We start from the raw sequence: 70,882 nt of genomic DNA, 5'->3' as shown, positions 1-70,882 counted from the left end.
AGGCCCTTGTTGTGCTTCTTGGCAAAGCACATGTTCCTTAGGAACTTGGGGTCTACCCCCTTAAGAGAGTCATATCTTTGTGATCGGGGATTCTTGATGCCGTTTCTGTGCCATTTTCGGGACTGGTTGTGCGTGGTGTGGTTCTTGGACTTGGCCATCTCTGTACTGAAGCCCGCGGCTCCCAAAGCGCCAGGGACCGGAAGCAAGGTCCCTTTCTTGACGAAAGCAGTTGCCCTGCTTATTGATGGTGGGCTGTGCAGAAGCTTGGCCGTCCTGTGGACTGACATCAGTCAAGTAAAGCCACTGTCATGCTCCAGGGCTCTCGGGGGATGCTTGGAGAACAACTGAAGACTAGGTCTTTGATAGAGGAGCTTGGAGAACAACTGAAGACTGCAGCTCAGCTTTCCAAGCCCGAGGGCTCCGCTGCTGGGAGTCACAGCAATGCACAGGCAGAGGACTGGCAGACTCCCAGTGATGGGCTCTGAGTGGTTTTATTCATGGTTGAGAATTATGTCAGATTTGGCTTTATTTACTGACCGAGAATTCTTCATTTTTACTTTGTGCTTTTTCTTAGTGTATACAACATTGTTTTTCAATAAGCTAATGTTGACAACTTTTAGTTTCCTTCCTGCTACTTTAAAAGTAAAGGTCTAAAGTAATTTAAAAAAAAAAAAAGGAGCAGGAGCAGGAGCATACCTGCTCCTTTGCCCCAAATCTCTAGTAGGGGGAGTGCAGAAGGTAGACAATTGATGTTGCTCTCAAATTGATGTTTCTCTCTCTGTGCCTCCCTCTCCCTTCCTCTCTGTAAAAAAATCAATAAAAAATCTGAAGTCCTGGCTGATGTGGCTCAGTGGTTAGAGTTTGGAAAAACTATCCTCATGTGAGGATTAACAGCAACTACAAAAAACTTTTAAAAGTCTTAAAACTAAATAAATACATAAATGCTTATGTATTTATAGATTTGAAAGAGAGAACATCGATTTGTTCCACTTATTTATGCATTTATTGGTTGTTTCTTGTATATGCCGTAACCGGATCGTACTGGAACTTGCAACCTGGGCATATGGGGACAAAGCTTTTTTTAAAATTTAATATATACATATATTTATTGATTTTTTTACAGAGAGGAAGGGAGAGGGAGAGAGAGTTAGAAACATCGATGAGAGAGAAACTTCGATCAGCTACCTCCTGCACACCCTCTACTGGGGATGTGCCCACAACCAAGGTACATGCCCTTGACCGGAATTGAACCTGGGACCCCTCAGTCCGCAGGCCAACGCTCTATTCACTGAACCAAACCGGTTAGGGACAAAGCTTTAACCAACTGAGCTACCTGGACAGGGACCAATTGTTACAGAGTTGCTGTATCCTGGCGGCAGGACTCCTCCACCCAGCAGTTGCAGATACTGGTTCCGCGTTTGGAAAATTCACCACCTCTTTCCTTATTTGTAATCAATGACATGCTGTTGATAATTATTAATTATTTAACCACTGGAAAAAAGTAGGAGAACCCTGACAGGTTTGGCTCAGTGGATAGAGCGTTGGCCTGCGGACTGAAAGGTCCCAGGTTCGATTCCGGTTAAAGGCATGTATCTTAGTTGCGGGCACATCCCCAGTAGGAGATGTGCAGGAGGCAGCTGATCAATGTTTCTCATTGATGTTTCTAACTCTCTATTCCTCTCCCTTCCTCTCTGTAAAAACTCAATAATATATATATATATTTTAAAAAGGGCAGTTATTCTAAACAAAACATTAGCAAAGATAATCCATTAATGTACAAAAGAATAATACTTTACAACTAAGCAAAGATACTTTTTGGAATGCAGGGGTGGTTTAATATTAAGAAAGTCACTATAGGCCCTGGCCGGTTTGGCTCAGTGGGTGGAGCATCGGCCTGCGGACTGAGGGGTCCCGGGTTCGATTCCGGTCGGGGGCATGTACCTTGGTTGCGGGCACATCCCCAGTGGGGGGTGTGCAGGAGGCAGCTGATCAATGTTTCTCTCTCATCAATGTTTCTAACTATCCTTCTCCCTTCCTCTCTGTAAAAAATCAATAAAATATATTAAAAAAAAAGAAAGTCACTATAATTTATTATGATTATATTAGAATTATGTTATTAATAAATGCTGAAAAACTTTTGATAAAAGTCAGCATTTATGCATAACAATATCAATTGTAATAAAAATAAGTCTAAGTAAATAAGAATTCAAGTAAACAACTTAAATATAATAAAGACTATATATCCAAACAAATAGCAAATATTATCCTAAATGGAAAAACACGATAGCATTTCAGTTAAAATAAAAAACTAGTAGGAATGCCCCAATACCATTTATTATTTTGTATCAAATTTTACATTTTTATCAAAATTATGCATGCACATGGTTTAAAGAGTCATTTAACCCTATAATACACTTTATGAAAAACTCTTATGGCCCATTTCCCCATTCTGAGAGAGAACCTCATATAAAGGAAAACATATAGAAATGATACGTATTCTCTATTTTAGCAATAGGCACCTAAAAAAAATTCCATTTCCAGTATAGCCAAATGTATAAAATACTTAGAAGTTAATAAGAAAGGTTATAGAAACTAAGTATTTTTATTATAGCATTGCTCATGATGGCAAAAACCTGGAAACAATGTGAATGCCATCAGTAGTAATGACTGAATAAATTATGCCATGTCCCCACTATTATTATGCATCTAATAAAAAGTTAAACCAATTGTTTTGAACAAATTTCTATGAAGTAGGGTTGAATAATAAAACATGCAGAAAAATGTTTAAGATTATTTTTATAAAGCATTTATTGAAGAAACCTCTATGTGCACTGAAAAAAGGATAATAGACTTTTGTATAATGATATTTCTGCTTGTACATAGAATGACATATATGGGAAATAAAATAGATGAAAAAAATTTTTTACATGTCCAGGATAAAAAGGCTTATTGCTTTCTGTGAGTAATTTTCCATCATAAGGAAACAGTGTTAAAAAAAAAGTAATAGGCTCCTTGTTAATTCATTTTAGTTCTAATATGCAACAATGCTGAATATATTTGTTCATTCTTTTATATATAAAAACTAAAGGCCCAATGCATGAAATTTGTGCAAGGGGATCGGCCCTCGCAGCCACCGCGCTTGCCTCAGCCCTCACAGCCCCGTTGTCTGAAAGGTCGTTCGGCTGTCTGGTCTAATTAGCATATTATGCTTTTATTATTATAGATTTTGAGAAATTTACTAAGGTGGCAGCTTCTTATCCCTAGGATGAGACAATGAACCATGAAGAGAAGCTATAGCAAAATTAAGTGGCCCTGGAGGTGCTATTAGAAAATGTACTTTTCTTCCTTAGAAGTTACACCTGACCTCTCTATAAAGAGAAAAGAATTAAATAATACAACAAATAAAACAATACAAGATGAAATAACAATACAAAATGAAACCATTAAACAAATCCAAAGCAGTATAAGACAAATTTTCAGCAAGTTAAAATTTTGCTTTTAGTACCTTCCCCTCTGGCTGGTAACCCCTTTTGATCCTCCTCTTTATTTTTCTCTTTTCCTCTTTTGGAAACCAGAAAATAAAGACCAGGACATTTTAAAGCAATTGCATATATATGGGAAACTAGAAAGTGACCATGTATGTCCAGAGAAAGATACAGGCCTAGAAAAGACATGAGAAGACATTGTTTACACCTAGATGGATCCTTGGTACAGAGACAGACTGCAACAACAACAAAAAAAGAAAAACACAGCAAATTTGGGTAACTCTGAATTCCAGAGTTACCACTTTATTAGATGCAAATGTCTGATTATCAACAAAAATTACAAGATATATAAAGAAACAGGAAATCATAGCCCATTCAAAGAAAAAAAACACTATTACTGAAAAAGATCTGAAGGCAGATATGCTAGAAAAATACTTTAAAACAACTATCTTTTAAAAACATATATTTTTTAATTGATTTCAGAGATAGAGAGGGAGCGAGAGATAGAAACATCAATGATGAGAGAGAATCATAGATTGGCTGCCTCCTGCACATCCCCCACTGGGGATCAAGTCCACAATCCAGGCATGTGCTCTGACTGGGAATCAAACCGTGGCCTTCCAGTTCATACGTCGATGCTCAACCAATGTGCCATGCCAGTTGAGCTCAAAAAAACTATCTTAAAGATGCTCAAAGAACCAAAGGAAGCTGGGGAGAAAGTAAAACAAAACAAAACAAAACAACTATGGTTGAATAAAATGGAAATATCAACAAAGAGAAAACCTAAAAAGAAACCAAATATTCTGTAGCTGAAAAGTATAATAACTGAAATGAAGAAAACATATTTCCTAGAGTGATTCAAAGCAGATTTTAGCAGGCAGAAGAAACAGTGATCTTGAAGATAGAATAATGGAAATTATTGAGTCTGAGGACAGAAAGTAAAGATCAAAGGAAAGTGAACAGAGGCTAAAGGATATGTGGGACAGCATCAAGTAAACTAACATATGCATTGTAGGAGTTTCAGAAGAGAGGAAGAAAGGGACTGAAATATTTGAAAAAGTAATGGATGCAAACTTCCCAATCTTTTTTTTTTTTAATATATTTTATTGATTTCTTACAGAGAGGAAAGGGAGAGGATAGATAGCTAGAAACATCGATGAGAGAGAAACACCGACCAGCTGCCTCCTGCACACCTCCCACTGGGGATGTGCCCACAACCCAGGTACATGCCCTTGACCGGAATCGAACCCGGGACCCCTCAGTCCGCAGGCCGACGCTCTATCCACTGAGCCAAACCGGTCAGGGCAAACTTCCCAATTTTGATGAAAGGCATGAATACAAACATCTAAGAAACTCAACAAATTCAAAATAGGATGATTCAAAGAGACCTACACAGAAACACATTACAATCAAACTATCAAAGCCAAAGACAATATTTTTGTTGTTGTAGTTAATCCTCACCTGAGGATATTTTTTTCCATTAACTTTTTTAGAGAGAGTGAAAGGAAGAGGGAGAGAGAGAGGGGGGAGAGAGAGAGAGAGAGAGAGAGAGAGAGAGAGAGAGAGAGAGAGAGAGAGAGAGAGAAACATCGATATGAGAGAGACATATAGACTGGTTGCCTCCCCCACATGCCTTGACTGAGGCCAGGAATCGAGCCTATAGCCAAGGTATGTGCCCTTTACTGGAATCAAACCTGAGATCCTTCAGTCCATGGGCCAATGCTCTAATCACTGAGCAAACTGACTAGTATCAAAGAGAGAGGTTTTTTTTTTTTTTTAAACTTCTTTTTATTGATTTCAGAGAGGAAGGGAGAGGGAGAGAGAGATACATCAATGATGAGAGAGAATCATTGATTGGCTGCCTCCTGCATGCCCTACACTGGGAATCAAGCCCACAACCTGGGCATGTACCCTTAACCGGAATTGAACCTGGGACCCTCCAGTCAGCAGGCCGACGCTCTATCCATTGAGCCAAACTGACTAGGGATAAAGAGAGAATTTTGAAGGCAGAGAGAAGCAACTTGTTACATACAAGGGATCCTCAATAAGATAATTAGTAAATTTCTCATCAGAAAGTTTGTAGGTCAGCTTTTGGCTTTCTGAGCAGCACCATGGCGGTGGGCAAGAATAAGCGCCTTACGAAAGGCGGCAAAAAGGGAGCCAAGAAGAAAGTGGTTGATCCATTTTCTAAGAAAGATTGGTATGATGTGAAAGCACCAGCCATGTTCAATATAAGAAATATTGGAAAAACACTGGTTATGAGAACTCAAGGAACCAAAATTGCATCTGATGGTCTCAAGAGTCGTGTTTTTGAGGTGAGTCTAGCTGATCTGCAGAATGATGAAGTTGCATTTAGAAAATTCAAGCTAATTACTGAGGATGTTCAGGGCAAAAACTGCCTGACTAATTTCCATGGCATGGATCTTACCCGTGACAAAATGTGATCTATGGTCAAGAAGTGGCAGACCATGATTGAAGCTCATGTCGATGTAAAGACTACCGATGGTTATTTGCTTCGTCTCTTCTGTGTTGGTTTTACTAAAAAACGCAACAATCAGAGTCGGAAGACCTCTTATGCTCAGCATCAGCAGGTTTGCCAAATCTGGAAGAAAATGATGGAAATCATGACCCGAGAGGTGCAGACAAATGACTTGAAAGAAGTGGTCAATAGCCAAAACCGGTTTGGCTCAGTGGATAGAGCGTCAGCCTGCGGACTGAAGGGTCCCGGGTTCGATTCCGGTCAAGGGCACGTAGCTTGGTTGCGGGCACATCCCCAGTGGGAGGTGTGCAGGAGGCAGCTGATCGATGTTTCTCTCTCATCGATGTTTCTGGCTCTCTATCCCTCTTCCTTCCTCTCTGTAAAAAATCAATAAAATATTTAAAAAAAAAAAAAGAAGTGGTCAATAAATTGATTCCAGACAGCATTGGAAAAGACATAGAAAAGGCTTGCCAATCTATTTATCTGCTCCATGATGTCTTTGTTAGAAAAGTCAAAATGCTGAAGAAGCCCAAGTTTGAACTGGGAAAACTCATGGAGCTTCATGGTGAAGGTAGCAGTTCTGGAAAAGCTACTGGGGATGAGACAGGAGCTAAAGTTGAACGAGCTGATGGATATGAGCCTCCAGTCCAAGAATCTGTTTAAAATTCAGACATTTAATGGTGACAAATAAAAAAACCTACTTGTGAAAAAAAAAAAAAAAAGAAAGAAAGTTTGTAGGTCAGAAGGCAGTGGGCTGATATATTCAAAATGCTGAAAGAAAAAACAACACCTGTCAACCAAGAATCCTATATCCAGCACACTGTCTTTCAAAAGTGAGGGAGACTACCTACATCCAACTATCAAACAAAACCCCAGAAAATAGCAAGAGTTAGTGAAGATATGGGGAAATTGGAACCTTTGTGTACTGTTGGTGGGAATGTAAAATGGTACAGCTGCTGTGGAAAACTATATGGTGGTTCCTTAAAAGTTAAATAGCCCTAGCTGATTTCACTCAGTGGTTGGAACTTGGGCCCACGGACTGAAGGGTCCTGGGTTCATTTCTGGTCAAGGGCATGTACCTTGGTTGCAGGCTCAATCCCTGGCCCAGGTCAGGGCATGTGTGGAGGCAACCAATTGATGTGTCTTTCTCACATCAATGTTTCTCTGTCTCTCCCCATCCCTTCACTCTAAAAATCAATAGAAAAAATATCCTTGGGTGAGAATTAACATAAAAAAATTGAAAATAGAGTTACCATATGATTTAGCAATTCCACTTCAGGGTATATTCCCAAAAGAATTAAAAGCAGAATATTGAAGAGATATTTATACGCCATGTTCATAGCAACTTTATTCACAATAGCTAAAATATGGAACCAACTCAAGCATCCATCAACATCTAACTAGATAAGCAAAATGTGTTACATATGTATAATGGAATATTATTCAGCCTTAAAAGAAAGGTAACTCTGATATATGCTATAACATGGATGAATCTTGAGGATATTATGCTAAGTGAAATGTGCCAGTCACAAAAAAACAAACACTATATTACTCCACTTTTATGAGGGACTTAGAGGAGTCAAGTCATAGGGACAGAAAAATAGAATGGTAGTTTCCAGGGGATGAGGAGTTTTTCTTTAATGGGTATAGAGTTTGTTTTGCAAAATGAAGAGAGTTCTAGAGATGCGTGATAGTTGCACATCATTATGAATGTAATTAACACCATTGAACTATGCACTTAAAAATGGTTAGGGTGTTATCTCAGTTGGTTGAAATGTCAAGGTTGCGGGTTTGATCTCAGGGCACACACAAGAAGCAACCAATGAACGCATAAATAAGTAGAACAACAAATTGATGTCCCTCTAAAAATTTTTTTGAAAATGGATAGGGTGTAAATTTTATGCTATGCATATTTTAAAAACATATTTTTTATTGATTTCAGAGGAAGGGAGAGGGAGAAGAGAGAGAAACATCAATGATGAGAGAGAATCATTGATTGGCTGCCTCCTGCATACCCCCTACTAGGGATCGAGCCCGAAACCCAGGCATGTGCCCTTGACTGGAATCAAACCTGGGACTCTTCAGTCCACAGGCCGATGCTCTATCCACTGAGTCAATTCAGCGAGGGCTACATATTTTACCACAATAAATTTTTTGAAAAAAAGATACTTGGCTGTTTAAGCAAAGAAATAACAATTAACTGTAGGATTAAATCATATATAGAAATGAATGACAAAATAACTCAAAGACCAAGAAGGGAATAATAGAAAACTTATCATTGCAAGGTTCTTATGCTGTAATGGTCTCTTATATTTGACCCCATATGCACAAGCAACCAAAGGGAAAAATATACTATAAACTAGACTTCACTGACATTTTAAAATCTTGTGCTTCAAAGAATACTATCTAGAAAGTAAAAGACAACTCACAGAATGGGACAAATACAATTGCAAACCATATATCTATGGTAAGGGTCTAGCATCCAGAATATATAAAGAACTGTTGTGCCCTAGCTGGTTTGGCTCAGTGGATAGAGTGTCTGCCTGCGACTGAAGGGTCCTGGGTTCCATTCCAGTCAAGGGCACATGCCTGGGTTGCAAGCTCGATCCTCAGTAGGGAGCATGCAGGAAGCAGCCGATCAGTGATTCTCTCTCATCATTGATGTCTCTCTTTCTCCCTTCTCACTGAAAAAAAAAATATATATATATATATATTGCAAGTCAACAGTAAAATCAAATAATTGGGACAAGATTTGAAAATACATTTATCCAAAGAAGATGGAAAAATTGCCAATAAGCACATGAAAATATGCTCAACATCAGTCATTAGAGAAATACAAATCAAAACTGCAATCAGTTACCAATTCACACCAATTAGGATGGCTAAAATAAAGAAATGACAAATTTCAGTTATGTAGAGAAATCAGAACCCTTATACATTGCTGGTGAAAGTGTAAAATAGTGGAGCCACTTTGGAAAACACTTTCTTGAAATGCTAAACATAAAGTTACCATATGACCTAGCAATTCTACTCCTAGGTATATATAATACTGAAGAGAAATGAAAAAATATGTCCACACAAAGTCCATACATAAATACCATAGCAACATTATTCATAACTAGTGACCCGGTGCACAGATTTGTGCACATTGAAAGGAAATTAATTACAAGGTGGCCGGTGGGGAGGGACTGGGCGAGATGGGCCAGACATGCCCTGGAGCCAACCTCCCATGGTCCCTCCCCGGCTTACTGCAGGGTGAGCAGGGTCCTTCCAGCAGGTGGGGTCCCTCGGCCTGGCCTGCGGGGTTTGGGCTGAAACTGGCTCTCTGACATCCCACAAGAGGTCCCAGAGTGCGAGAGAGCACTCTGCAAAGTTGCTGTTGTACAGGGTGTGGAACGCAAATGCAAGTGTGCAGTAAACCAGATTCAGGGCAACAGTGCCCCACCAACAACATAACCCATGGCTGAAGGTGGAATTGCATAGCCCTGCAAGGAATCGGGCTCTCTCCTCTCTGGTTTCAGGGTGCATCACCCGAGAATTGCCGCTGCCACATCCCTGCAGCTCGGCAGCTACTGCGTTGAGCATCTGCCCCCTGGTGATCAGTGCACATAATAGCGACTAGTCAGATGGTCGGACACTTAGCATATTAGCCTTTTATATATATATAGCCAAAAAAAGTGGAAACAACCCAAATGTCTATCAAGTGATGAGTGGATAAACAAAATGATGTGTATTCATATAATTGAATATTATTTGGCCATAAACAGAAATCACATACTGATACATACTACAACATAGATAAAACTTGAAAACATTTTGTTAAGGGAAAACAGCTAAACACAAATGGCTATATGTTGTGTGATTCTATTTACATTAAATAACTAGGGTAGGCAAATTATCGAGACAGCAGATTCGTGGACACCTAGGGTTGGAGTGGGGAAGCTTGGATGAATATGGGGAGTAACTATTAATGGGTATTGGGTTTCTTTTTGGGCTGATAAAAAAGAAATCTAAAATTGATTGTGGTGATGATTGTATAATTCTTACTAAAAACCACTCAATTGTATATATGAATAAGTAAATTATATGGTATGTGAATTATATATCAATAAAACTTAAAAAAAGTAAGTGGGTTGGTTACATGAATCTATACATGTGATAAAATTGCATAAAATACTACACACACATCTTACAAATGAGTATATGTAAAAACTTATGAAATCTGAATAATGTCTATTGACTTGTTTTTATATTATATCATACTATAGTAAAGTAAGATGTAATCATTGGGAGAAGCTAGATAAAGTATCATGTGACCTCTCTGTACTGTTTTTGCAAATTTCTGAGTCTATAATTATTTAAAAAATATTAAATGGATAGGGAAAAGGTATACAATGCCAAAATAAATTAAAACAAAGGTTAAGTGGTTTTATAGTATAAGTAGATTTCAGAGCAAAAATTATTGCCAGGGATAAAGAAACACATAATAATGATAAAAGGGTCAATTAGGAAAAAAGACATAATCCTAAATATTTATATAAATAACAGAGCTTCAAAATACATGAATCAAAAACTGATAGCTGTAATGATAAATAGAAAAACCCATAATTAAGATAACTGATAGAATAACTAGACAAAAAATTAGTACAGGTAAGGAACACTTGAATAACATTACCAAACAACCTAATTCACATTTTAATTTATATATATTTTTTGTTGTTTTAGAGAGGGAGAGAGATAGAAACATCAATAATGAGAGAGGGAGAAACCAAGATGGCGGCGTAGGTAAACACCTAAACTGCTGCCTTGCACAACAATTTCAAAACTACAACTAAAAGACTAAACATCTATCACCCAGAACCACGGGAAAGCTGGCTGAGTGGAAGTTCTACAACTAGAAGGAAAGAGAAAAGAGCATTGAGATGTGCACAAGCGCTGAAAAGCTGAGGTATGGAGGCGCGCGAATCAGGCAGGCGGCGGTGGGTGTCTGGGTGCGCTGCTTCTTTCAACCCAAAGGGAGACAAGCTCCTGATTACTCTGAACTCCAGTTTCTGGGGAGACGCTGGGGACCCAAACTCCTATGGGGAGAAGCTGGACTGTCTGCCATCGGGTCGGAAAGGGAGGTGCGCCCAGCAATTATTGTTTACTGCGCTGGGGTGCGTGACACGGGGACGCGGAAACGTGGAAACACAGAGACGGCTGACTGGCAGCCATCACTGTTTGCCACGCCCTAGCCTAGTGACTCCCTGAGACCCCGCCCCGCACAATCTACAAACCCACCCAAGCTCTGAGCAGCGGCTTTTGCATATAAATGGCCTGCCCTATCGCAGCTTAACCAAACAAACTGCAGCTCTGGTCAGACAGCTTCAAAACCTCCAAACCCCAAGCAAAGAGAAGACTGTAGTTCTCGCTGTACCTCCTGCTGGATGGCCTCAGACAGTAGCTGACCAGCACCCCATTGGAGATCCAAAAGCTAGTGTATCTAGTGGTCAGTGTGAGACGACACCAGATTTCACTACTCACATCCATAAGTGACACATTCAAGAGGCAGACTCAGTGAGCACCAAAGCCCCACTGAAGCAAGTCCTGCCCCATAAGCGTGTCTCCAGCACAGTAGTTCTTCCATTATAGACACAGCAGGTCCTCACAGCCAATTGGCCTGGAGGTCAATTCCTCCCAGTGACACCAACAACAATCAAGACTTAACTACAACAAGGCTGTACACACAGTCCACAAAGGGGTGCACCAAGAGTGTCCACCTCAGGTAACTGGGACGCCAACCCACGGGCCCATGTAGGACACCTAGCACACAAAGCCACCCTACCAACTCAGGGAAGCAACGAAAATGCAGAGACAAAGAAACAGATCACAAACAAAAGAAATGGAGGAAAACAAATGACTGGATATAGAGTTCAAAACCACGGTTATAAGGTTTTTCAAGAATATCCTAGAAAAGGCCGATAAATTCAACGAGACCCTCGAGGATATGAAAAAGGATCAACTAGAAATTAAACATACACTGACTGAAATAAAAAAATATTATACAGAGACCCAACAGAAGACTAGAGGAATGCAAGAATCAAGTCAAAGATTTGAAATACAAAGAAGCAAAAAATACTCAACCGGGAAAGCAAAAAGAAAAAAGAACCCCAAAATTTGAAGATAGTATAAGAAGCCTCTGGGACAACTTCAAGTGTACCAACATCAGAATTATGGGGGTGCCAGCCGAAACCGGTTTGGCTCAGTGGATAGAGCGTCGGCCTGCGGACTGAAGGGTCCCGGGTTCAATTCCGGTCAAGGGCATGTGCCTTGGTTGCGGGCACATCCCCAGTGGGAGGTGTGCAGGAGGCAGCTGATCGATGTCTCTCTCTCATTGATGTTTCTAGCTCTCTATCCCTCTCCCTTCCTCTCTGTAAAATATTAATAAAATATATTTTTTTAAAAAAAGAATTATGGGGGTGCCAGAAGAAGAGAGAGAGCAAGATACTGAAATCCTATTTGAAGAAATAATGACTGAAAACTTCCCCCACCTGGTGAAAGAAATAGACTTAAAAGTCCAGGAAGCGCACAGAACCCCAAACAAAAGGAATCCAAAGAGGACCACACCAAGACACATCATAATTAAAATGCCAAGGGCAAAAGACAAAGAGAGAATATTAAAAGCAGCAAGAGAAAAACAGTTAATTACCTACATGGGAGCACCCATATGATTGTCAGCTGACTTCTCAACAGAAACTATGCAGGCCAGAAGGGAGTGGCAAGAAATATTCAAAATGATGAATAGCAAGAACCTACAACCAAGATTATTCTACCCAGCAAAGTTATCATTCAGAATTGAAGGTCAGATAAAGAGCTTCACAGACAAGAAAAAGCTAAAGGAGTTCATCACCACCAAACCAGTATTATATGAAATGCTGAAAGGTATTCTTTAAGAAGAGGAAGAAGAAAAAAGTAAAGATAAAAATTATGAACAACAAATACATATCTATCAACAAGTGAATCTAAAAATCAAGTGAATAAAAAATCTGATGAACAGAATAAACTGGTGAACAGAATCAGGGGCATAGAATGGGAGTGGATTGATAATTCTCAGGGGGAAAGGGGTGTGGGGGGTATGGGAAGAGACTGGACAAAAATCGTACACCTATGGATGAGGACAGTGGAAGGGAGGTAAGGGCAGAGGGTGGGGTGGGAACCGGGTGGAGGGGAGCTATGGGGGGAAAAGGGAGAAACAATTGTAGTAATCTGAACAATAAAGATTTATTAAATTAAAAAAAAAATGAGAGAGAATCATTGATTGGCTGCCTCCTGCACAACCCCTACTGGGGATTGAACCTGCAGCCCAGGCATGTGCCCATGACTGGTCTGTAGGCCAATACTCTACCCACTGAGCCAAACCAGCTGGGTCTAATTCACATTTTAGAACTCTCCATCTAACTTCACTTGAATACATACTCTTTTCATGTGCACACAGAACTTTTACCAAGATAGACCATATTCTGACATAATTCAAGTCTTAATAAATTTATAAAGATTCCGGCCATACAAACTATGTTCTAGGGCCACAGTGAAATTATACCAGAAACCTACAGCAGGAAGGTATCTAGAAAATCCCCAAATATAAAATTAAATAAAAACAATTCTAAATAACCCATGAGTCAAGGAAGAAATCAGAAGGAAAAATTTTCAACATTTGAACCAAATGAAAATATAAAAAAAATGTGTGGAATTGAGTAAAGTAGTACTTTTTGGGACATTAGTACTAAACTTACTAACTAGTCAGTATTTAATAGGAACAAACTATTAACTCACCCAGCAACATGAATAAATCTCAATTATTCTGAGTGAAAGAAGCTCGATAGCATTATGCTAAGTGAAATAAGCCAGTCAGAGAAAGATAAATATCACATGATCTCACTCATCTATGGGAAATAATGAACAACATAAACTAATGATCAAAAACAGACCCAGAGACAGGGAAGCATCGATGAGACTGTCAAACCTCAAAGGGAAGGTAGGGGAGGGTGGGGGTAAGAGGGAGAGATCAACCAAAGGACTTGTATGCATGCATATAAGCCTAACCAGTGACACAGACAACAGGGGGGTGAGGACATGAGAGCGTGGGGCGGGGGGTTTGGGAAGGTAATGGGGGAATGAGGACAAATATGTAATACCTTAACCAATAAAGAAATTAAAATGCAAAAAAATAAAAATAAAAGCCCCCATTCATTTTAAACTGAAAAAAAAAAAGAAGCTCGATAAAAAAGTATATCTGGTATGATTTCAGTTTCGATTTTTAAAAATTCTGGAAAATGCAAACTTATATTTAGTGGCAAAAGGTTTGGGTGGGGAAAAAGGAAGCGATTAGAAAGGAAATGTTTTGGGATGATTATTATTTTTATTTTGGTGATGGTTAATGGGTATGTAAATGTCAAAACTTAACGAATTGTACACTTCAAATATGGGCCATTTATTGTGTGTCAATTACACCTCAATAAACTGTTTAAAATTAAATGAAAAAATAGAGTCCAGAAATCTGCAGAGTTCTTGAATCTTTGATTAAATACTAAACTGTACATGTGAGGATTAAGTTTCCACTTAGTTTTAGCTTTTGTAAAACTTCCCTGACTAGCCCGGCTGGTGTGGCTCAGTGGATAAAACATCAGCCTGTGGACTGAAGGGTCCTAGGTTCGATTCCGGTCAAGGACACATGCCTGGGTTGCAGGCTCGAATGTGCTGGAGGCAGCAGATCAATGATTCTCTCTCATCATTAATGTTTCTATTTCTCTCTCCCTCTCCCTTCCTCTCTGAAATAAAAAAAATAAAAATAAAACTTGTCTGACTAAGCCCAATGTTGATGCAATGCCAAGATTGTATTCATTCTTTAAAATATTAGAGATTTATTATAGGACATGTATTAGGAATGTAAAGATCAATAAATTCCATTTCCCCAAGACCTTATCCAGGAGTAACAAACCCAATCTTCAGGAGCTACCAGGCAAGAAAATAGACATTAAAACACACTAAAGATGCCAAGTGTGAAAGCAATAAAATCCAAGTTCTGTATTTAAACATTTCCATACTAATTGAACAATTCTGAGGGCTAAATTTGGCTCACCATTTTATCACTCCTGTTGTAGATAGACAAGGGGAAAAAGAAAGGCAGGTATAAGTTATGCTGGTATATAAGGCAAGAACATAGGCAAAGGATTGCAAAATAAAACAGCTTGATTTATTCAAGTAGTTTTATGTATTTGTGAAGGCTGGAGTATAAGGTTTTTTAAAATATTGATTTTTAAAATTTTTTGGGATTTAAAAATGTATTTTTTATTAATTTCAGAGAGGAAGGGAGAGGAAGAGAGAAATAGAAACATCAATGATGAGAGAGAATAATTGACTGGCTTCCTCCTGCATGCCCCTTACTGGGGATCAAGCCTGCAACTCGAGCATGTGCCCTGACTGGAATTGAACCATGACCTCCTGGTTCATAGGATGACACTCAACCGCTGAGCCACCGTGAGCAGGTGAAAAAAATTATGGATTTTTAGAGGAGGGGGGGGGGGGAGAGAGAGAGAGAGAGAGAGAGAGAGAGAGAGAGAGAGAGAGAGAGAGGAGGGAGAGATTTGTTGTTCCACTTATTTATGCATTTGTTGGTTGCTTGCTTTTTGCACGTACCCTGACTGGGGATCGAACCCACAACCTTGGCATATGGGGATGATTGATGCTTATCAACTGAACTACCTGACCAGGCCTGGAGCATAAGGTTTGCGAGTTCAGTGTTCCTTTATAACATACATTGACATTTTCAACTATTTGTGTATTTGCCTAGACCAGTGGTTGGCAAACTCATTAGTCAACAGAGCGGCAAACCGCGGCTCGCGAGCCACATGTGGCTCGCGAGCCGCGGTTTGCCGACCACTGGCCTAGACTTATAATGGTAAAGAAAGGGTCTTGGAGCCTATCCCATTGCCTGGAACACAGGTTAAATGCTCTTCGTATGAATGGTTCAGAAATATGTAGAGCCAGATACATGGAAACCAATCTATGAAATTGTCATATTTGCATTTCTCATTAGACTAATTTCCATGAGGGCAGATATTGTGTCTTATTCTCTGTTGGAACCTCAGTGCTTAGCAAACAGTAGGAACTGAGGAATTTATGAAATGAATGAATACGAATTTCCACTTGTTTTCATCCTCTATTACAGTGGGAGATGTAAGATCGACTGAGTATGCAAGGCTTCATACCTAGTTCTTCAACCAGTTTGTCAGAATTTTTTTTTAAAGTTTTTATTGATTTTAGAGACAGAGGGAGAGGGATAGAGAAACATTGATGTGAGAGGGAAACATCAATTGGTTGCCTCCTGCACATCCCCGCCTGGGAAGTACCCTGACTGGGAATCAAACCAGTGACTTTCTGGTGCACAGGATGACACTCAACCAACTGAGCCACACTGGCCAGGGCTAGAATTTTGATTTGACTTATTTTGAACAAAAGATTTAATGACTTTAATGATTTAAAGTTTGAAAGTTGCTGCTTTATACAATGGGCTTTTAGTGGGAGAGGATTTTAGAACCAGCCCACCTATGGAGGCAAGTTCATAGACAGATTCTGAGTGGAGAGTAGAACAAAAGACTATAGCAATAGCCTACCCAGGCACTTCTAATTAAGGCAATGATATTAAGAATGTAGAGGGGGATAAATAGAAATATTTTGAAAATCTGGTAGGGAATGTCTATGAAAAAGGGGCCTGTGACAGGATTAGGATGACACTGAAGTTTCTTTCCTTTAAAACTGGGTGGGTGAGTGGGAAGAGATCAATCAAAGAACTTGTATGCATATATGCATAACCCATGGACACAGACAATAGGGTAGTGAGGGCCTGGGGCAGGGGACAGGAGCAGGCTAGAAGGGGACAATGGGGAAGAAAGGGGACATATGTAATACTTTCAACAATAAAGATTTAATTTAAAAAATTAAATTATACACTCAACATAAAATGTACAGTTCAGTGGAATTACTTAGGTATGTTCACATTGTTTTCCAACCATCACCACTATCCATCCCCAGAACTTCATCTTCTGCAACTGGAATTCTGCACCATTAAACAATTTTCCTCAGCCCCCAGCATCTACCATTCTACTTTGTTTCTGAATTTGACTAATCTAAGTGGAATCATTTTTTTTTATGATTGGCTTATTTCACTTAGCTTAATGTCCTCAGGTTCATCCATGTAGCATGCGCCAGAATTTCCTTCTTTTTTTAAGGCTGAGTAATATCCCATTATAAATATAACTAGGGGCCCAGTGCACAAATTCGTGCACCTTGAAAGGAACTGTGGGCCATGAGGCTGCAGTGGGCACAGGGCTGGGTCTTGGCCCATCCTCTGTGCCCCTGCACAGCCCCTACCGCCATGGCCCCTCCCTGGTCCCATCTGCCAGCAGCCCTGCTCCCACCACTGCTACTCGGTAGTGATTTGGGCCAGCGCCAGCAGCAGATGCGAGCGGTGGCTGCTGCCCCAATCACCCCTTTGGAGCAGGGGGAGGTGGAGAAGCCCTGAGGAACGATTGGGGCCAGCGCCAGCAGTGGGTGTGAGTGCGGGGCGGGACTGCAGCATGCAGGAGCAAAGAATTTTCAGTAACCATCAGAGGCTTGCCCGATTACATCGACCTGCGTTCTGTCTTGGTCTGGTGCCCCTGCTCACCTGCTCCACCATCCCACTGCAGCGATGCCTGCCATGTTCCGTGTGCACCCTCTGGTGGTCAGCGCACGTCATAGCGACCAGTTGTTTGGTTGTTCTGCCATTCCGTCTATTTGCATTACTAGCCTTTTATTATATAAAGATATACACATTTTGCTTATTCATTCCTCTGTGAGGAACACTTAGGTTGCTTCTACTTTTTGGCTATTGTGAATAATGCTGATTGGGTGTACACATGTCTCTGAGGCTTTCAATTAAATATCCAGAAGTGTTTTGGTTGGTGTGGTTCAGTGGTTGAGCATCAACCTATGAACCAGGAGGTTATGGTTCAATTCTGGGTTAGGGCACATGCCTGGGTTGCGGGGGTCAATCCTGTGTGGGGTGCGCAGGAGGCAGTCCATCAGTGATCTCTCATCATTGACGTTTCTCTCTCTCTCCCTTTCCCTTCCTCTAGGACAGTGGTCGGCAAACTGCTCTAGGAAATCAGTAAAACATGTATTTAAAAAAACACACCCAGAAATGGAATCGCTAGATCACATGGTAACTGTTGAGAACACCCATACATGCTTCCCATAGCAGCTGCACCACTTTATATTGCCATCAAGTGCAGAGGTTCTAATTTCTTCACATCCTTACCAACACTCATTTTAAAGTTTTTGACTTTTAGAAACTGATTGGCTGCCTCCTGCACCCTCCTACTGGGGATCAAGCCCATGACCTTGGCATGTGCCCTAACTGGAACTAAACCATGACATCCTGGTGCACAGGACGGTGCTCAAGCCACTGAATCACATTGGCTGGGCAACTCATTTTTTGATAGTCATCTTTCTAATGCATGAGTGGTATTTCATTATAATTTGGATTTTCACTTTCCTGATTAGTGATGTTGAAATCTTTTCATGTGCTTATTGGCCATTTGTAAATATGTCTAAGTCCTTGACCCATTTTTAAATGTTTTGTTCTTTATATTTTCTGGATATTAATCCCTTATTGCAAGTATTTTCTTCAATCTGTGGGTTGCCTTATTACTGTTGACTTGAGTTCTTTACAGAGAAATTTTGGTGAAATCCAACTTACCAAATTTCTTTTTGTTGTTGCCTATTTTTGGTGTTAATGACATGAAGCTTTTCCCATTTTCTTGAGTTTTATGGTTTCAGGTCTTTGATCCACTTGTAGTTCATTCTTTTGCACATGGATATCATTTCCCCAACATCATTAGTTCCAAAGAGTAGGTTTCCTTTTTGTATGACCAAATGGATAGCTGTGGCGTTCATGTTAGCAGGAAATACTTATGGAAAAATTTTGATGGGGTAGATGATGGAACTAATTTTGTGGATCTCAAATGAATCAGATTTGAGAAAAACCAAGAGTGATGTTAAGGAAACTAATTTGAGGAAGACAAATGCAGCCATGCATGCAGTGTCCCCTGGAATTAGCAACTAGGTGACCCTGATGAGAACATTTATTTGGTGGAGAGGTAAAGGTTAAAAGCCAGACTACAGTGGATTGGATAGGTAATGAAAATAAATACATCTATCTCCATTGATAATCCTTGGAAATAAAGTTGAAGTGAAAAGCAATGTGCAGGAAGATGTGTAATATATAATACACAATTTTATTTAAAGTTTCCAAATTTGCAGAATGCTACCTTTTTTTGGGTACATAAAATAGGTACTAAGAGCATCAACTCATGTACAGAAATTGAACAACCAATTTATGATAGTGGTTACCAGTGAGGCGGGAAATAGAACTGAGAAAGGGTATACGGGGGGTCCTCAACTTTTGTTGTTTTTTTTTTTTTTTGGGGGGGGGGGGATAATGCTTATTTTCTTAAAAACCAGGTGTACACACAGCCCTTTATCTACATGCTTCCAAATATTTAATAATTTAAAAATCAATTTTTAAATGAATGGTAGAAACATGGTGAGAATATAGCTAAGGAACTAAACTGGTCCACTACATTCCCCCCTCCCCACTAAAAAATAAGGGTCATTTAGTAAACCTGTGCCAGTTTCAGATTCTTAGCAAATACTTTCAACAATCCTATATGTTTTGTAGTATGTCTATTTTTATAGATGAAGCCAGACGATAAGGTATCATTGTTAAATGGTTTACCAAATATTTGAACACAGGTATTTAATCAGTTTGAGAACCAGGAAGGAGTAATTCCTCTTTAAAAGGTTTGTTTAAACTATACACTCCATAATCATTCTGTGACAAAGGAAGTTAGTTGTACATTTCAAGGATGGTGGGAAAAATGGTTAAGGGAAAGGAATCAATGGTAGAAAGGGTTAGCAACAGCAAGGTCCTTGAAGTGGGAAGAAACAGAACTATAGCACTGGTGGCTGTAATAGCCTTGAACAAGACAATTCTCTAAAAAAGTAACCAAGAATTGGCAGTTTGTTAACTGTACAGAAGGAAGGATGAGGAAATTTTGAGTTAGTATCCTTAAATTTCTTCCTGAAGTGAGAATTACTGGCTGTCTCAGATTTGGCAGCCCAGGGGCCTATTGTAAGCCTAATGAAACTCATCTGTTCTATCCCAGTGAAATGGAAGCAGGACATGATTCCCAGTCAGAAGTCAATTTGTGCTTCTCCAGGATAGCCTGCCACAAAGAAAAGGTACATACAATACTTTTAGTGACTGTCTTTGGGGAAGTCATTTAACCTCTTTGGTCCTTAGCTTTCACATCACTAAAATAATGCTCTCATAAGAACTAAGAAGACTAGATTCAACAAAATGTCTATAAATTTTAGATACAAAAGTCTTCCATGATGTTAATCTTCCTTCCTAACATTCCTTCTAGGTATATCACTTACTCATTTTAGATTCTTGCTTCTAAGTTACTTGTAGCCTTCCTATTCCCAAATTTTAGTTCCTTGCTTTACCCCAGACCATATTAACAACCTAAACCCAGAAACTTTAACTTTACTCTTCTTAGGACTGCTATAGCACTATTTATATTTATATAAACTGGGTAATCACATGTATGTTTGCTTGGTACAGTTCTGGTTTTCACTCATTGTTTTAGCATGATTAAGGCTACCCTAATCATAATTTACTCTGTAGATTACAATGTATGAGAGCAGAGTGTTTGCATTGTATATAACAGTAAAAATCTTTCCCTTCACAAGGTAGCTTCTGATGTTATACAAAGTGTGGTCTTTTCATCACATCTATTATGCAATCTCTCCAATCTTCTATCAAGCTCTTACATGTCAAAATGTAATCAATGTGCATTGCCTCTCACAAAGGAAAGATAAGGTCCAAAATGTTCAGAAAGACTGTAGGTTAGAGGAGCCCGGTTATTAAATAAAGAAGAATCAGCACGTGATAACGGTTAACACCTGGGAAAGAAACTGAAAACAAGAAAGTCAACAATTAAGTTGTAGTCTCTGAAGACAAGAAGGTCCTAGACAATAGGGTGGCAAAGGCCTGCGGTGAGCTATAAGGGGTCAATGGGAGATAAAAAAGGACATATGTAATACTTTCAACAATAAAGATTAAAAAAAAAAAAAGGTTTTAACAGATAGCCTGGTATATACAATACTTTCCTTCTTACAAGAAGTGAAAGGCTGAGATTTTTAAGGGGTAATCTGTGGCACTAAATCTTTTCAGCTGAAGCTGAGGTCTTAAGAGTAATAAATGTGCTTTCATTTCTAGAGTCTTCGTGCTTTCTGGGGGGAAGAGATCAAGCACCCAATGAGTTCATCCCACAAGAAGCCATAACTTTATTAATGATAGAAACAGTACAAATTTCAAACCAAGCTGCAGTAACTCTTTTGAAACACACACAAAAAGTGTCCTCCTTTTTAGATGGTTACATTGTTAATTCCTGTAAGAGAAAAGAGATAATCAGAGATATAATAGGCAAACTGACAGAATTCAGGTCACTAAAACTTAAGGCATCTCAAGACAGGCTTTGGAATGAGGTTTCCTAATTGGCTGATAATAAACATAAGAAAATCAAGTCACCCATAATTGGTCAGGTCACTCCAGGGAGTCAGGAATAAAGGCTTGGACACTTACCATAATAGCATTTACAATATCATTACTGTTGTTCTTCAGGGCTCGGACTGCCTTTGCTCTTGACACATTTGCTTGTGACATGACCAATTCTATGTCCTTAACTTCCACACCTGTTTCATCAACCTAAGAGGGAAAAATACATGTAGTAAACTAAAGGCAAGAACAACTTCTGTATAGTTTGTTGGAGTCAGCAGTCTCTTAACTCAAAAACTATTTCACTCAATAGGATTTAAGAGACTAAAACAATATAGAACCCACCCATCAATGGAAACATACTACTACCTGGAGAGAATTAAAAGTATAGCCCTGACCGGTTTGGCTCAGTGGACAGAGCGTCGGCCTGAGGACTGAAGGGTCCCAGGTTCGATTCCGGTCAAGGGCATGTACCTTGGTTGCGGGCACATCCCCAGTAGGAGGTGTGCAGGAGGCAGCTGATCGATGTTTCTAACTATCTCTCTCCCTTCCTCTCCGTAAAAAATCAATAAAAATAAAAAAAAAGTATAAAAGATTTCCTTATATACCTCTTCCTCTTCACTCTCCTCTTGTACAGTTGGAGTCTGTGTGTTTTCTTGAATGTTTGAGACAGCTTCACCTTGAACTTTGAATTTCTCAGCAGCTGCTAGCTGTGCTTGCTGAGATAAATCCTCAATCTGTAGAGCAGAAAATAAGAGATTCGTGTGAATAGATCTGTCTGTAGTAAGTGAAAGAAATTATTTACATATTTCCCAAACTTGCACTCTAAACTCACTTCAGGTTAACTTACTATATAACTTACTATAGTTATATAGCTTTAAATAGTTTGCCCTCAATCTGATTCTAGTAGCTTATGTAGAAGTAGCTTATGTTTAAAGCAGTGATTTTCAACTGGAGGGGATATCCAATATCTGAAGGTGTTTGTTTTTTTAATCACAACTGGATGTGATCCTGCTAAATAAAACATCTATAATGCACAGGGCAGCCCTTCCACAACAAAGAATTACTGACCCAAAATATCAATGGTGCTGAGCTCGAGAAACCCTGGTCTAGAGCAATTCCCATGAAAACTTTCCTTACCTTGGCTTCCCCAAAAACTATGTAGGTATCTGAAGCAGGGCTCTTGTAGACATCTGGTTTTGTGATGACAAAGAGGATATTCTTAGATTTCCGTATAGTGACCCTAGTAACCCCTGTAACCTGTCGAAGACCCAGTTTGGACATAGCCTAAGGAACAAAAGAACATGAGGTTTTCAATTTTTTTTTAAGAAGCAGCTTCAGGAAGTAAGGACCATAGTAATACCATATCCAAAAGAAAGCCTTTTTCTGGGCTAAGAAAAGTTTATATAAGAATACAGAATTGATTCCTAGGACTTCTGCCACAATAGCTTCTGTTATTTTAACTAAACATGATTCTACTACCACCAAGAGTTTCTCCCCTCTAAAGTTGCTTCATCAGAAATGGTCTTTCAAAAAAAAAAAAAAAAAAAAAAAAAAAAAAAAAAAAAAGGAAGTCACTGGGCACTGGTCCTTGTTTATAACTTAAAATATTACCTTCCGTGCCTTCTTTTCACTCCGGCTCTGTTTTGCTTTACTGACTGGTTCTTCATCAATTTCAGCCGCCGCAGCCAGCTAAAATAAAACAGTAAGCTGAAACGTAAGGCTTGGATTCCACAAGCCCCCTGTGGTTTTCCCTTTATGAAAGTTTACAGCTCCAAAGACGCAAGTCATCTTCTCTGTCAACCCTGGTTCTGCAGTGCTTCCTTATTCCAAGTACTTATACCAATGAGTAAGAGAATACCCACCTGGGCTTGTTGTGTGGTTGCCTGAGTGGAATCTTGTTCTTCGAGCTCTGGTACTGATTCATCACTGTCAGATTCTGTTCCAGACCCTAGGAGGCAAAATAATTTTTACTAATTTATAGTGGAGATTAAAAGGAGGCTTGTCACCATGGCCTGCTTAGACTAGAGGTCACTGGCTTATTTTAAACCTTGTAAAGTTAAATGTAAATCAACTGACTTGTATAAAGTCAACTTGATAGTCCCCCCTCTTAGTCACAAACTAGTGTGTATACATCCATGAAAGATCCAGCCCCAGAAATGAGAGGTAATTACTAGATTCAGCTGAACAGTTTATATGCTATAACTGCTTCCTTTCCCTCAAAGTCTTCACTTCTTGGCATAGACCTGTGGTCGTCAAACTGCGGCTTGCAAGCCACATGCGGCTCTTTGGACCCTTGAGTGTGGCTCTTCCACAAAATACCACGCGGCCTGGGCGAGTCTATTTTGAAGAAGTGGCGTTAGAAGAAGTTTAAGTTTAAAAAATTTGGCTCTCAAAAGAAATTTCAATCGTTGTACTGTTGATATTTGGCTCTGTTGACTAATGAATTTGCCGACCACTGGCATAGGCAAACCAACCAATGACATATGTAACTCCAACCACTACCCAATAGCCCAACCATCTCAGAAAGGTTCTGGCGACAAGGTGTCTGCAGATATACTGAAGTGAAAAACTTTCACATTGTGGCAGCAGGCGAGGAAGGGAACTTTCCCCTCATCCTTTAAACTAGGTTTGGGGAGGCCAGAAGCAGTTATGTACACACATTTAGCCTTATTTTCAAACTACTGACCCCAGCAATTTGATCTAAAAATATTACTTAAAGATTCTCAATGATGCCAACCTACAGTTCCAATAATCACCTTTACTAGTTATTGTCCTGTGACCTCTCCCATTTCTTTCAAACATAATTCATATATTTTAAGTTTTCCTCAATTTGAAAGGCCAAGCACAATAGACTACTGAGGGAAAAAAGCATACACCTGCACCATTCTCAGGCTAGGAAAAATAGGTCTTTTAAACAAAGGAAGTCCCTGGGCACTGGTCCTTACTAATTCTAAGAAGTGAACAGAAATTCAAATAGTTCCAATATTCAATAGCTTCCCAATATTTTAGCAAATCCCAGGCCCAGGGACAAGGTTAGTGATGTGGTAGAAATTAGAGCAAATTAAGGTCTAGTAGGTCTTTGGTTTTCAACATCACATCAGTTAGATAAAATGATGGAAACTCAGGGTTAGTCTGGATCCCCATTATACAAGATGATACACAATGGATTATCTGAAATGATGAAAACCAAGATTGTTCCAAATTCCTAGAGCTTTTGCACTTAAAATGATCATTCTAATTCTATGTTCTATGTTCAAACACAAGCAGATATTCTGGACAAAGTGGCACATCCTAGGGTTAGTAATGGTGGGTAGCCCCCAGGAGGAGTGTGGGCGACACACCATGCACACGGCAAACCAAGGCAAATACCCTTGTTGTTCTTCAGAACAGGTTGCTTGGCAGAGGGGGTTGGGGCAGGGATCCCAGCAGGTTTGGGGGTGGGCATGTTGACGAGGACCGACTGGAAAGGCACTCCCCCAGAGATTGGTTCCGGGGGAATCAGAGGCGGCAGCTCATCCTCATCAGCAGGGGCTGAGGGCTTACAGGATGATTCCAGCACCAGCCCAGGTGAGGACGGCAGAGGTTGCTGTTTAGGAAGCAGAGGGGGAACTGGGGAGGGAGCAAGAGGCAGAGAGACTGATGGGGTGGGTGCTGGAGAGGCAGATGTTGATCCAGCTTTAGGAAGGGCCTTCTCAGAAGCCGCTGTTGCTAGAGGTGTAGCTGTCTCAGACTTTGGATGAGGAGCCAAGGGACCCTTTGGAGAATGAGAAGAATCTTTGCCCTTCAAGGGAGAAACAGGGAGGACTTCTGGAGTCTTTGGAGAAGTGCCTTTCTGAGTGGAGACTGTCAGAGGGGTTGGCGAAGCCACTGTAGAAAGGGGTCCTTTAGTACCATTCTTAGCTGAGGGATCTGGGCACACAGGAGGTGAACTCTTCTTGGCTGGTGGACCTTTCTGAGTGGGAGCTATGATGACTGGTGCATTTTCTGAAGCTGGCGCAGCAAGTGCTGCTTTGAGAGCCGTGGAGCCTTCTTTTATTGGGAGCCCTTTAGATGCCTGAGGGGCAGTGGATACCAAGGGACATGCGACTGGAACTGGTAAAGCAGGGGACTCTTTGGAGGATGGGATTGCTGGGCCACCTATGGGGGCTAGGGTAGCTGAGGGCTCTTTGGAGGATGGAGTTTTAGCTGGGGTTCTTTTAGGAGATGGAGTTGCTGGGGCCCCTTTGGGGGCTGGAGGAGTCACAGATGAAGGAGTAGGAGCCCCTTTGGGAGCTGGGGTAGCTGAGGGCTCTTTGGGGGATGGAGTTGCTGAGGCCCCTTTGGGGGCTGGGGTTTTCTTTGGGGATGAAGTTGATGGGGCCCCTTTGGGGGCTGGGGCAGCTGAGAGCTCTTTGGGGGATGAAGTTGATGGGGTCCCTTTGGGGGCTGGAGGAGTCGGAGTCCCTTTGGGGGCTGGGGTCGCTGAGGGGTCTTTGGGGGCTGGAGGAGTCACAGCTGAAGGAGTAGGAGCTGCTTTTGGGCCTGGCATAGCTGAGACCTCTTTGGGGGATGGAGTTTTAGCTGGGGTTCTTTTAGGAGATGGAGTTGCTGGGGCCCCTTTGGGGGTTGGGGTAGCTGAGGTTCTTTTGGGAGATGAAGTTGCTGGGGCCCCTTTGGGAGCTGGGGTAGCTGAGGGCTCTTTGGGAGTTGGTGTTGCTGGGACCCCTTTGGGGGCTAGAGTTGCTGGGGTATCTGAGAGTTCTTTGGGAGATGGAGCTGCTGGGGCCCCTTTGGGGGCTGGGGTTTTTTTGGGGGCTGAAGTTGCTGGGGTCCCTTTGGGGACTGGGGTATCTGAGGGCTCTTTGGGGGCTGGAGCTGCTGGGGCCCCTTTGGGGGCTGGGGCAGCAGAGGGCTCTTTGGGGGCTGGAGCTGTTGGGGCCCCTTTGGGGGCTGGGGTTCTTTTGGAGGCTGAAGTTGCTGGGGTCCCTTTAGGGGCTGGGGTATCTGAGGGCTCTTTGGGGGCTGGAGCTGCTGGGGCCCCTATGGGGGCTGGGGCAGCAGAGGGCTCTTTGGGGGCTGGAGCTGTTGAGGCCCCTTTGGGGGCTGGGGTTCTTTTGGAGGCTGAAGTTGCTGGGGTCCCTTTAGGGGCTGGGGTATCTGAGGGCTCTTTGGGGGCTGGAGCTGCTGGGGCCCCTATGGGGGCTGGGGCAGCAGAGGGCTCTTTGGGGGCTGGAGTTGCGGGGGTATCTGAGAGTTCTTTGGGAGATGGAGCTGTTGGAGCCCCTTTGGGGGCTGGGGTTCTTTTGGGGGCTGAAGTTGCTGGGGTCCCTTTGGGGGCTGGGGTATCTGAGGGCTCTTTGGGGGCTGGAGCTGCTGGGGCCCCTATGGGGGCTGGGGCAGCAGAGGGCTCTTTGGGGGCTGGAGCTGTTGAGGCCCCTTTGGGGGCTGGGGTTCTTTTGGAGGCTGAAGTTGCTGGGGTCCCTTTAGGGGCTGGGGTATCTGAGGGCTCTTTGGGGGCTGGAGCTGCTGGGGCCCCTATGGGGGCTGGGGCAGCAGAGGGCTCTTTGGGGGCTGGAGTTGCGGGGGTATCTGAGAGTTCTTTGGGAGATGGAGCTGTTGGAGCCCCTTTGGGGGCTGGGGTTCTTTTGGGGGCTGAAGTTGCTGGGGTCCCTTTGGGGGCTGGGGTATCTGAGGGCTCTTTGGGGGCTGGAGCTGCTGGGGCCCCTTTGGGGGCTGGAGTTGCGGGGGTATCTGAGAGTTCTTTGGGAGATAGAGCTGTTGGGGCCCCTTTGGGGGCTGGGGCAGCAGAGGGCTCTTTGGGGGCTGGAGCTGTTGGGGCCCCTTTGGGGGCTGGGGTTCTTTTGGAGGCTGAAGTTGCTGGGGTCCCTTTGGGGGCTGGGGTATCTGAGGGCTCTTTGGGGGCTGGAGCTGCTGGGGCCCCTATGGGGGCTGGGGCAGCAGAGGGCTCTTTGGGGGCTGGAGTTGCGGGGGTATCTGAGAGTTCTTTGGGAGATGGAGCTGTTGGGGCCCCTTTGGGGGCTGGGGTTCTTTTGGGGGCTGAAGTTGCTGGGGTCCCTTTGGGGGCTGGGGTATCTGAGGGCTCTTTGGGGGCTGGAGCTGCTGGGGCCCCTTTGGGGGCTGGGGCAGCAGAGGGCTCTTTGGGGGCTGGAGCTGTTGGGGCCCCTTTGGGGGCTGGGGTTCTTTTGGAGGCTGAAGTTGCTGGGGTCCCTTTGGGGGCTGGGGCAGCAGAGGGCTCTTTGGGGGCTGGAGTTGCGGGGGTATCTGAGAGTTCTTTGGGAGATGGAGCTGTTGGGGCCCCTTTGGGGGCTGGGGTTCTTTTGGGGGCTGAAGTTGCTGGGGCCCCTTTGGGGGCTGGGGTATCTGAGGGCTCTTTGGGGGCTGGAGCTGCTGGGGCCCCTATGGGGGCTGGGGCAGCAGAGGGCTCTTTGGGGGCTGGAGTTGCGGGGGTATCTGAGAGTTCTTTGGGAGATGGAGCTGTTGGGGGCCCTTTGGGGGATGGGGTATCTAAGGGCTCTTTGGGCGATGGAGTTGCTGGGGCCCCTTTGGGGGCTGGAGTTGCGGGGGTATCTGAGAGTTCTTTGGGCGATGGAGTTGCTGGGGCCCCTTTGGGGGCCGGGGTTCTTTTGGGGGCTGAAGTTGCTGGGGCCCCTTTGGGGGCTGGGGCAGCGGCAGATGAGGGCTCTTTGGGAGATGGAGTTGCTGGGGCCCCTTTGGGGGCTGGAGTTGCGGGGGTATCTGAGAGTTCTTTGGGAGATGGAGCTGCTGGGGCCCCTTTGGGGGCTGGAGTTGCGGGGGTATCTGAGAGTTCTTTGGGAGATGGAGTTGCTGGGGCTCCTTTGGAGGCTGGAGTTGCGGGGGTATCTGAGGGCTCTTTGGAGGATGGAGTTGTTTGGACCCCTTTGGAGGTCGGGGTTCTTTTGGGAGATGAAGTTGTTGGGGCCCCTTTGGGGGATGGAGTTGCTGAGGCCCCTTTGGGGGCTGGGGCACCTGAGGGCTCTTTGGGGGATGGAGAAACCACAGCTGAGGGAGTAGGAGCCCCTTTGGAGGATGAAATTGCTGGGGCCCCTCTGGGGGCTGGGGTTGTTGGAGACTCTTTGGGGGGTGGCGTAGCTGGAGGCCCTGTGGGAGATGGAGTTGCTGAGGTCCCTCTGATGAGTGGGGCAGCTGGGGACTCTCTGGGGGATGAAGTTGCTGAGGTTCCTTTAGGGGAAGGAAGGGTCATAACTGGGGAAGACGGGGCCCCTTTGGGTGAAGAGAGAACCATAGCTGAGGGAGTGGAGGCCCCTTTGGGAGGTGGGGTAGCTGGGGTTCCTTTGGGAGAGGAAGGAGTCATAGCTGGAGGAGGAGGAGTCTCTTTAGGGAATGGTTTTGCTGGCCCCCCTTTGGGGGATGGAGGGACAGCAGCTGGGGAAGTAGGGGCCCCTTTGGGGGAAGGAGGGGTGGGGGAATGCTTCTTGGTTAGTGATCCCTTAGGGACTTGAAAAGAAAAACTGGCCTCTGGAAGAAAGGAAGCTTCAATTAGAGAAACAGGAGATGAGAGATTTCCAGCAGGAGTATCAGAGATAGCAGGTACACTTTTAGAAACGGGAGCAAGAGTTAAGGTAGTAGAAGTAGCCGAACCCTTCTTGGTTGGAGGTCTTCCAGTCTGAGGAGACACACTAGTCCCTAAAGAAGATGGGGATTCAGCTAGGTAAGTTCCTTTGGAAGATGTAGCAACAGAATCACCAACGTCCTCAGTTGGGCATCCTTCAGGAGAGGAGGCCACAAGTGCCAATGCTGAGGTATGAGAAATACTATGACCTATCTCTGTAACTTGAGGATTACCAGCTGGGGGAAGAGAGGGAAAGGGTTCTGATTTGGGAATTTCAGAAGATAGTGCTACAGTAGCTGGAGAAACAGAAACATTCTGTGGGCATAATGTCATGGCTGGAGCCACAGAACAACTTTCAGAGGTGGGAGGAACCAAAGGTAAAGTAGTAAGAGCAGAAGTACCCTTCTTGGCTGGGTGGCTTTTAGGTGCTAAAGAGACAGTTCCTTCTAGAAAAGGGCTGGCTGTACTTGTAGGAGTGGAGGTTCCTTTGGCAGTTGTAGGAATCCCCCCAGAAGTGGCAGCACTTTCCAAAGGAAATGTAGCTACACTTGGAGCAGTAAGAGAACCTTTGAGAAGCAGACTGGTGGGGTCTGGACTTGCATAAGGATCTGTCTTGAGTAGAGAGGCTGGGGAAATAGCACCCAGAGGAGAGGGAGTAGTAGCAGCTGGCTTACCTACAGGCAGAGGCTCTACTCGGCTTTTGTTAGCTAAGGTGACTTCAGGACAAAGAGATACTTCCAGAGAAGATGATGTACTTTGGGGAGAGGGAGGATTTTGAGGGGCTGCCAGTGTCAATGGTAGTACAATAGGGTCTTTCTTGGTAGGAAGTCCTGCCAGGGGTGGTGAAATAGGGGTTCCTACAGGAGAGGCAGGTAAAGTTTGGTGATCTTTCTGTGTTGGGAACTTGACCAATTGTGAAGCAGGGAGACTTTTGAGTTCCTCAGGTGCTGGCAGAGGAGGGGAGCCTGGTATCTCCAGAGCAGTTGTTACCCAAGGAGAAGGAAGCTCTTTGGGAGCCACAGGTGCCATAGTCAAGGCAGTATGGGAAGCTGAGTTCTTATTACTTGTGAGACCTGATGAAATTGGAGGAGACACACAAGTAGCACTTACAACTTCAAAGGTGGTAGGTGTGGCAGAAATTGTGGAGGGGTTAGTCATCACAAGTGAGGTAATTCCAACAGAAGAAACAGGAGCTTTTTTCAAGCCTGGACTTCCTGGAGAAGCAGGAGGCATCTGGGCCACTAAGGGCTGCTGATGAGTGGCATTAGGAGAGCCTTTGAGAGTGAGAGAAGCTGTAGGAGCTAAGGGAGAAGAGAAAGCTGCATTTGAGGAACCAGAAGTGCTATAGGAGGATACACTAGTGATGGTAGAGAGTCCCTTGTCAACAGATAGAGCCAGAGAGGAAGCTGGAGCCCCCACTGGAAAGGCAGCCACAGCAGCAGGAACCACCTCATTTCTGGAAGGAAGGGGAGAAATTACAGATTGCTGAGTTGGGTAAGAGGCCCCTATGGAAGAATGGTCTACAGAAATGGTATCCACTAAAGAATCTGACAGAACATTAGGGCCTGTTTGACCTACAGATTGGACAGGAGAACCAAGACAACTCTGATGTAAAGGTACAAGGTGAGAGCCCATAGAAGTGAGGAAAACTGGGGGGACATTGGGAGTCACAGGAACAGACTGGGTTGAAAGAGGTAAGGCAGCAGGTGGACTAAGGGGTCCCTGTAGGCTGAGGCTTACAGAGTTTTGTGAAGTCAGAGCTGAGGAAATAGGTATGCCTTTGACCTGAGGGGAAGTGATGGCTAGGGGAGTAGTGGGTGGTGTCTGAGCACATGAGGCTACTCCAGATTGAACAGAAGAGGCCAAGGGAGTTATAAGCTGGGAAGGAACAGCACTGGCCATATATGGAGGAATGGGGGTAACTTTTGGATTAGGGACTACTTGAGAGGGAGCTTGAATAGGAGAGGTCTTTGGTTCTGAGGAAGCAATGGGAGCTGACAAAGGTGTCACTGACCCTGACTTAGCCACAGCAGCTGAAGGAGGTGGACTAATAGGGTTAGGTGGATCAGCAGAACTCTTCTGAACTGAGTGGGGAGGCAAGGCCACCAGAGTTAAGGGAGCTGAAGAGGGATGGGCACCTTTCAGAGTTGGAGTTATCATGGGAGAGGCCAGAGCTAAGGCAGCTGGGGAAATGGGAGGCCCTATTAGGTTTGGTAGGAAAGCTGGGGTGTCAGGGAGCATAGGGGCAGCTCCCAAGGGCAGGGCTGTCCCAGAGGATGCCTGTGGAAAAGGAGCTTCAAAGGGGGTAGAGGCAATAGTAGAGGGAGGAAGGAATGGGGCAGGCTGGTTAGGGGTTGCCAGAGGGTACTGTTGTGGGGGCAGGGAGCAAGAAGGGGGAAGGGTTGGCACAGTCTGCCCTAAGGCAGCAGTGACACTCAAGGCTGAAGACACAGGAAGCACAGCTGGAGGAGAAAAGCAAAAAAGGGAATAAAGGCAAGGGAAGGAAAAAAATAAAGGTGAGTTATGCAGCCCAACTTGGTACAACATGTTTCATAAGAAACACCAGAATTTTTAATCTGAGGAAAGTCACCACACAGGATTAGACAAAGGTGACAGGCAATAGCAACCCTTCAGAAACATACTTCAGGAGTCAAGTAAGAATACACCCCTCCCTTCCTTCCTCAAATGAACTCCAAGTCTTTCTCACAGGCCATAGAATCACCACCACAAAAACAACTGTTCCACCAGGGACCACAAACTAATTAAAACAGATACTGACAACCAGAATAAGGAAGGTGGTGAGAGCTGGTGATGATGAGAAATCAGAGCTAAATGAGAAAAAACCAGGTCTTTATATGCTCAGGTTTCCACTAGGTCAGGAAAAACTGACTCTTTGAACAAAGCTTAAAGAAGCAGGTGTCTGGCAGAATTCAATTCTCATAAAGTTGAAACGCTTCAGAATTTAATACTAAACTATTAAATTAGTCACTCAACCTCCCTGTGCTTCAGCTTGCTTACCCAAAACAAACAAAAAGAACAAGTGAGTTGTACTCAATAGTCTACAGACCTTCCCAGGTAATGTTACCTCCAAACATCAATCTCAGATGAATTAGACTGCCCGGGAGAGAGCTTAGTCAGAAGGGTAGGGACTGCATTATAATACTGTAACCCAACTTGTTAAGCCAGACTATGGTTCTATTTTGGAAGTAGGGAATTGCAGTGGAGAGAATACATTGGATCTCCACCTCTTAATGTGGATAAGTATGTCATTCTGTCAAAATAGACCAGTATCTGGCACTAGAGTAAAGCTAAGCAAGATATTCTGAATGACAGAAAAATCCATGCTTACTATTCAGGAGATAACACAGGTGTGGAATAACCAATGCTCAACACTTTGAAGGGAGTATTTAAAATAAAACAAAACAAAAAAGCCTGTAGCATGCAAAGTCACAATTTTCTTAAAGTATTGTAGCACAGAAAAGATAGGCAGCTCAACCAGTTTTTCTTGAAGGGTTGGTAGGTAAAAGTCCTATGATTAAAATGCAGTGCTTTCAAACATAATCAGAATTTGAAACTTAGAATGTTTTTCTCTGATGGGATAAGAACCAAATTACTTGGTTTAGACACCATAACCTATTTCCTGAGATAATTTTCTCAGGCACTCTATTTAATGGCATTCCTTTTGAAGCTTGAAACCAAATTATTTGAAATTCATCTGAATTTCACTCTCCACATTTGTAAAATCAAGTTGTTTAACGAGACACTACATTTTTTATTTAGCACCAAATTATAGGATCTTTAGAGAGCAGTCCTTTAGTCCCTTGTAGTTCAAAGATTTCACATAGCAGACAGCTCATTCCCAAACTCAGGGACACCCTCCCTTTTCTTTACCAGCAGCTGTATTAATCTCTTCAGCTGCTGAAATCAGACAGGTGGAGAGGGAGAACTTTAACACTTCCAACTATAAACAACTCTATTTTAATTCCAGAAGACGGGAATTGTTAAGTGACAGGTGCAGTTAAAAAAAATTAATTTACTATAAGAAAAAAATTACACCCTGAAGATTCCCTTCATTTAGTTTTGCACAACTCAGCAAGATCTTCATTAAAAAAGTATCTTCACTGCTCCCTTTCTCAAGTATTATAGAGATGCACTTTAACCAGAATTCAAAACTTGCCTTAACACTATGTTCTACACTCATTAATTTCAAAGCTGAGTAATAGTCAAAGAAAAGCTATATTTCAATTCTGGGTTCCAGACAAGCTGTTGAACATCTCATCACCAATCCATAAAACAAGTAAACCGACCTACGAGGGTCCTTGGTCCCAGGACACATTCACCACAGCACACATCTCCTTCAGACATGTGATGAGGGCACAATGCCAAGCTCTGCCATCTAAAACCTTGATGCAACTTGCTGGCTGGAACTTCATAAAAGCTCAGGTCTCCTTGGCCTGCCAGTGTGTCATCCAGTTCAAATAGGTAAGAATCACTGAGCCCCTGCCCAGCTCAGTTTCCCAGAGCTCCCTTGGAGGCAGTTGCCCCACCTACAAAACACGCCAGGGAGCTTTTAATGTTCTTGAATCTTAAATATACGGTTTTTATCCCACTCCCAGATGAAGTCCCTTCCAAGGACAGCAGTTAATATTATGGACTCTCATCCTTGATAAAGAGCGACAGCCTCACCGTCTTTAATAAGAGATAACTCTGAAAGACATGCAAGTGTATTCTCTTTGTCACTTCACCCACCGAATGGTTTTAGGGTCAATCTCACAATTTTAATGATCGGCACGGGGACTAGGGGATCCTACCTGTCTCAGCCTGGGGCTGTGGCAACTCTTGCTCTGTAGCAGGGACGGTTTCTGTGGCTTCACCGGGCATTTCTGAAGGAAATAAAAAGGAGGCCTGAATTGACTGGGATCGTTTGCTGCCCAACCCAGAGTCAGGTATTTTTAAAAACTGCAGAAAACTATGGCGCAAAAAAATCATGAGGGTGTTTGGGGACAACCCTCCCCAAAGGAGCTGGCAAGAGGTAAGAAATGTGACGTGACCGTCACATCGCTAATCCAAGGGAATCGCACCTTCTTTCACGCTTTTTACTCCGCAGAGAGCGGACTTTCCAGTTCCCAGGGGTTCGTCTTATTCCACGTTTCAAATCCCACACGGGAAGCAATCAGCACTGCGTTCGCACCCCGAGAGAGGATCCCGGTCTGGCTCCGACCACGGGAGACGCTACTTTGAACCACCTCCCTCCCACCGTTCACGCCACCTGGGTTGGACCTCCAGGACTCCCGTTTGCCAACTTTCGGGAATCATGAGGGAAAAGAGGGTGCCTTAAGCCCCAAACACTCGTCACAATAAGAACGACGTGTGTGTGTGTGTGTGTGTGTGTGTGTGTGTGTGTGTGTGTAAGGGGGGGGGGGGCGGATTTCCAAGGCCGTGACCCCTTAACCTCCTACGGGTTATCCTGAAGCCGTTTCCAACAGCAGACACTTCGCTTCAGCTCCCAACACCGCAAAGGCTCCCATCACGCCAGCCCCGGCCTAACAGCCCGGCCTGCGGCCCTTCTGCCCCGCTTTTGCCAGGACACCAATCGCAGACCCCATTTTGTCCGGAGACACCAAAGCCATAATTCCCAGGGTCGAGTAGGAACCGGGCGGACACATAAAGCCTCTAACTCTCTTTAGGTCTCAGTCCCCCGGGGTGGCTTAAGCCGCAAGAAAGGCGGATGGTTGAGGATAGAGTAACAGCGAAGACACAACTTACTGTGCGGGGAACGCGGAACCAAAATGGCGGCAGAAAGAGAGCGAGCGACAGCGTGACCCACGCCTGTTGCAGAAGGAAGCCTGGCGGAGGGGGAGGGACTAGAAATCGCTTCCGGGTCAGGAGCTGCAGCCAGTCACTTCCTCTAACTAGTGACCGGTCCGCGTCCGCCAGTCTTTTCCCAAACAGGGGTGTTGACGAGGTCTAAATAAGGATAAGGATTCAGAACTGGACGCGCTGGCCTGCCAGGAACTTTCTGCTCCGAGCCACATGGTCCTGAGATAGCCGACCCCTTCCCGTCCCCCAGGTGGAAGCATATTGATACGTGAAGGAAGGGTAAATGCAACGAGAGAAGCAACCTACCTCTGCAAATAGTCCGTTATTATTTCGACTTTTGCTTTTCCTTTCTCAAATAATGCAGGAAAATAAGAGGTTTGAAATAATATGGAATGCTACAGAGATTGTATTCACACCATTGTAAGGTAGCAGTGACCTACAGGTTAACCCTTATTTTATTTTGGAATACACAATTTTGACTGATCTTGACGTCATATACAGTTCTTTTTGTCTGATGTTTTAGGCGTTTATTAGATATCCTGAAACTCATCCATTTGGGTCCAGCACCCCACATGAAGTACCCATACAGTAGTATTTTTATTTTTTTAGAGAGGGATTGAAAAACATTGCTTTTTAAAAATAATTTTTTATTTCCAATTACAGTTGACATACACTATATTAGTTTCAGGTGTACACCCCATTGATTAGACATTACATGGCTTACTAAGTGATCATCTCCATAAATTTAGCACCCATATGACACCACACATAGTTATTAGAATATTATAAAGAAACTTTGATTTGTTGTTACACTTATTTATGCATTCACTGTTTGATTCTTGTATGTGCCCTGATCAGGGATGGAGCCTGCAACCGTGGCATATCAGGATGATGCTCTAACCAACTGAGACCTGGTAGAATACTACAGGGCCCAGTAATATTTTTTTAAAAATTAAATATATTTTATTGATTTTTTCACACAGAGGAAGGGAGAGGGATAGAGTCAGAAACATCGATGAGAGAGAAACATCGATTCAGCTGCTTCCTGCATACTCCCCACTGGGGATGTGCCCGAAACCAAGGAACATGCCCCCTTGACGGGAATCGAACCTGGGACCCTTCAGTCCGCAGGCTGATGCTCTATCCACTGAGCCAAACCAGTTAGGGCCTCAGTAATATTCTTGAAAAGTAGAATGTAAAATCAGTGTTTTGTTAATGAAAAGGCTCTGACTCCCATACTCTGTCAGCCCTACAAAAGGACTCAACAAATACAGTATATTACCTGAACCGGTTAACACTATTTGACCTATGGCTTTAAGACAACTGTGGTTGCCTTTTAAGGAAGCAGTGAACATTCAAAATGCTCTGAAAGCTACTTTAAAATTTTCAAAATCTTTACCATAATGAAGTAAGAATTAGGATTAGTGAATTAGGATTAAATGAGATAGTGGAATTTACCAGGAATGAGAAATTTTGAAATTCTCTTCAGATATGAGAGGCAATATTGTGGAGCGATTAAGAACACAGTCTATGGGCCCTGGACAGGTAACTCAGTTGGTTAGAGTGTGGACATGTTTAAACCAAGGTTTTGGGTTTGACCCCTGGTCAGAGCACATATAAGAAGCAACCAATGAATGCATAAATAAATGGAACAACAAATCGATGTTTCTCTCTAAAATTAAAAAATAAAAAAGAACATGGACTCTGAAACCAGATTACTTTGAATCTCAGCTTGGTTACCTAATAGCGACCTTAGGCAATTAACCAATTTGTGCCTAATTTCCTCACCTGCTGATAATGGCAGTTACTTAATAGGATTGTTAGGAAGATTAAATTAGGTAAAATATATACATTACTTAAAACGTATTTATTGTTACTACTAGAGGCCCGGTGCATGAAATTCATGCACGAGGGGGGGGGGTCCCCTTAGCCCAGCCTGCACCCTCTCTAATCCTGGACTGCTGGCTCCTAATCGCTCACCTGCCTGCCTGCTTGGTCGCCCCTAACTGCCCCTCCTCCCAGCCTGGTTGCCCCCAACTGCCCCCCCCTCCCTGCTGGCCTGGTTGCCCCACGCAGCCTGCTTGTTCAGTCGTTTGGTTGCCCCTCACTAACCCCCCTGCCGGCCTGGTCATAGGCAGCCATCTTGTGAGGGCACAAGGGTCAATTTGCATATTACCTCTTTATTATACAGGATTAAACTTATAGGTAGAATTTCTACCTAAGTAAATAAATGATCTGGGAGATTAGTCAATGCAGTCTATTTACCTTGAGAAGAAAAGTCCAGCAATTGCCAATGATCTCTTTAGACAAATAAAACTACCTACATTTTTACCATTGCCCTTTCTTTCCCAAAAAGCCCACTAACTTTTCTAACTCTGCTGTTAATAACTCACTAAGGAAGGGTCTATTTTCTTTCTATGGGTTTCTTTATAAATTGGGCAAGTTTGAAATGGAAACCAGTTCTATGCCCTTTGTTTCTTTAATTCTTACATATATAGGAGTTGGCAAATCAAGTAAGAAAGTCAATAGTCTTTTTTTTTTTTTTAAATACTTGCCTGAGGATATTTTTCCCATTGCTTTTCAGAGAGTGAGAGAAGAGAGAAACACTGATCCACAGGTTGCCTCCTGAAACCCAGGTATGTGGCCTTGACTGGGAATTGAACATGAGACCCTTCAGTGCATGGGCTGATGCTCTAACCACTGCACACACCAGCCAGGGTAGGAAAGTCAGTAGTCTTTGAGTATTTTTCTGCTGTCAGGAATCAAACATTTTTTCTTACATGTGTATGATATGTTTTATAATTAATTTTATGGGCTAGTATACCAACTTTTATCCAAGGACTATATTAAAGCACTGAAATACTTCAATGCTAGACATATTGGAAGCTTAAAAGATCTCACTGAAAGTGTAACAACAATCCTATTCTCATTCTGAGTTCTTAAGGTGGACCAATGAGTCTTTATTAATTTTGTATTTAGGAATTTCAATTGATCCACTTTTTCCCAAATTTGAAGACTGAACAATACATAGTACACAGAAGCTCAAGTAATGCAGAATTTTGAACCATAATCTTTAATATTTTTTCTTAAAAAATTAGAAAAGAAAGAAATGCAAGGCATTTCAGTATGTTGACTGTATTTTAGGGTTTCATATAAACCAAATGATTATATAAAAAGAGGCTGTGTGGCTATAGAGAAAACAATGTTAAAGGAAATGCAAAGGAAGGAATATTTTCATAAGTCACAGAAAGTACCAGTCTGATAGCCTGCTTCCCAGTATTTCTCAGAAGACAGAATGCAAACCAAAAGGGATGTTTTTTGTTTTGAATCCTCACCTGAGGATATTTTTCCATTGATTTTACAGAGTGGAAGAGAGAGGGAAAGAGAGAAACACCGATGAAACACATTGATTGGTTGCCTCCTGCATATGCCCTGCCCAGGCCCAGGCTGGGGAGGAGTCTGCAACTGACATAGTGCCCTTGACCGGAATCAAACCCAAGACCCTTTGGTCTGCAGGCCAGTACTCTATCCACTGAGCCATACGGGCTAGGGCAGAAGGGATGTCTTGCTTAGACTGGTTGTTAAATCAGAACAAAGAAATCTGACACTTTAGAAACTATCACACAAAATCAAATACAGGAGAAATGAAAACTTTAAAGTTATCTGGATATATAGAAAGTCCAAGTGTTTTGACAAGTATAACAGGTTTTATGTTGGTGAAGTTGGATATTTTTTTTCTAAGCTGCTTCTTTACGATGTAGACTAATTTAATTGTTCCAATTGTTCTGCAATCTAAGAAGGAGCTACAATTATAAGAGTTGTAAACAATACTCTACTAGGCCATATTATAATCTAGTAACTCATGTCTTTTGAATTAAAGTTTTGGTAGGTTTAGATGCTCAGTTTAAAATGATTTTGAAAAGATGGGCAGTGGGGTGTGGCCTGATCTACAAAAATATTAGTAAGCAAGGAAGTGACTGAATACACACTGCAGGTATAATTAAGTGTCTAAGACTTAAGGATAAAGCCTTAATTCACCTAGAATATTCATTCCCATGATAAAAGCCTAATATGCAAATTGTCCCCTCAACTGGGGGTTTGACTGGGAGTTCAACCGGGAGGCGGGGCCAGCCAGCCAACTGAGGGAAGGGAGGCCCTGGCCAGCGGCAGCCACTAGGGACCCTATCCGAGCGTGCATGAATTTTGTGCACTGGGCCTCTAGTCTTTATATAATATTAAATTTTTACAAATTTATCTGCAGTCGACTTACTCTGCCCATTATTGTTCCTTCCAGCAGCCTGGACACTGCTTTGGTAGTCTTAGGAATCTTTTCAACATAATTATTCCTCAAGAAAAGGAAATTTTGCTTTGAGCATTAAAATGCATACAAGGTTCTGCCATATTTATTTAATGACTCTTGAAGTATTTGATTCTTGGTTGAAGATAGAAGTTATCCACATTAGTTGGAGGGGAGTTGTTATCTTCAGAAGTCTTTTTGTAAATCTAAAATAGAATAGATTTTTATCAGAGGATAGTAAAAGAAAACAAAACAAAGCCCATTCTGATTTGCTTAATGCTTCCACTAAATTAAAAAAAAAAAAAAAGGCTATGTGGCATAAAGATTTGCTTTCACATGTACTGAAGCCCACATTATAGGCTGGGCTAGTACAGAACAAGAATACAAATATCGCCAGTTGGAATGGCAGCTTTAACAAGGCTTTCCAAGTTCAGAGTCATCATTGTTCATTCAACAGGCACATATTTGAGTATCTACTATGAATAGAGCATTATTTTAGGCACTACTGTTTAGCCATCACACATTTTATTGTGAAGCAGAAAGGGAGTTTATATTTCTATAATGTTGGCACAGTTTTCCATGGTATTCATCAACCTCTTAAATAATATTCACGACTGATTTTTTTCTTTTGGCGTACACACATGCTCTGGTCTCTCCTATCCAAAGAATGCTTCCTTTGACACTGCTATACTCTTAGCACCTCCCTCTAGTTCCTATATTCAACAGGATTTTATCAGTTACCTACTGCATTTGAAACTTGATACTCTTGAAACTTTCCTTTCTCCTGGCTTCTTGGGCACTTTTACCTCCATCTTTCATCTCCACTTGTAAATCATTACCAAGTCTCAAGGGTTGCAGCTTTTGGAGATCTCCAATGCTACTGTCCTAATGGTAATAGCCCAATTGGCCTCTTGGGTTCTTTCTATCCCTTACCTCTCTCCAGATATACTGTTGTTAGATTTATCTTTCTAGACAAAACTACAAATCATGAGACTCCTTTCCTTAGTCTGCTTCTTCAGATTTCTATCTCATCACTTCCTGACATATCTTTTTCCAGATTAGCCATACTACTTGATGGCCTTCACAGTGACCCAATGCTTTTTTGTTTCTATGCCTTTGCTTCAACAATGAATAACCTGTCTTTTTCCACTCCCGTACCCTGATCTTATCAAATCTCTGCTGGAAATACTACTCATACTTTAAGGCATGATATATTGGCACACTGGGGGATTAGACTTCTTATAGCAGCATACTGAAGAGTTCTAATACCACTCTTTAAATATGAAATCTTCTCAAGCTATTTTAATCAGATGTTATCTCTTTCTTAGTATTTTGTACCAGTTAGTACTTCCTCAGGGCAGGAAGGCATAGTGTGGAATTCATCTTCGTATAATTCATCTTTGTTTTCCACATAGTACCTTACACTTGGAAAAGTGTAATAAATATGGGTTGAACTGAATTAAGGGACCTTAATTTTCAAAAACACTAAGGACAGTAAGATAAATCAATAACATTTTTGGGAGGGCAAGGACTAGAGCTCTAAAACTGCTCACTTGTTGGATGTTTTAAGCTACTATACTAAGATCTAAATAGCTAAAAGGGAAAGGCATAGTCTTACCACTCTTCTTGAGAAGTTCTCCTTTTCGGTATTTATCCAGGTTTTCAAGAAACTTTTCAAAAACTTTTACGTAAGGACCTAGACTGGTCTTCTTATAATCTAAATTATAAAGACCATGCATTAAAATTAGCATTTTGGCAGCAAGAATAACATGAAAGTATAATTTTAAGTTTCTTATTAAGAATTCTATAACAATGTTGTCTAATAGAAATATGAAAACATATAATTTTAAACAGTCTAGTAGCCACATTAAAAAGGTGGAATTGATTTTAATATTTTAACTCATCCCAATATTCAATATCTAAAATATTATTTCAAAGTATAATAAAAATATCTCATATTCGCTTTCATACTAAGTCTCTGAGATCTAGTATTTTGTACTTTTACATCTCAATTTAAATGCTATGCTATCATCAGAAATACTTGATCTATATTTAAATTATAAAACATGCAATTAAAAAAAGTAGGCTCATATACCCCAAATTTCCAAACATACATAAAAGTTTTCTAATAATTAAATCAACCACCAGTTTTTAAATTTAAATCAATTAAAATTAAAAATTAGCTCCTTAATTAATACCAGCCACATTTCAAGTGCCAACGGCCCCAGGTGGCTACTGTATCAGACAGTACTGTCCGAGCACCTCTAAACCTCATGGACACGTCTACTCCAGTAGTCAGGCTTTCTAGTATTCGACCAATATAACCTATTGTTATGTGGCAAGTTCCAGCCAACATTTCTTTCTTTATAAAGTGTGGCTTCAATAATAGTTTTACCAACAGAGCAAAACATTAAAAATGTGAAGTCAGGGCCATGCCTTCTGGAGATGATCAAAAGTTTGTGGACACAATGCATTAAGTACAAGTATTCTTTGATATATAAGTGGTCTGTACAAAATTTTGAATACAGAACCTCAACTATCCATTTAATTACACAATCTATAATTAATACCCAATAGGGGGGAGAAAAATTGGAAACAAAATGAGATTTAGATTTTGATAGTATGTTATGTCTGCATGGAATTAAAAGTCCTCAATAGTTCACTGAAAAGAGTACAAAAAGAAATTATACTAAAAATTTTTTATTAAATGTGATTTAATTTACTTGGGACTGGAAATGGAATCCTGATGTGGGTATTAAGGATGAATATCTGGCCCTGGCTTGTTTAGCTCAGTGGATAGAGCGGCGGCCTGCGGACTGAAAGGTCCTGGGTTTGATTCTGGTCAAGGGCACATGCCTGGGTTGCAGGCTCCATCCCCAGTAGGGGGCGTGCAGGAGGCGGCCAATCGATGACTCTCTCATCATTGTTGTTTCTATCTCTCTCCCTTTAGACCTCTCTGAAATCAATAAAAATATATATTTTTTAAAAAGGATGAATATCTGATCTGTGGCAATTAGGAAAATACATTATAATTTTATTGTAAATCTTTACATATGAATTTTCTTATAATAAATAAACTTATACCAAAGAAATGATTTAGTTTGGGATTAACTACATAGAACTTAGAATCTTTAATTCAAGATTTTAAGCTCCTTGAATGTAGGTCAATATATTTGTTTCAACACTGTGTAATATATACTAAACTAGTGGCCCGGTGCACAAAATTCATGCAGAGGGGGGGGGGGGTGTCCCTCAGCCCGGCCTGCACCCTCTCCGATCTGGGACATCGCTCTCACAATCCGGGACAAAAAGGCAGTCAGACATCCCTCTCGCAATCTGGGACAAAAAGGCAGTCGGACATCCCTCTTGCAATCTGGGACTGCTGGCTCCTAACCACTTACCTGCCTGCCAGCCTGTTCGCCCCCAACTACCCCCTCCCCACCGGCATGATTGCCCCCAACTGCCCCCTCTGCTGGCCTGCTCGCCAACTGCCCCCTCCCTGCCAGCCTGATCGCCCCTAACCGCCTCTGCCCTGCCACCATGACTTTGTCTGGAAGGTCTTCTGGTCTAATTAGCATATTACCCTTTTATTAATATAGATAATTTATTTAAACAAGTATTTACTAGCTGCCTATTATGTAATAAGTATGATGCTAGAGTCTAAAAGTATAAGCCAGCTCATGACTCAGTGGTTAGAGTGTCAGCCTGGGCACCAGAGAGTCAAGGGTTTGATTTCTAGTCAAGGTCATGTCCCTGGGTTGCAAGTTCAATCCCAGCCCCCATCAGGGTGTGTGTGGGAGGCAACCAGTGGATCAATGTCTCTCTCTCTCCTGCTACCCCTTCCCCTCTCTCTAAAAATCAATGGAAAAAATATTATCGGGGGTGAGGATTCACAACAACGAGTATAAGACATACTACCTGGTCTTAAGAAGTTTTTTGTTTTTTTTAAAATATATTTTATTGATTTTTTTACAGAGAGGAAGGGAGAGGGATAGAGAGTTAGAAACATTGATCAGCTGCCTCCTGCACACCCCCTACTGGGGATGTGCCCACAACCAAGGTACATGCCCTTGACCAGAATCGAACCTGGGACCCTTAAGTCCGCAGGCTGACGCTCTCTCCACTGAGCCAAACCAGTTAGGGCTGTTTTTTAAAAAAATATATTTTTATTTATTTCAGAGAGGAGGGGAAAGGGAGAGATAGAAACATCAATGATGAAAATCATTGATCGGCTGCCTCCCGCACACCCCCTACTGGGAATTGAGCTTGCAATCCAGGCATGTGCCCTTGACCAAAATAGAACCTGGGACCCTTCAGTTCGCAGGCTGATGCTCTATCCACTGAGCCAAACCAGCTAGGGCTCAAGAAGTTTTTAAATAAATTGGAAAAACAAGTTCTATATGTAATAACAGAAAACCTATATAATAAAGATGTAATATGCAAATGGTTGTTACGCTGTGAAGTGTAACGACTGATCACGTAATGACTGGATCACGGATTAGGAGGGTGGGGCAGCAAGCTACAAGTGGGTGGTGGAGAGCTACAGGAGGGGGCAGGTCCATGGGTGAAGAGCTACTGGAGGGCAGCAGCGAGCTACTGTGCACGGATTTGTGCACAGGGTTACTAGTCCTATCTAATAAAGAGGGAATATGCTAATTGATCATCATGCCCTCACAAAAGATGGTGGCGCCCACAGCCAATAAGGAGGGAATATGCTAATTGACTGCCACACCCTCAAAAATGGTGGCGCCCACAGCCACAAGATGGCGGCTCCTGGTCCCCTCAGGCCTGCTAGGGTGCCTGCCTCTGGAGTCCCCCAGTCCCCTCAGCCCCCCAGCCGCCCAGGGCCGGCCCGAGGCGCAGGCAAGCCTTGGATGATGGCTGCCCGGCCACCCGAGGCTCAGGTAACCAGGGCCGCCTGAGGCTTGCGCTGCCAGCAGTGGCAGCAGCAGAGGTGTGATGGGGGTGTTGCCTTACCCTCATCGCCGGGTTGCCTCCCGCCCCTGAGGGCTCCTGGACTGTGAGAGGGGGCAGGCTGGGCTGAGAGAACCCCCACTCCAGTGCATGAATTTTCATGCACCAGGCCTCTAGTTTATAAATAAAGACCAAAAAGGCCTATGGATAATTATGAGCCCAAAGAATTGACCAATCAATATTGACTAAAGTGGCTATGAACTGGGTCTCAGATAAAAGATATAATTAGATAGTCAGGGAGGAGAGTGGAGAACATTCTAGGATTTGGGAGGTAGAAGGGAAGGAGCAAATTGTACTAATCCTATCTAATAAAGAGGGAATATGCTAATTGACTCTCACACTGTTGCAAAGATGGCAGCACCCACAGCCAATAAGGAGGGAATATGCTAACTGACTGCCCTGCCCTCAAAGATGGCAGCGCCCACAGCCACAAGATGGCCATGCGCCTGCCTCCAGAGTCCCCCAGTTCCCTCAGCCCCCCAACCCGCCAGGGCCGGCCCGAGGTTCAGGTAACCAGGGCCGGCCGAGGCTTGCACTGCTGGCAGTGGCAACAGCAGGTGTGATGGGGCGTCGCCTTCCCCTGATGGCTGGGTTGACTCCCGCCCCTGAGGGCTCCCAGACTGTGAGACAGGACAGGCCAGGCTGAGGGACCACCCCCTCCAGTGCATGAATTTTCATGCACTGGGCTTTTAGTATGAAATAAGGCAAAGACTTAAAATCACAGCTACTAGAGATAATAGGGAACTTACGTATCAATTATTTCAACCTCCCACCACCTCTAAAGCATCCCTGACTGAATGATGACTATTAGCTTATTTATGCATACTTGAAATGATAGGCAGTTCAGTTTATTTTTGAACAGTTATGATTATTAGAAAATTTCTCCTTAAAGAGCCAAAACATGCTTCCTTAAAACCCCTGAACAAAAGAAAAAGTATCCAAAGAGATAATATTAAATTAAGAAAACTGTTAGGCCCTGGCTGGTGTGGCTCAGTTGGTTGGAGCGTCCTCCCATGCACTGAAGGGTCATGGGTTCAATTCCTGGTTGGGGCACATACCAAGGTTGCAGGTTCGATCCCCAGTTGGGCATGTGCGGGAGGCAGCCAATTGATGTTTCTCTCTCCCTCCCTCCCTCCCTGTTCCTCTCTTTCTCAAATCAATAAAAGCATATCCTTGAGTAAGGATTAAAAACAAACAAAAAGAGAAACGTCAATGGGCCGGCCCTGGGCGGCTGGGCAGCCGCCATCTGAGGCTTGCCTGTGCCTCGGGCCAGCCCTGGGTGGCTGGGGGGCTGAGGACAGAACACTGATTGGCTGCCTCCTGCACACCCCCTACTGGGGATCAAACCTGCAACCCAGGCATGTGCCCTGACCACGAATCAAATCAGCAACCTTTTGGTACACGGGATCATGCCCAACCAACAGAGCCACAGTAGGTGTACTAACAGGTTTATAATGTAAATATCAGCTCCCTGCCTTACTTCTGACCATCTTCTTGAATGGCAACCGATTTTTCTTTTCTAGCACCCATTTCTAACAAATGAACACTTACATTGTTATTTAGAAATCTGAGGCCATTCCTTCTAGGTCTGCTTTTTTTTGGGGTGGGGGGGATGAGGAAAGTAGGCTGGGGTCTGAAAGCTCTTAAGATCTTTTCTTAATTCTCAGTGTTCTGAAATTTCAAATGATGTGCTTTGGTATAGGTCTTTTTCTTATTATGCTGAGCCCTTTTAAGATAGTACTCATTACAGGGGTGTTTTCCTATGTAATTTTGACAATTATTTCTTCCCTGTTTTATTTCTTTTTTTGAAACTCCCATAGTCAGATAACAGACCTCCTGAAATAGTCTTCTAGTTTTAACTCCTTAAAACAATAACCATCACTGCCACTACCACCATTTTTGTATTACTTTCTGGGAAATCTCAATTATTCTTTTCCAACCCTTACACTGAACTTTTTATTCTAAAGATTTTTTATTTCTAAGACCTCTTTCTTGTTTTATTTTTAAATTTTAAAATTTTATTGACATTAGAGAAAGAGGAAGGGAGAGAGAGACACACACATTGATTTGGTGTTCCACTTATTTATGCTTTCATTGCTTGGTTCTAGTTAGTATGTGCCCTGACCGGGGATTGAACCCACACCTTGGCTAGGGACAACACTCTAACCAACTGAGCTACCTGGCCAGGGCTCTTTCTTGTTTTATGAGTGTTTCTTTTTTATAGTATTCCGATCTTACCTGATAGATGTATTATCTTCTTATTCTCTGAGATATTATTTTTTAAATTTTTATTGATTTCAGAGAGAAAGGGAGAGGGAGAGATGGAAACATCAATGATGAGAGAAAAATCATTTAAGCAGCTGCCTCCCACATGCCCCAAACTGGGGATTGAGCCCGCAACCTGGGCATGTGCCCTGATCAGCAATCGAACTGTGATCTCCTGGTTCATAGGTTGACGCTCAACCACTGAGCCACACCCAGCTGTGCTGAGATATTCGTGTTTTAAAAAAAGGTTTCCTTTGTTCCTTTCATTGTCTCTTTTCTCTGAGTTCCTTTTTCCTTTCCTTTTCTTTGTTAATCCAAGACAGAGAGAAACATAGATGTGAGAGAGACACATCGATTGGTTGCTTCCCACATGTGCCCTGATCAGGACCGGGATCAAGCCTGCAACCAGTATGTGCCCTTGACCGGAACTGAACCTGGGACCTTTCAGTCCGCAGGCTGACGCTCTACCCACTGAGCCAAACCAGCTAGGGCTCTCTGAGTTTCTTTTTCCAGTTTACTGGTATTCTGATTTTTCAAATATTTTGAACAGAATACTTTTGTAATTACTCCATAAACTTTAATAGTGGAAGTACTATGTTTAGGTATTATGTTAGAGCTGGAATAGATAAAGTGATATTTGAGCTTGGGCTTTGAAAGGGTAGCAACATTTGACTAAAAAAGGTTAAACAGAGATCACAGATCTGCTCTGCCCATTATAGTAGTCACTAGCCACATGTGGCTATTTAACTGAAAATAAAATGAAATTAAAATTCCAGTTTTTTACATTTCAAGTGCTCAAAAGCCACATGTGGCTAGTGACTACCATACTGGGCAGTGCATAACATTTCCATTATCATATAAAGTGCTATTGGACTCTATTACAGAGTGTCTCTTGGCTGTTGGTATAAGATTTGATTTCCATTAGCAGGGAGACTTGTAAATTCTTGAATTTACAAATTGTAAATTCTGGAATGTACAATTCAATCACATTTGAGTCATATATTTACCATACCACTCATCTGGATACATAAAAAACAAAGTAAAGGACAAAAGTACTGCATACCATACATAGTTGTTTAATAAATAGCTGTTGCTCAGTTGGTGTGGCTCAGTGGTTGAGCAACGACCCATGAACCAAAGACCCATGAACGGTTTGATTCCCGGTCAGGGCACATTCCCAGGTTGCAGGCTTGTTACCCAGTAGGGGGCATATAGGAGGCAGCAGATCAAAGATTCTCTCTCATCCCCCTAGATGTTTCTATCTCTATCCCTCTCCCTTCCTCGCTCTAAAAAAAAAATCAATGAAAAGATATTTAAAAATAAATAAATAAATAAATAAATAGCTGTTAAATCTAAGAGTGAGATTTAAACAATTATCAATACCAGTTGACAACCTAATCTTGCAATGTAGATCCTGGCATTTAGATATTGCTTAGTAAATAATTGATGACTCAAATTGGATTTAACAGCACCACTGGGGTGGGCAATTGCTGAAGGAGAGAAACATTGTTATTACATTATTTGCTATTGAGTTGGTTTCAGGACAAACACTGCTCCATTCTGGGCTGATCCAAGGGGAATTAATTACTGGAGTGGCAGAAGGATGTCTATATAAATAAAGCTTATGTTAAAATGAGACTTCAACGTATTAACCTACCTCTGGTTCTATGTTTGTTATTGGACTCAGTTTTGTTCTCCTCTTTTTCTTCTTCATTAGTGGAAATGGCATCTAATTCATGGCAGATGGAGCTACAAATAATAGAATAAGAGAATTTTAAAGTTGGTTCTTGGGCAACATTACCCAGTGTATCATAGCACATGAATCTCTCAAGATTTTCTGTGAAAAAAATTATGTGGCCAACTAATTTGGAATATTCTAAAAGCCATAATCTCTTCTTGGAGTTTTCCATGCATATTAAAGACTGGAAAATCTTTTTTTTTTTTAAATAATTAAAAGAGCAGAGACTCAATGTCACTCATTTCCATCATGAATAACTCCACAGACTGAGAGGCAGGAAAATGTTGAAGTAATGCAACTTATCCAGCCACTGAATAGGCTGGCTAGAACTGGCACAAATTCCAAATTACTCTTGCATACACTGTCCCCCCTGCCTGGCCATGAGCACAGTCAGGCAAGGTCTACGGGTATGCCTAAGACTGGGAAATCTTGCAGTAAAGAACTTTTAATCTGTTTATGTTAGCATTTCTCAAACTTATTTGAACTTAAAAATCTTTCTTTTTTTCCCCCCAAATTATAAGAGAAAGTCTATTTAGAAAGTTACAGAGATAGTAAAAGTGAGCTAGCTGGGCTGTGTAGGCTTAGGAAACAAGTTAGAGAGACAGAAGCAGGGCCCTTAGAGCTTAGCAGTAACATACCTGGGGGAAGATGAAGGAGAAGGGAAAGGTGCCAGTGTGCTCCTGAGGGAGAGCACACTTTTTCTTGCATAACAGCAGCTGGAAAACTAGTGCTCTGTGGAACTCACTAGGAAATGTTGCTCTACTAGGGCATCATATAGCCGCAGAGCGGCTGCCTCTCTGGCAGGGATCTAATCCATTCTACTTCAAATTCAGAACAACAATCACAAACAGAAAAGTGATCAATGATCTGGAACATACCTTATGGTTGGAACAGTAAACGGATCAAACTGATCCACTTTCTGTAAATCAATAGGCACTGAAATTCGACCTGTAAGAACCAAAAGTTATAAACTAATGATTGCGAATACAAATCATTATAGGCTGTTTTGGCTAAAACTTTAATTAGAAAATTAAAATTTAGAAAAAGGGTTAGACTTACTGTTAAGTACAATAGAAATATAAATTAAAAGTACTTTCATATTAGCTGTGTCTTTTATTTTGTTAAAAACACCACCAAAACATAGGTGTGAAAGACTGTTAAGCTATTACCTCGTTGCTCTCATCTCTACTTTTATTTCTATCTCCCTCTTCCTAATATCCTCCTATATTTAAGTACAGAATGATCTCAAATTGAGTAAGTCTTGAAAATTGAATGAAATAGATGGACAGAGTTCATTTCATTACCTTGGTTTATGTGCTGAGATCAAAACAGACACCTATATGTTAGGCATCTTGAGAAAGCATTTTGGAAATAAAATAGACATTACACTACCCTTTTATAATATTCACACCTGGGACTCTACATAAAATTTGTCACACCTCAAAAATGAGATAATGAATATAAAGAATGCCAGGTGAGTAACAAATAAAATAATTAAGGGAATTGAGAGTTGATGTTAAAGACAGAGTAAAAAGACTGCAGCTAATTAATGGGAAAAGGATATAATCAAAATGTATTCACTTACTAATGGACACAATTATTTACCCAAACCTTGAATATTAGAATAAGGGATACCCACTGAAGCTTTATTTATTATTATTTTTAAAATATATTTTATTGATTTTTTACAGAGAGGGAGAGGGAAAGAGAGTTAGAAACATCAATGAGAGAGAAACATCAATCAGCTGCCTCCTGCACACCCCCTACTGGGGATGTGCTCGCAACCAAGGTACATGCCTTCGACCGGAATTGAACCTGGGACCCTTGAGTCCGCAGGCTGACGCTCTATCCACTGAGCCAAACCGGTTAGGGCTGAAGCTTTAGAATTAAACTTAAAATATTAAGCTTATTACTGAAAGAAGCTAAAAACATAGCTGACAGGTTTGAAAAAGAGCTACATAAATGTATGGACTATAGTCATTATAGATTATTAGAGGCCTGATGCACGAAGATTGGAGCAAGAGTGGGCCTTCCTTCCCCTGGCTGCTGGCACCGCCTTTGCTCCGGGCGGAGCCGCCTTTTCGCTCTGGCCCGGAGCCGCCTTCCCACACTGCCCAGAGGCCTGGAGTGGCTGGGGCGGTGAGGAACGCCTGTGTTGTCGCCATGGTGATGACGCAAGCATCCCGCCCCGCCCCCTCGGTGCCTGTGTATGCAAATTAACCATCTTTGTTGGGTTAATTTGCATACTCACTCCTCATTGGCTGGTGGGCATCGTGAAGGTATGGTCAATTTGCATCCTACTCTTTTATTAGTGTAGATTAAGGGGAACTAGGCAATTTGGGAGAACTGAGTATGTGACAGTTTTCTAAGTGCTTTATATTTTAGATGGTCACAATAACCCACTGAGGTAGGTACTATCATTATCTCCATTTTACAGACAAGAAAACCAAGGTACACAGAGCAATTTCCCTAACATCCCACACCCAGTGGCAGAGTTGGATTGTTGACACCAAAAAGGACAACTATATACTTTTCTAATGGATGGAGTAAAGTTATGCCAATATAGCCACTTTACTGGTAAAGTCAGTTTCAGTCCATCAAATCTTATCTAAGAGAAATCTTATCTATGTGAAAGAGAAAAGCTAAAACTATTGAAAAACTACTGAGGGAGGCAGCATAGGAGAAGCATAGAACTCTGTTCCTAACTCTAAAACAATTTGTTTTTAGACTATGGACAAGTCACTTTAACTTCTTAGGCCACTGTTTCCTCATCTGTATAATGAGAGCTATTGTCCTGTAATTTCTAAGTTCTTCTGCAACTCTAATTCTAACATTGAACCACAGAAACACAACTGAATATGTAAACTCATCCAGTAGCTACTAATCAACAATTAAAAAAATAAGTTAGCTCAGCTGGTGTGGGTCAGTGGCTGAGCGTTGACCTATGAACCAGTAGGTCATGGTCGGATTCTTGGTCAGGACACATGCTCATGTTGCAGCCTCAATCCCCAGTAGGGGGTGTGCAGGATGCAGCTGATCAATGGTTCTCTCTCATCATTGATGTTTCTTTCCCTCTCCCTTCCTCTCTGATATTAAAAAAAAAAAAAAGTTAATTTAGGTATTAACTGACAGAACAAGGCCTCAATCTTTAATATGTCAGGCATCATATGTATTCACACCTAGTGGCATGCTTGCTAAAACAAATAACTTTCATTTCTTTTTTTAGTTCCCCTTATTTTCTTTTTATAGTACCTGTTTTAGGATGAACACTAAAAGGGCTCTTCAGCAAATGATTGATTCCTTTGCTAACATTGATATCCAGCCGTGGAAAACAGTACTGGAGCATGATCTCCCACTCAAGCAAGTGTCCATATCTGTCATTCTAAAAGGAGATGCAAGTCCAGCATGAGGATCAGTAGGAACTTTTGAGGATTTCTTTCAAAGTGGTTAAAAAGTGATCTCCAATCATCTTTAACTTAAATGGCAAAACAATCAGAGTTTAAGAATTATATTATTATATTTATAATACAGATTTCCATGTTATATACCGGATATATGGCCACTTTCTTCAAATGCTCCCAACGCTGAAGTGAACTGTGATGCTTTTGGAAGATTTGTTGAAGGTCATCATGCATTGGTGATGGGTCATTAAGGAACATACTCATTTAGGGCACATCAACAAACAACTTATTTTCTGTGTGTATGACCACAAGAATATCTAGTTTAGATAGAAAATAATTATTGTTTTCTAAAATGCAAATATTAAACACTAGAAAATAACCCTGTAAAAATAAAGTGGTGATATGACAGAATGTCAAAATAACTATATAGTTTAACTAAAATCTTTCCCTGGTCTGTACATATTTTGACTAAATGATTCAGCATTCTTTAAATAACCATTAATCCTAGGACTACCAACTTCCATAAAGAGGAAATTTGTTTATGAAATGGCCTCATGTCTTACTGTATTCCAGAGGAGAGATACAAAAATGTAGAAATACAGGAGATGTTTTGTATAAAAAAGATTAAACTTATAAGTATATGAGAAAAATATTAGAAAAGATTGTAAAAAAAAGAGATTAAGTATATGAGAATATGCAGGCAGAACACATATATAATATCAATACAAGTAGCTCACATAGAAATGGTCTTGGGAAAGGATATTTTCAGGAATAAGAGCTAAAATCTTATCGCAGCTTTCTTTACTTCCAAGAATATCTTGATCAACCAAGGCATATTCTTCAAAGTATTTACTTATTATGTTTATAGATTTTCTGTAGGAATAACAATAACAAAGTCCCAATATATTAGCAACACATATCCCACATAGCTTTTGTTGCTATTTTGACTGAATTTCTAGAACTTAACTAGGTAAAATGGGACTAATACCCTTCTCAGAGTTATGAGAGTTAAGTCTAAGGGGAAAGAACCTAGCATAGTGCCTGGCTTAGAAGAAATATTCAAGCCAAAACCGGTTTGGCTCAGTGGATAGAGCGTCGGCCTGCGGACTCAAGGGTCCCAGGTTCGATTCCGGTCAAGGGCATGTACCTTGGTTGCGGGCACATCCCCAGTAGGGGGCGTGCAAGAGGCAGCTGATCGATGTTTCTCTCTCATCGATGTTTCTAACTCTCTATCCCTCCTCTCCCTTCCGCTCTGTAAAAAATCAATAAAATATATTTTAAAAAAAAAAAAAAAGAAGAAATATTCAAGAAATGTTTACTTCTGAAACTCCACAACTTAGCAGGTTAATAACATCATAAATACAGGGGTGGGCAAAGGTAAGTTTACAGTTATATGTACAAGAAAAAGTTTATTCTTGTATTACTTATTTTTCCATATGAACAACTGTATACCTACTTTTGCCCACCCCTGTATATAACAAGGATAGAAAGCAACCAATTCAGGACAACATAATACATCAGTAGTAGAATGTGGGATAGTCTACAGTTTCTACTCTGAATTGCTTGTTTTAACACCTCAACAATTATATAGTGCTTAGCAATCAGCAAATAGAGTTCACATCTACTGTTTTGTTTCATTTTTGCCACAACTCTAAGACAGATGGAGCAGATATTATTCTCCCCATTATACAGATAAGGAAGTGGAGGCTCTAGTATTTTGTTAAGGTCAGAGTAATTGGCAGAATACAGACCTTACTCCTAATGCAATGCTCTCTCCACTATCCTAGAGAAGTAGTGAATTCAATGGAAGAAATATGGGTTATGGTATCAAACAAATTATATAATCCCTCCAAATCTTACTTTGTTAATCTGTTAAGTGAAGATACCATCATATCCCTCATGGGGTGGTTGGGAAAACAAATGAGAACATTTGTAAAGCACCTACCTATCATGAATATGTAACACACAAGAGACACTCAATTAATTCTAGCTATTATTGTAAAACTAGAGGCCCGGCCTGCCCCCTCTCACAAGTCTGGGAGCCCTCAGGGGATTTCCTACTGACAGCTTAGGCCTGTTCCCTGTGGCCGATCAGGGGAAGGCACTGCCCCCATCACCCCCTTGCTGCTGCTGCCTCTGGCCTCCCTCTGTGGGAGGTGACCCGGTGATCAGGGGAAGGAGACGCCCCCATCATGCCTCTGCTGCTGCCACTGCCAGCCGCGTGGCTGCCTGAGCCTTGACCCGGCCCTCGCCTCGGGCCGGCCCTGGGCAGCTGCAGCCGCCATCTGCGGCTTGCCTGAGCCTCAGGAAGCTGCTGGGGCTTTGTCCGGAAGGACGCAATGTCAAGTCCCCACCCACCCACGCCTGCCACGCACGCAGCCTCCTGATGATTGGTCGTTACGGCGTGATAGTGTGATAACCATTAGCATATTAGCTCTTTATTATATAGGTTGCTACCCAGCAGAGAAAATTGATAATAAGGTGTATAGAGCAAGAACAGAGCCAACTTTTTGGACAGCTTTGACAGTCCAACATGGAGTCACTGTCAGCCATGACAGTGATGTCAAGTGCTAAGCCAAGACTGAGGTAATAGGGTGTAATGGGAACACCTTTATGAGGGGACTGGAATGCCCAAAACTACCAGTCTGGATGGATAAGGACTCCATATGGACACTGCTATTAGTGGGACCATCACAGTAGTGGGCTATAAGAACTCAGAGCTCCAACCACCCAATGCTGGAGCCTGGCTGTACCCCAGGTAACACTCAGAGCCCACTCCACCGGCTGCGTGCTGCCATTCTAGGTGCTTGGCTTGAGACTGACACCCATCTCTCCACGTGCGGATGCTGCCAGTGGCTGGGACTTCCCTGAGGAATACTCACTCTGTTGGTTTCTGTCAGGTAAGCTCTTCCTCTCTATGTGAACCTGAATGGGATTCTACTGGCTTATTGGGAGGTCTCCCCTAATAAACCTGGCACTGTGAAAAACCAAACACATGTGAGTGACTCCTTTTGGGGATGCTTCCTTGCTCAGGACACATGTACTACAAGCATATGCAGGTAAAGCAGACACAACTTAAACTGCATGGAGTCTTTTCCAACAGACCTGACAAAAGGGTGAATTCTTTCACTTAGGTGAACTTTCTTTTTAACATCTTGACCACCCTGAAAAATAAACCATCAAAAAAGACCTTTGTGTATATTATATAACATAAATGAAATAATTAAAACATTTCTATGATGTGTTCTAAAGATATTAATTTGTGTAAAATAGAAAAGCTTATATGCTATTTTATATAGTTTCAATACCTATAACTTTCTGGGTTAACTTTACTTGACTTAATTGAACAAGAAAAGTAAACTATTAATCTTCCTTTTGCAACAAAGGAGGATACTTAAACAAAATATGAAATATCTTTAAAAAATATAGCACTATGATTTTAATTGATTTGCTAGTAAGATCACCTACTCTGGAAAGTGGATGCTATAAAAGATAGTTTAATTTTGTTAACTAAACATACTATGCTTGGTAACATCCAGCAAAAAAAAATAAATGCAAATCATTAAGAAGAGCTTACCTTTACAAGACTCAAATACTCAACTATCCCAGACCGTACTGCGGAGGACAGTTTTCTAACTGAGTCATCACAGACCCAACAATGAACACCTCTTCTTCCAGAATATACCCAGAGGCGATGCTTAAATCCAAAGTCCTCTGAGGAGGGGAGACAACAGGTTTTAAAACAAATGTATGAACTCCTGGTTCTTACTTCCTATTTTCATTTTTACCTCTTATCCACATGTACTCACTTTAACTATACTAAACTATTTGTAGTTTCCCATCCCTTTCTCCCCCATGCTCTTGATTTTAGGACTTTATCTATCCTGGTCTTGGACAAGAATTTCCTCCTGCCCCAGCACTTCCATTTCTCTCCCTTAAAGACCCAGTCAAAGGATATTAGAGGAGTTAATAAATTTAAAGGGCTTAGAACAAGGCCTGGCACATAATAAGACCCTATTTTATTATCATTCTTTTTAAAATTTTTAATCCTTACCCGAGGATATTTTTTCCATCAATTTTTAGATAGAGTGGAAAGGAAGGGAAGAGATAGATACAGAGAAACATAGATGTAAAAGAGACACATCAGTTGGTTGCCTCCTGCATGCGCCCCTGACTGGGTCCAGAATCAAACCTGGAACCCTTTAGTGTGCAGGCTGATGCTCCAACCAATGAGCAAAACTGGCTAGGGCTCCACTGACTTTTTTTTTTTTAGAGCGTGAAAGGGGGCAAGGTTGAAGAGAAGGGAGGGAGAGGAGGGAGACATCAATGTGAGAGACACATCAATTAGTTGCCTCCCACAAGGGCCCTGACCAGGGCTGGGATCGAACATGTAACCGAGGTATGTGCCCTTGACCGGGAATTGAACCCGAGACCCTTTGGTGTGCAGTCCAAGACTCTAACCACTGAGGAACATTGGCCAGAACTTTGTTATCCTTATCATCACCTCTTCTGGGAAGCCTTTTCTGATCCAATCTCTTCCCATTTGTATATCCACTCCTGCTGTCCTATATTCCCATAGCACCCTGTGCATATTACTTAACACAAATGCAATCTTCCGTTTTCTTATTTGTCTCCTTCTTAGACTGTGTAACCTACTTGAGGTAAGAATTGTTTTTTCGTATTTCCCTCATGTAGGACAGCATCTAGCACACAGAGTTGCTCAACAGATGATTGAATTGGGGAAAAAGTCACTGGTTTGATCACAGCTTTATTAGAGTTTCAACTATAACTTTATTGTAATCTTTTATTTTCCTATTACATGTTTTAAGGAAACGTGTTAGAAATTTATGGGATTTGATTATAACATGGTATAGATGGAGTAATATTTAAAGGAAAAGACATTCTTACATTTGACCCCACTCACACAATGCTAATACTTGCCCTTCAATGCTCGGTCGATGATGCGTATGGCCATTGTCATGAGGGTCCAGCACTTAGAACATATGTCTGCAGAACTGGAGGAGAGTCATCGTTACTCATTGTCAATATCACTCAATCTACCAACAAAGCCTGCGGTGCTTACCTACAACAGCTCCTCACATCATCATAGTCTGTCATGTCAATGTCAAACACCAGTTCTTTTTCCTGAGCCTGGAAAGCTCCCAGCTTCACTGTATTATGTTGATTGGGCTAAAAGTGTAAAATATCAATCAGTTTCTATAAGAGCTGCCATGCTTGAAAAAGTGACCAAAGAAAAGTGAAGAAACCATATAATGCCAAGCTGATGTTAGTTCATTAATTCAGATCCTATAAATCCATAATTGATGACTGTAACTTTCATCTACTTAAAGCAGGGTTTGGTAAATACATATTATCATCAAAATTTTTTCCCTAGTTCTACTGAGATATAATTAACATTTGATATATACACTAATAAGAGTAAGATGCAAATTGACCATACCTTTGCAATGCCCACCAGCCAATCAGGAGCAACTATGCAAATTAACCCAACAAAGATGGTGGGTTAATTTGCATATGCAGGCGCAGAGTGGCCGGGGGCAGGGCGGGACACTTTGCGTCATCGCCATGGCAACAACTCAGGCGTTCCACACTGCCCCAGCCACTCCAGGCCTCTGGGCAGTGTGGGAAGGCGGAAAGGCGGCTCTGGGGCGGAGGGAAAGGGCGGCTCAGGCCAGAGCAAAGGCCCATTCTTGCATGAATTTTCGTGCATCGGGCCTCTAGTTGTATAATAAATATTTCACCAATAGAAATAATAATAAAGTCTTTATAGTTTTTTGGTAAGGAAAAGTACCTATAATTAATGCCCTACTGCCGAAACCGGTTTGGCTCAGTGGATAGAGCGTCGGCCTGCGGACTGAAGGGTCCCGGGTTCGATTCCGGTCAAGGGCATGTACCTTGGTTGCGGGCACATCCCCAGTGGGAGGTGTGCAGGAGGCAGCTGATCGATGTTTCTCTCTCATTGATGTTTCTAGCTCTCTATTCCTCTCCCTTCCTCTCTGTAAAATATCAATAAAACACATTTAAAAAAAAAATAATAATTAATGCCCTACTGCAGTGGTCAGCAAACTGCAGCTCACGAGCCACATGCGGCTCTTTGGCCCCTTGAGTGTGGCTCTTCCACAAAATACCACGTGTGGGTGTGCACATACAGTGCGATTGAAACTTCATGGCCCATGCGCAGAAGTCAGTTTTTGGCTCTCAAAAGAAATTTCAATCGTTGTACTGTTGCTATTTGGCTCTGTTGACTAATGAGTTTGCCGACCACTGCCCTATTGCAAGGTGTTCTTTTTTTAAAAATTGAGATTTTATCCTTTTATTTACTTACTTATTTTTAATATATTTTTATTGATTTCAGAGAGGAAGGGAGAGGGAGAGAGAAATATCAGTGTTGAGAGAGAATCATTGATCGGCTGCCTCATGCACACCCCCTACTGGGGATTGAGCCTGCAACCAGGGCATGTGCCCTTGACCGGAATCAAACCCAGGACCCTTCAGTCCGTAGGCCAGCACTCTATCCACAGAGCCAAACTGGCTAGGAAGCAAGGTACTCTTAAGGATCTTTATTTGTTGCCAGACATATAAGTAACAAAAATGTATTTTAAATTTTTCATTAATTCAAAAAAATGTCCCCAATTAGTTTGAACTGAGTCTTTGGCTCAGGCTGTAGTAGTCTCCTTTGAGGTTATTGATTACCAGATAAAGAAGACCGACAATACAGATACTTATTTTGCTCCATCCAAACTTGCATAAAAATGATAGTGAAAGCTTTTTTTTAAGAAAGGCACAATAAGCCTTTTTAAAAAAAAATACAAAGAGGGGACAATACCACCATAATTTTTTTAAATGATTAAAAAAAAAATATATATATATATATATAGATATATGTATATATATATTGATTTCAGAGCAGAAGGGAGAAGGAGAGGGAGAGATAGAAACATCAATGATGATGAGAATCATTGATTGGCTACCTCTTGCACGCCCCCTACTGGGCATCGAGCCTGCAACCCAGGCATGTGCCCTTGACGGGAATCAAACAAGGGACCCTTCAGTCCACAGGCCGATGCTCTATCCACTGAGTCAAACCGGCTAGAGCACGCTTGCCGGCCTTTTCTTAAATTGTTTTCTCTCCTTCCTCTGGGATTTATAGTCAGAAAACCTGGGTTCAGGTCCCAGCTCTATCATTTAGAAACTGTGTGACCTAGGAAAAAATCATTTGAGTTCTCCAGGCCTATTTTCTCCTTTGTAAAAAGAACAGTGAGAATTTCTATGAAAAACAAATTATACAACATCTGAAAAAGTTCCATACAAAATCTATTATCCCATGTGTGTATTTTTCCTCCATGCGTGCATTTTTAAGGAGAGGAAGGGCAATTTTAGTATGTTCATTCATTGAACAAATGTGTACAGTGTAACCCTAGCTGGTTTGGCTCAGTGGATAGAGTGTCCGCCTGTGGACTGTAGGTCCCAGGTTCAATTCCGGCCAAGGGCATGTGCCTGAGTTATGGGCTCGATCCCCAGTGGGGGACAAGCTGATCGGTGATTCTCTCATCATTGATGTTTCTGTCTCTCTCCCTTTCCTTTCCTCTCTGAAATCAATAAAAATATATTTTAAAAAATATATGTACGGTGTACTCTCTCTACCAGGCACTATTCCAAGTACTTAAAATATAGCAGTGGCAGGGGGACAGGAGAGATGGCAGGCTGCAATAGGCCTTAGTGAGTAAGGACTTGAAGGAAGTGAGGGAATGAACCAAGATATTTGGGGAAATAGGTTCTAGAAAGTGAAACTTCTTGAGCAAGGGCAGTGTGGCAGGGGTGGGTGGGTGAGGGAGAGAGAGGGGCTTTTAGTCTGAGTGAAATGGGTAGCCACTGGAGAATGGTTTTGAGCAGAGGAATCACAGGATCTGACTTTTTAAAGGATCACTCTGACTGCTGTATTAAGACTAGACTCTTGCCCTAACCAGTTTGGCTCAGTGGATAGAGCGTCGGCCTGCGGACTGAAGGGTACCAGGTTCGATTCCGGTCAAGGGCATGTACCTTGATTGCGGGCACATCCCCAGTGGGAGGTGTGCAGGAGGCAGCTGATCAATGTTTCTCTCTCATCGATGTTTCTGGCTCTCTATCCCTCTCCCTTCCTCTCTGTAAAAAATCAATAAAATATATTAAAAAAAAAAAAAAGACTAGACTCTAGAGCAGTGGCCATGCCCCACCTAAGGACCTCTAAAATCCTGATGCCCCCCTGTGACATATAATTCTTATTATTCAAAAAGTGAACTCCTATTCATGTGGAGGAAGCCTAAAAGGCCATTAAACAAGCTTCTAAAGAACATGGCATCCATGAAAGAGAAACATAAAAGAACAAAAGGACAGTTGAAGTACTGAGGAAGAAATCACTAAGAAATTGTTAAAAAAAAAAAAAGTGACATGAAAAAATAGCAGTTTTAAGAACTGAAATGCATAAATATGTCACAATATATATTTATATACTGTATATGAGGCCCCTAGAACCATAAGAAATGCAAAAAATTCACTGTTAATAACTCATTCTCGAAGTGCCCCCCTTAAAAATCAAACTGCCCTCCTGCGGGGCGTGTGCCCCACGCTGGGAACCACTGCTCTAGAGTCTACAGGAGCAAATTGTTAGGAAGTTTTTACAGTCATTCAGATGAGAGATGATGATGATGGTAGAAGCACTGGTAGCACTAGTTGGATTTTAGGTATTATTATGGTAGAGATTTCCTAATACAAAGGATGCAGGAGCGGGAGGGGAATGAAGAATAACTCCAAAGCTGGGAGAGAATGCAATTCTCTTTAATACCCTTCCTTAAACCATGCTGATTTCCACATTTAGTCTTTTGGCCAGATACTCAATTTTTTTTTTTTTTTTTTTTTATCCTAGTGAGAATGCAACCAATTCTCATACAAATTATTTCCAGTCAGTAATGTACAATATCAAAGAACAACAAAAGAAATTACAATCAACTTGCAAAAACAGTTAAATAAGTGTTCCTCTTCTAATAGAATAAATTATAAAAATATAATCACAAAACGCTGGGGGTTCTTGGTGCTTTTAAAAAAACAACAAAATACATAAAAACCAAATTCCTTACCCTGTGGGAATATACCGCTCCTATATCAATCTTGTATGGATTCATTTTCTGCATCTCCTTTTCCAAATCACTCTGGTTGTTGAAGGACTGGTAGCGAATGTAAATATCATCTTTCAGCGTGAATGAAAATTCACGGTGTTGAAAGTAATTCTTTATCACTGCAAATAAATGTACATTTTAAAGTTAATTTGGTAATTTTAATAAGCCCTTTGTGCCCAACACTGTGCTACAAGTAAAACAAATAAAAAAGCCAAGGCCTAGTCTCTAATTTGAAGGGGCTTATTATCACACGGCATCTCATAGGGAAAAGTGAAAACGAGAAAAAAAGATGCAGAAATATTTTAAATATATAACGCCACCTCAGTCTCCTCAGTGGGCACTGATACATTCTGCTGCGACGAATTAAGTACCTCTCCTCTTCCGCGAGATGCCCCTCTCACCCTGATGCAGATCGTGCCTGTGCGACTTCATCCTACGACCGAATAACCCCTTGCTTGGCTCAGGCACCGAATTTGAGTCCGGCCACGCAGTGGTAGGAGCGGCGGCTCTGCCTTTCAGAGTGGCCGGACGCTGGTCATTAAATCCTCTCTCGGCCCATTTACATTTCAGAGGTAGTGGTGGGGAGGGCTCGAGATAATGCCTGGGCACTACATCTTGACAGGCGAAAGTACCCTCCCAGAACCCCTTCACATCCCCTTTCCGACCTACTACCCACCCGCTCCCCGCCGCCATCACCTCCGCCATAGTTGAGCCAGCGATAGTACTGGGCGTAGGGAAAGAGCCTCCGGTAGTAAAGCTTAAGCAGCTCGGGAAGCTCGGCTGGGTCAAATGCCTCCATGGAGCGCGGTACTCAGCCCCGGCAGGATTGTGCAAGAATTGGCGGGAACCACACAAGAGCCGCCCCCATTGCGCAGGCGCATCGTGGCCGCGGCCCGCCGTTTGCAGGGGTCGCTGGGAATTGTAGTAGCCACTTGGGAGGTTGGCTTGTGGCGTGGGAGGAGCTCCTGATGTCCCCGCCCACCCGCTTCCACAAAGGGTCCTCTACTCAGGTGCACAGAGGAAGGCCGCGCCCATTCCAAGGAGATGGTTTGCGGAAAGGTGAGCCCTTCAGCATATTGACTTAGGTTATAATGAAGGAGTAAAAAAGATGTTCGCTAATTTATGAATATTATAGAAATAATGCATTTAAACAGTGTGAACCAATATCTTTCAGAGGGTTTGGAAATTAGTTCTTCATCGGATTACGGGGTCCAACATGTGGAAATATTTCTCAACCAAATGGGAAAAGCAGAGGCTATTTATTTAGAGCTTGCTATATCGCCAGGGAGTCAGCTACTGTCACTTGCATTTTGGCAGACTAAAAGGCAGGCAGAGGAGAGGGAGATCTTTATGGTGGAAAAAGGTTTCAGATGTGCACTGATTTAAGGCTATTTGTATGGGGAAGATGTAGGTGGGCTAACTACGAGTGGGGCATCCTATGTGATTTGGTTACAGGTGCCTATTGGCTTTTTTTCCTGGTTGGTCCTAAGTTAGAAGTGGAGACAAAAATTAGGGAAGTTGCCACTTATTAATCAGCTTCTGGCCAATTTGGGCCAATTGTTAACAGGGATTATTGTTTGGCTTCCTGGACTATCACTAGAGACAGGGGGTCTGATTTATAGCAGGCTGGCTTCCTGGGCTATTTATTATAGAAAAGAGGGTCTGTTTCCTGGGTACGCTTCTGCAAGTTGTGGGTCAGAGTTCTGTTTTTAAATATGGTCTGGCTATTGTTTTTTTGTATATTCAGTCTCTCAAATAGAACACCCAGGAATACTAAAATTGGATTTAGAGGAAGCTTGCAGAATCATGGAGAGCTTGACAAGATGAAAGGAGCCTGTGTGCTATAGATATGCAGATCAGTCAATCAGTCTTACCTGGTCTCCTCCTTGCAAATGTGGACTGTGGATGGGCAGTCTGATAGTAATCACTATCGTGTTACTTTAAAACCATCATTTTCATGAATTTTATTTTATTTAAAAAAATATTTGTATTGATTTCAGGGAGGAAGGGAGAGGGGGAGAGAGAGAGAAACATCAACAGTGAGAGAGAATCATTAATTGGCTGTCTTCTGCACCCCCACACTGGGGATGGAGCTCACAACCAGGGCATGTGCCCTGACAGGGAATTGAACCGTGACCTCCTGCTTCATAGGTCAACACTCAACCACTGAGCCATGCCAGCTGGGCATGGATTTTATTTTTATAATAATAGTAGGAGAGCAAGTAGGGAATAGTCTATAGTAAATTATTATTAGCCTAATCTTGTAAATGATTATGGTCTCTCAGCTCCTGTGGGCAGTGTGGTAAAAAATGGGCTCTGGGAGGATCGTACTTATTTGAATATTCCTAGAAATCTGGCTTCCTGCACAAATCTTATTTGATTTTCACAATCCCTATGCATTCTGTTTTGGGTAGGGTGAATTTCATTGCTGGGAAGGTTTTCACTATAACAAAAGTAACAAGAATGCCATCCCTGGAGAGTGTCTCCAGAACATTACCCTGGACTTTTTTTTTTAACTTTAAATTTATTTATTGTCTAAAGTTTTACATATATCTCCTTTTACCCCACTTGACCCACCCCTCCCAAGCCATTCCCACCCTGGGCAAGCCCCCCACTGCCCCAGTGTCTATGTCCATTGGTTACGCCAATATGCATGCATACAAGTCCTTTGGTTGCTCTCTAACCTCCCTCCCCTGCCATTTGTCTCTGGATCTATTCTTTTTTTTTTTTTTTTAAATATATTTTATTGATTTTTTACAGAGTGGAAGGGAGAGGGATAGAGAGCTAAAATCATCAATCAGCTGCCTCCTGCACACTCCCCACTGGGGATGTGCCACAACCAAGGTACATGCCCTCGACCGGAATCAAACCTGGGACCCCTGCGTCTGCAGACCTACGCTCTATCCACTGAGCCAAACCGGTTAGGGCTGGATCTATTCTTGTTCATCAAATTATGTTGATCATTATATCCCACATATGAGTGAGATCATGTAATATTTATCTTTCTCTGACTGGCTTATTTCACTTAGCATAATGCTCTCCAGTTCCATCCATGCTGTTGCAAATGGTAAATGTTCCTTCTTTTTTACAGCGGCATAGTATTCCATTGTGCAGATGTAACACAGTTTTTTAATGCTCTCATCTGCTGATGGGCACTTAGGCTGTTTCCAAATCTTAGCTATTGTAAATTGTGCTGTTATGAACATACGGGTGCATATATCCTTTCTGATTGGTGTTTCTAGTTTCTTGGGATATAGTCCTAGAAGTGAGATTACTGGGTCAAATGGGAGTTCCATTTTAACTTTTTGAGGAAACTCCATACTGTTCTCCACAGTGGCTGCACCAGTCTGCATTCCCACCAGCAGTGCACGAGGGTTCCTTTTTCTCCACATCCTTGCCAGCACTTGTCAGTTTGTTGATGATAGCCCTTCTGACAGGTGTGAGATGGTATCTCATTGTTGTTTTCATTTGCATCTCTTGGATGATTAATGACTTTGAGCATGTTTTCATATGTCTCTCCGCCTTCTGTATGTCCTCTTTTGAAAAGTGTCTATTTAGTTCCTTGGCCCATTTTTTGATTGGATTGTTTATCTTCCTTTTGTTAAGTTGCATGAGTTCTCTGTAAATTTTGGAGATTAAACCCTTATCTGAAATATCATTGACAAATATGTTCTCCCATGTAGTGGGCTTTCTTGTTGTTTTGTTGATGGTTTCTTTTGCTGTGCAGAAGCTTTTTATTTTGATGTAGACCCATTTGTTTATTTTCTCCTTAGTTTCCATTGCCCTAGGAGCTGTGTCAGTAGATATTGCTACGACATATGTCTGCTATTTTGCTGCCTATGGAGTCTTGTAGGATTTTTATGGTTTCCCGTCTTACATTTAAGTCCTTTAGCCATTTTGAGTTTGTTTTTGTTTATGGTGTAAGTTGGTGATCTAGTTTCTTTTTTTTTTTTGCATGTATCTGACCAAATTTCTCTGCACCATTTATTAAAGAGACTGACTTGACTCCATTGTATGCTCTTGCCTCCTTTGTCAAATATCAATTGAGTATAATGGCTTGGGTCAATTTCTGGGTTCTCTGTTCTGTTCCATTGGTCTATAAGTCTGTTCTTGTGCCAGTACTAGGCAGTTTTGAGAACCATGGCTTAGTAATATAGCTTGACATCTGGTATTGTGATCCCTCCAACTTCGTTCTTCTTTCTCAGCATTGCTGTGGTTATTCGGGGTGTTTTTTATTCCAAATGAATTTTTGGAGAGTTCTTTCTAGGTCTGTGAAATATGCTGGTGGTGTTTTATTTTTTTTATTTTTATTTTTTAAAATAAATCTTTATTGTTCAGATTATTACAGGTGTTCCTCTTTTTTCCCCCCATAGCTCCCCTCCACCTGATTCCCACCCCACCCCATGCCCTTACCCCCCGCCACTGTCTTCATCCATAGGTGTAAGCTTTTTGTCCAGTCTCTTCCCGCACCCCTCACACCCCCTCCCCCCTGAGAATTGTCAGTCCACTCCATTTCTATGTCCCTGATTCTATTATATTCACCAGTCCATTCTGTTCTTCAGATTTTTTATTCACTTGATTTTTAGATTCACTTGTTGGTAGGTATGTATCTGATGTTATTTTGTTGTTCATAATTTTTATCTTTACCTTTTTCTTCTTCCTCTTCTTAAAGGACACCCTTCAGCATTTCATGTAATCCTGGTTTGGTGGTGATGAACTCCTTTAGCTTTTTCTTGTCTGTGAAGCTCTTTATCTGACCTTCAACTCTGAATGATAGCTTTGCTGGGTAGAGTAATCTTGGTTGTAGGTTCTTGCTGTTCATCACTTTGACTATTTCTTGCCACTCCCTTCTGGCCTGCATAGTTTCTGCCGAGAAATCAGCTGACAGTCGTATGGGTGCTCCCTTGTAGGTAACTAACCGTTTTTCTCTTGCTGCTTTCAAGATTCTCTCTTTGTCTTTTGCCCTTGGCATTTTAATTATGATGTGTCTTGGTGTGGTCCTCTTTGGATTCCTCTTGTATGGGGTTCTGTGTGCTTCCTGAACTTGTAAGTCTATTTCTTTCACCAGGTAGGAAAAGTTTTCTGTCATTATTTCTTCTAATATGTTTTCAATATTTTGCTCTTTCTCTTCTTCTGGCACCCCAAAAATTCGGATGTTGGTACGCTTAAAGTTGTCCCAGAGGCTCCTTACACTATCTTCATATTTTTGGATTTTTTCTTTTTGTTTTTCTGGTTGGGTGTTTTTTGTTTCCTCATATTTCAGATCTTTGGTTTGATTCTTGGGGTATGTTGATCTACAGTTGAGTTTCTGTATATTCTTTATTTCAGACAGTGTATGCTTAATTTCTGACTGGTCCTTTTCCATTTTTTTGGCATTCTCATTAAGGTCCTTGAAGGTCTCACTAAGCTCCTTGGAGGTCTCATCAAGTTTCTTGACGGTTTTTAGAAGATTCTTGAGTAACCTTATAAATGTGGTTCTGAACTCTATGTCGTCCATTAGTTTGCTTTCCTCCATTTCTCTCATTCGTGACATGTTTCTTTGTCTCCGCATTTTGCTGCTTCCTTGTGTTGATGGAGTGGCTTTGTGTGGTAGGTGACCTATAGGGGCCAGTAGCTCAGCCTCCCCAGTCACCTGAGGTGGACGCCTTTGGTACACCCCTTTGTGGGCTGAGTGCAAAGTCTTGGTGTAGTTAAGCCTTGATTGCTATTGGTACACTGGGAGGAATTGACCTCCAGGCCAATTGGCTGTGAGGACCCGCTGTGTCTATAATGGAAGAACTGCTGTGCTGGAGACATGCTATATGGTGCAGGACTTGTTTCAGTGGGGCTTTGGTGCTCACTGAGTCTGCCTCTTAAATGTATCACTTATGGATGTGAGGAGTTGAAATCTGGTGTCTCACACTGACCACTAGGTACACTGTCTTCTGGATCTCCAATGGGGTGCAGGTCAGCTACTGTCTGAGGCCACCCAACAGGAGCTACAGCAAGAACTACAGTTTTCTCCTCTTTGCTTGGGGTTTGGAGGTTTTGGAGCTGTCTGACCCGGGCTGCAAGTTTGCTAGGTTAAGCTGCAATAGGGCAGGCCATTCATTTGCTAAAGCCGCTGCTTGGAGCTTGGGTGGGTTTGTAGATTGTTCAGGGCGGGGTCTCAGGGCGTGACTAGGCTAGGGCGTGGCAAACAGCGATGGCTGCCAGTAAGCCGGCTCTGCGGCTCTGCGTCTCCGTCTCCGACCGTGTCCCGCGTCCCACGCCCCAGCACAATAAACAATTGTTCCTGTGAGCAGCCCTGCAAGCAAGCCTCCCTCACTTTCCGACCCCACGGCAGACAGTCCAGCTTCTCCCCGTGGGAGTTTGGGTCCCCCGAGTCTCCCCAGAAACGAGTTCGGAGTAATCGGGAGCTTATCTCCCTTCGGGTTGAAAACAGCAGCGCTCCCAGTCACCCGTTGCCAGCCCGAGTAGCGCACCTCCGTACCTCAGCTTTTCAGCGCTTGTGCACCCCTCAATGCCGTTTGCTCTTTCCTTCTAGTTGTAGAACTTCCACTCAGCCAGCTTTCCCGTGGTTCTGGGTGATAGACGTTTTGTCTTTTAGTTGTAGTTTTGAAATTGTTGTGCGAGGCAGCAGTTTAGGTGTTTACCTACGCCGCCATCTTGGATCTCTCCCTGGTGGTGTTTTAATGGGGATTGTATTGAATCTGTAGATTGCTTTGGGTAGTATGGACATTTTAATGATGTTGATTCTACTAATCCAGGAACATGATATGTTCTTCCATTTGTTTATGTCTTCCTCTATCTCTTTTTCCAATGTCCTGTGGTTTACCGAGTACAGGTCTTTTACCTCCTTAGTTAAGGTATCTTAATTTTTTTTTGGTGCAATGGTAAATGGGATTGTGTTTTGGTTTTTTTTCATTTCTCTTTCTGTGAGTTCATTATTGGTATATAAAAAGGCCATAGATTTCTGGATGTTAACTTTGTATCCTGCTACATTGCCAAATTCATTTATTAGGTCTAGCAGTTTTTTGATGGAGTCTTTGGGGTTTTGTACATATAGTATCATGTCATCTGCAAATAAGGACCATTTTACTTCTTCTTTTCCAATTTGGATGCCTTTTATTTCTTCTTCTTGTCTGATCACTATGGCTAGTACTTCCAGTACTATATTGAACAGGAGTGGTGAAAGTGGGCATCCCTATCTTGTTCCTGTTCTCAGGGGAAATGAGTTTAGTTTTTGCCCATTGAGTATGATGTAGGCTGTAGGTTTGTCATATAAGGCTTTTATTATGTTGAGGTATGATCCCTCTATTCCCACTTTGCTGGGAGTTTTTATTAAGAAAGGGTGTTGGGTTTTGTCAAATGCTTTTTCTGCATCGGTTGATATGATTATGTGATTTTTGTCTCTTAGTTTGTTTATGTGACGTATCACATTTATTGATTTGTGGATACTGTACCATCCTTGCATCCCTGGAATACATCCCACTTTGTCATGGTGTATGATCTTTCTCGTGTAATGCTGAGTCTGATTTGCTAGAATTTTGTTGAGGATTTTAGCATCTATGTTCATCAAGGATATTGGCCTATAGTTCTCTTTTTTTGTGGTGTCTTTATTTGGTTTTGGAATTAGGATAATGCTGGCTTCATAGAAAGAGCTTGGAAGTGTGCCTTCCTCTTGAATTTTTTGGAATAGTCTGAGGAGGATAGGTTTTAGTTCTTCTTTGAATGCTTGGTAGAACTCCCCTGTAAAGCTGTCCGGACCAGGGCTTTTGTTTGCTGGAAGATTTTTGATCACTGCTTCAATTTCTTTGGTAGTTATTGGCATATTCAGTTTTTTTGATTCTTCCTGATTGAGTTTTGGGAGCTTGTATTTTTCTAAGAATATGTCCATTTCATCTAGGTTGTCCAGTTTGTTGGAATAGAGTTGTTCATAGTATTTTTTAACAATCCTTTGTATTTCAGTGGGGTCTGTTGTTATTTCACCTCTTTTGTTTCTGATTTTGTTTATTTGAGTCCTCTCTCTTTGCTTCTTGGTGAGCCTGGCTATAGGTTCATCAATCTTGTTTATCCTTTCAAAGAACCAGCTCTTGGTTTTGTTGATCTTTTGTATTTTTTTTTTTTTGGTCTCTATGTTGTTTATTTCTGCTCTGATCTTTATTACTTCCTTCCTTCTGCTTACGCTGGGCTTTTCTTGTTGCTCTCTTTCTAACTCTTTGAGTTGTAGGGTTAGACATTTATTACCATTTTTTCTTGTTTTTTGAGTTTAGGCCTGTAGAGCTATGAACTTCCCTCTCAAGACTGCTCTCACTGTGTCCCATAGATTTTGGATTATTGTATTTTCATTGTTATTTGTTGCCACGATGCTTTTTATTTCTTCTTTGATCTCTTTGGAAACCCAATCATTGTTTAATAGCATGCTATTTAGCCTCCAGGTATTTGATTTTTTTTCATTGTTTTTATACCCTGGACTTTTAAAAAAATATATTTTATTGATTTTTTTATAGAGAGGAAGAGAGAGGGATAGAGAGTTAGAAACATCAATGAGAGAGAAACATCGATCAGCTGCTTCCTGCACACCTCCCACTGGGAATGTGCCCGCAACCAAGGTACATGCCCTTGACTGGAATCAAACCTGGGACCTTTCAGTCCACAGGCCAATGCTCTATCCACTGAGCCAAACTGGTTAGGGCTATACCCTGGACTTTTAAATGGAGGTTTCTGAGCTTTCTCATTGCTGCCTTTAGGAACTGACTTCTTTGGGCTATTTGGGAGTTCCCTGTTTACATTTCAGGAATACTAAGGAGTGCAACATCTTAAGGAGCTAAGACATAAGGAAAGAAAATAAAGGAAGTTATATTTATTGAGTTCCTACTGTATGCTCACTTTATTCAACATCAGTTCTCATCAGGAAAAGGAAAAATAAAGGCTAAATTCATTTAGCATTTGTTATGCCAGGAAGTACCATTTTAAGAACTTATTCCCCATAAGAATATGGACAAATATCCCTATTTTACAGATAGGGAAATATGTAGAGAACTTAAAGTAATATGTCTGAGGTCACACAGCTAGTAAGTGTGACTCAGACAGCCTGGCTCCAGAGTCTGTGTGTTTACCTCTTAAGCTACATGCTATGTCTCCTCTACAAGGGGTTGTTGTGAGGGTTAAATGGGATAAAGGTGCCTGGCACAGTTCATAGTCCAGAACCACTCAATGTGAGAAAGCTATTCTTTTGTAAAAGTTCTCTGATATAGAGGCTTTTATCCCAAGTGCCACTGAGAGGCAGTATTGTCATTCATTTAGTTCCCTTTGTGCTTCCTCTACATAGGTGCAAAACCCCTTTGTCTGAGCCTTCTTCCATTTTCTACCATTCTCTTTACATTTACTACTTATGTCTACTATCATCCTCTGTGGGTAATCTATCAGCCTAGGTCTCTCTTGCCAAGTTCTTTGCAGACTTGGACCCCACCTTATGGACTTCCCTTCTAGTTCAACTCCTATTGCTATTCTGGATGTTTTTAGCATGTAAGAGGATGATCTATTCTCTAAATAGATAGTTCATTTAGTCGTTCTTTATTTTTTATTTTTATTATTGATTAGAGAGAGGAAGGGGAAAAGGGAAAGAGAGAGAGAAAGAGAAAGAGAGAGAGAGAGAGAGAGAGAGAGAGAGAGAGAGAGAGAAATGCGGATTGTTGTTCCAATTATTTATGTATTCATTGGTTGCTTCTTGTATGTGCCCTGACCTGCAACCTTGGCATATTGGGACAACACTCTAACCAACTGAGCTATACAGCCAGGGCCCATTCAGTCATCCTTTAACTGAAGCATTTATTTCATTTATTTCTGGGGAGAAAAAATTAATGGCATGATTTCTGCTTCCAAGAAAGTTATAGTCTAGTAGAGGCAATAGACACAAATAAAAAAGTGTGATGAAGTGTTATGGATTCATTCATAACCCAACTATCTATTAGCATCAGCATTTTTCTTAAGACTTGGATAAAATTGGTACAGGGAACATAGTCACAAAA

General features: G+C 42.0%; 3 protein-coding genes and 1 pseudogene across 7 annotated transcripts in view; 1 reads left to right on the top strand and 3 right to left on the bottom strand.

Moving 5' to 3' along the window:
* LOC308243611 (large ribosomal subunit protein eL29-like) overlaps nt 1-158 on the bottom strand; it is a gene marked incomplete at both ends in the record, with an annotated part of 459 nt that extends 301 nt beyond the window's left edge. Inside the window, one exon of the mRNA XM_080659278.1 lies at nt 1-158. This exon is cut by the window's left edge and continues 301 nt beyond it. Within this exon, the coding sequence (XP_080515404.1) occupies nt 1-158 (158 nt within the window).
* Nucleotides 159-5,584: 5,426 nt separating this feature from the next.
* On the top strand, nt 5,585-6,660 carry LOC308244674 (small ribosomal subunit protein eS1-like; annotated as a pseudogene). Its single transcript has 2 exons — nt 5,585-6,145; nt 6,382-6,660. The product of its transcript is annotated as a small ribosomal subunit protein eS1-like (transcript).
* Nucleotides 6,661-21,372: 14,712 nt separating this feature from the next.
* On the bottom strand, nt 21,373-35,053 carry NACA (nascent polypeptide associated complex subunit alpha). 2 transcript variants are annotated; one of them, XM_080660043.1, is made up of 10 exons: nt 34,968-35,047; nt 34,013-34,084; nt 29,843-31,663; nt 24,980-25,318; nt 23,473-23,558; nt 23,222-23,299; nt 22,748-22,894; nt 22,216-22,344; nt 21,695-21,817; nt 21,373-21,500 (listed from the first exon to the last, which is right to left on the bottom strand). In XM_080660043.1, the coding sequence occupies exons 2-10, from the start codon at nt 34,080-34,082 to the stop codon at nt 21,486-21,488; spliced, it is 2,808 nt and encodes a 935-aa protein (XP_080516169.1). In that variant the 5' UTR covers nt 34,083-34,084; nt 34,968-35,047; the 3' UTR covers nt 21,373-21,485. The 2 variants fall into 2 exon arrangements, with proteins under 2 accessions (XP_080516169.1, XP_080516168.1); XM_080660042.1 differs by lacking the exons at nt 24,980-25,318; nt 29,843-31,663 and having other exon boundaries at nt 34,968-35,053.
* A 2,387-nt stretch (nt 35,054-37,440) lies between these two features.
* Nucleotides 37,441-61,775, bottom strand: PRIM1 (DNA primase subunit 1). Of its 3 annotated transcripts, none has more exons than XM_080660317.1 (13): nt 61,566-61,775; nt 60,831-60,988; nt 56,780-56,886; nt 56,638-56,711; nt 55,274-55,410; nt 54,802-54,860; nt 52,460-52,569; nt 51,844-51,932; nt 51,548-51,677; nt 49,174-49,243; nt 48,215-48,306; nt 40,937-41,035; nt 37,441-39,524 (listed from the first exon to the last, which is right to left on the bottom strand). In XM_080660317.1, exons 1-13 carry the CDS (start codon nt 61,666-61,668, stop codon nt 39,505-39,507), a joined length of 1,248 nt encoding a protein of 415 aa, XP_080516443.1. In that variant the 5' UTR covers nt 61,669-61,775; the 3' UTR covers nt 37,441-39,504. The 3 variants fall into 3 exon arrangements, with proteins under 3 accessions (XP_080516443.1, XP_080516444.1, XP_080516445.1); XM_080660318.1 differs by having other exon boundaries at nt 61,546-61,743; XM_080660319.1 differs by lacking the exon at nt 61,566-61,775 and adding an exon at nt 61,190-61,331.
* Between the last annotated feature and the right edge of the window lie 9,107 nt (nt 61,776-70,882).

Source organism: Plecotus auritus (genome assembly GCF_963455305.1).
Source record: "Plecotus auritus genome assembly, chromosome: 3".
NCBI lineage: Eukaryota > Metazoa > Chordata > Mammalia > Chiroptera > Vespertilionidae > Plecotus > Plecotus auritus.
This window is presented reverse-complemented; position numbering and strand designations above follow the sequence as displayed.

Coding starts and splice junctions, on each gene's coding strand:
- NACA (XM_080660043.1), bottom strand. CDS start 34,082: ATGCCCGGTGAAGCCACAGAAACCGTCCCTGCTACAGAGCAAGAGTTG. Junction 31,664..34,012: donor ACAGCCCCAGGCTGAGACAG/GTAGGATCCCCT, acceptor TTTCTCCTCCAG/CTGTGCTTCCTGTGTCTTCA. Junction 21,818..22,215: donor AGGAGAGTGAAGAGGAAGAG/GTATATAAGGAA, acceptor TTTCCCTCTTAG/GTTGATGAAACAGGTGTGGA.
- PRIM1 (XM_080660317.1), bottom strand. CDS start 61,668: ATGGAGGCATTTGACCCAGCCGAGCTTCCCGAGCTGCTTAAGCTTTAC. Junction 55,411..56,637: donor CATCGACCGAGCATTGAAGG/GCAAGTATTAGC, acceptor TCCCCTCCTCAG/AGGACTTTGGATTTAAGCAT. Junction 52,570..54,801: donor AGAATTCACCCTTTTGTCAG/GTCTGTTGGAAA, acceptor TTATTCCTACAG/AAAATCTATAAACATAATAA.